The 72,089-nt window shown below is 42.9% G+C and overlaps 1 protein-coding gene across 1 annotated transcript; it reads right to left on the bottom strand.

Moving 5' to 3' along the window:
- Window positions 1–47,429: 47,429 nt before the first annotated feature.
- Window positions 47,430–60,426, bottom strand: LOC126263203 (trypsin alpha-like). The gene is made up of 2 exons (XM_049960269.1): window positions 60,050–60,426; window positions 47,430–48,413 (listed from the first exon to the last, which is right to left on the bottom strand). Exons 1-2 carry the CDS (start codon window positions 60,413–60,415, stop codon window positions 47,997–47,999), a joined length of 783 nt encoding a protein of 260 aa, XP_049816226.1. The 5' UTR covers window positions 60,416–60,426; the 3' UTR covers window positions 47,430–47,996.
- Between the last annotated feature and the right edge of the window lie 11,663 nt (window positions 60,427–72,089).

Raw genomic sequence — 72,089 nt, 5'->3', positions numbered from 1 at the left:
TCCTTTTTGTCAGCTGCGCAACTATATTTATTGGTTTTCGTAGAAGCAGCATGCTATTGCTTATTATTTTTTCCGGTTCCTCACTCCGGAGTTCCCTCTTCTCTCCCGGATCTTTTTCCGATTACACCTCGATTCCTACTGCAGCTTTCGGTGCCATATTTGCCATCGCCACCATTATCTCTTGGGTGCGTCATGTCCATTCCACGAGTCAAAGCTTCTCTCTTCGTACTATGACCCGGTCTGGAAGATTCGATGGCGCAGATCCTGCCTGTAAACAACTGCAATGGTCTATCCTAGACCCACAGAAAATTTGTTGTATAATCTATGATTACTTGTAAACTCTCGCAGAAGACTCTGCCTAAGACTGCTTCATATGCAACGTCCAACTCATACCTTACTATGTGAAGCTTGCGTTCCTAACACACGTAGCCGTCTACTGTCAACGTTTATATCGCAGCTCCACATATATCTACTATTTCTTTCGTGATGCCTTTATTTTTATTCTTTCATCTGTGTTACTGCCCATCGTTCTTTTCACTATTGCTCTAAACAGAATGGCATGAGATACTATGAAATTTGTGGTTCTCACACTTCTCTGAGCGCATCTAATGTTAACGTAGTAATTCCTGCCCTTACAGTCTACAACTTTCGGCATGGATCAACTGCATACTCATGCTGTTCTGTCATTTCCATGTTTCTGTGTCTTCATACTTACTAGTCTACCACTGTCTTTGCACTATGGGGCCAGGTGTATTGGTTCTTTACAAATGCAAAATACACTGAAACACCAATTAAATTGGTAAAGGCATGCGTATTCAAATACAGAGATATGTAAACAGGCAGAATACGACACTGCTGTCGGCAACGCCTATAAAGACAACAAGGATCTGGCGCAGTTGCTAGATACGCTACTGGTTCTACAATGCCAGGTTATCAAGATTTAAGTGAGTTTGAACGTAGTGTTATAGTCGGTGCACGTGCGATGGGACATAACATCTTCGAGGCTGCGCTGTTTCCGCAAAAAGATTCTGCATGAATTGGACCAACGACGACCGAAAAGAATCGTTCAATGTAAAAGAAGTGCAACCCTTCCGCAAACTGCTTGAGATTTCAATGCTGGGCCACCAACAAGTGTCAGCGTGCGAACCATTCAACGAAACATCTTCGATATAGGTTTCCGGAGCCGAAGGCCCACTCGTGTATCTTTGATGACTGCACGACACAAAGCTTTACGCCTCGCTGGACCGTCATAACCAACATTGGACTCTTCAATAAAATTCTTCAGGGTATCAGACCGCATCGTCATAATTTAAAATGCGCCAACGTTTCGGCCAGCGTTGCAGCTAGCCTTCATCAGGGCCTTACGTAAGGCCCTGATGAAGGCTAGCTGCAACGCTGGCCGAAACGTTGGCGCATTTTAAATTATGACGATGCGGTCTGATACCCTGAAGAATTTTATTGAAGATGGCAACGGCCGCGGAAGCCTTCGCCAACATTGGACTGTTGACGACTGAATGACTGAAAACATGTCGCCTGGTCGGATAAGTCTCGTTTCAGATTGTATCGAGCGGAAGGACGTGTATGGGTATGGAGACAAAATGGTTCAAATGGCTCTGAGCACTATGGGACTTAACTTCTGTGGTCATCAGTCCCCTAGAACTTAGAACTACTTAAACCTAACTATCCTAAGGACATCAGACACATCCATGCCCGAGGCAGGATTCGAACTTGCGACCGTAGCGGTCGCGCGGTTCCAGACTGCAGCGCCTAGAACCGTTCGGCCACTCTGGCCGGCGGTATGGAGACAACCTCATGAATCCATCGAGCCTGCATGTCAGCAGAGGACTGTTCAGGCTGGCGGAGGTACTGTAATGGTGTGGATCATGTGCAGTTACAGTGGTATGGGATCCCAGATACGTCTAGATACGCCTCTGACAGATGGCATGTACGTAAGCATCCTGTCTATCACCTGTATCCATTCATGCCCGTTCCGAGTTTAAGCACTTCCACTGGCCACCAAACTCTCCAGACATGAACATTACTGAGCATATCTGGGTTTCCTTGCAACATGCTGTTCAGAAGAGCTCTCCACTCCATCGTATTCTTACGGATTTGTGGACAGCCCTGCAGAATTTATCGTGTCCTTTCCCTCCAGCACTATTTCAGACATTAGTCGAGTCCATTCCATGTCTTATTGCGGCACTTCTGCGTGCTCACGGGGTCCTACACGATTTTAGGCCGGTGTACCAGTTTCTTTGGGTCTTAAGTGTATAACGGGTCTCGCCTTATCACACGGCTCTGTCCTTGATGATTTCAGCGACCACACGGTCATATACTTCGGTGAAGACTTCAGCATAGTGTTTTATCTAACATTCTTAGCGATTGCCTGGATATTCTTTTCTCTGCTCCCCCTTCAGCTCTGCTTCACGGGGGTGATTTACCTGACGTGTGTCTCCATAGTACGATTCATTGCATGAAGGCCTCCTCTCTTACATTTACGGATTTGCCAAACTTCTCCTCAATAGAGGCGCCTGAGGCATTTTTTGTCATTGCAAGATACACCACTTGTGCTAACGTTAAACCCTGTCCTCTTGCCCTCTTTTTGTTTTAGTCCTCTCATCTTCGATTCCCCGTGAGAATTCTACCTACGCCAGTTTCGCAGTTTCGCAGTTTCCCCAGAATATTTGATTTTCTCATTACTTCCTGGATGGCTTCACGGCGTTGGGGCTGTGATCTGTCAATGTGAGTTGCGCATTCGGTCGTACGTTAGGCACTCTTTTGTCTGCTAGAGAATAATACTCACAGTTGGTAATACAAAGCCCTTTTTGAGTCATATCCTCGAATCATTCATACAGGGTGTTTCAAAAATTACCGGTATATTTGAAACGGCAATAAAAACTAAACGAGCAGCGATAGAAATACACCGTTTGTTGCAATATGCTTGGGACAACAGTACTTTTTCAGGCAGACAAACTTTCGAAATTACAGTAGTTACAATTTTCAACAACAGATGGCGCTGCAAGTGATGTGAAAGATATAGAAGACAACGCAGTCTGTGGGTGCGCCATTCTGTACGTCGTCTTTCTGCTGTAAGCGTGTGCTGTTCACAACGTGCAAGTGTGCTGTAGACAACATGGTTTATTCCTTAGAACAGAGGATTTTTCTGGTGTTGGAATTCCACCGCCTAGAACATAGTGTTGTTGCAACAAGACGAAGTTTTCAACGGAGGTTTAATGTAACCAAAGGACCGAAAAGCGATACAATAAAGGATCTGTTTGAAAAATTTCAACGGACTGGGAACGTGACGGATGAACGTGCTGGAAACGTAGGGCGACCGCGTACGGCAACCACAGAGGGCAACGCGCAGCTAGTGCAGCAGGTGATCCAACAGCGGCCTCGGGTTTCCGTTCGCCGTGTTGCAGCTGCGGTCTAAATGACGCCAACGTCCACGTATCGTCTCATGCGCCAGAGTTTACACCTCTATCCATACAAAATTCAAACGCGGCAACCCCTCAGCGCCGCTACCATTGCTGCACGTGAGACATTCGCTAACGATATAGTGCACAGGATTGATGACGGCGATATGCATGTGGGCAGCATTTGGTTTACTGACGAAGCTTATTTTTACCTGGACGGCTTCGTCAATAAACAGAACTGGCGCATATGGGGAACCGAAAAGCCCCATGTTGCAGTCCCATCGTCCCTGCATCCTCAAAAAGTACTGGTCTGGGCCGCCATTTCTTCCAAAGGAATCATTGGCCCATTTTTCAGATCCGAAACGATTACTGCATCACGCTATCTGGACATTCTTCGTGAATTTGTGGCGGTACAAACTGCCTTAGACGACACTGCGAACACCTCGTGGTTTATGCAAGATGGTGCCCGGCCACATCGCACGGCCGACGTGTTTAATTTCCTGAATGAATATTTCGATGATCGTGTGATTGCTTTGGTCTGAAACATACAGGAGGCGGCGTGGATTGGCCTCCCTATTCGCCAGACATGAACCCCTGTGACTTCTTTCTGTGGGGACACTTGAAAGACCAGGTGTACCGCCGGAATCCTGAAACAATTGAACAGCAGAAGCAGTACATCTCATCTGCATGTGAAGCCATTCCGCCAGACACGTTGTCAAAGGTTTCGGGTAATTTCATTCAGAGACTACGCCATATTATTGCTACGCATGGTGGATATGTGGAAAATATCGTACTGTAGAGTTTCCCAGACCGCAGCGCCATCTGTTGTTGAAAATTGTAACTACTGTAATTTCGAAAGTTTGTCTGCCTGAAAATGTACTGTTGTCCCAAGCATATTGCAACAAACCGCGTATTTCTATCGCTACTCGTTTAGTTTTTATTGCCGTTTCAAATCTACCGGTCATTTTTGAAACACCCTGTATATGTCCAACCCGTGGTAAGACCGAGTACGAGTACCCCTACTTCATGCTGCTCCTATAATACAAGTTTCTGTAGCACAATATGTCTTTGGCTTGGCGATAGTGATAATGCTAAGTTATAATAGTCAACTATCTGTTTAATTTTATCTTTATTTCCACCAAAAGATGACGGAAGTAGCTTAAATGCGTCAGATGGAACTGTTTTCCCTTTGGGGGCTTCCCTACTAGCCAGACTCATGTTATAGGATTTTTCGCCCTTTCCCAGAGCTTTGGACTGTATTTCCATGATACGTTGTAGAGATGGACAAAATCAGAGATCGACTCAAAACTGCTCACTCACTGGAAAGATCTAGCACATTTTCATTACCTACTACTCATCATTCACTCACAAAAATAAATATAAGTAAGTTAAATTGTGTTTTTAATTCGGTCATAACACTTGCATTTTTAATCTGATTTGGTCCTGTTTTCAAATGTCATAGAAATGGAAGTAGTAAGTTTATGTTCAATCCCTAGAAGTTTTGAGATTTAAACCTTTTACATTTCCTCTACAGTAAAAATTTAAAATATTACAAAAAAAGCCTAAACATAGTTCATCGAGTGGAAAAATTTTAACAATAAGACCATTTTTTGTTATGTTTTCATACTTTTATTGGAGACTAAGAAATACTGAATAACTGAAATTAATATAAGTATATACAGTCTTCATTTACTATCAGTACGACAACATATCTACCGAAAAAGGAATTATTAAACAATGCTGATGATGTAGTTCCATTCTCCGAGCAGCGTAGGGGACGATGCAGGAGACCCTCACACCTGTACTAGGCAAGGTCCTAGCGGAGGTGCTTTGCCATTACCTTCCTCCGACCGTAATGGGGATGTATGATGAAGAGGACACAACAACACCCAGTGATCGCGAGGCAGGAAAAATCCCTGACCCCGCCCGAATCGAACCCGGGAACTCGGTGCGTGGGGAGCGAAAACGCGACCGCAAGACCACGACCTGCGGACTAATCAGTGCTGTGCATAGCTGTCCTGCTTTTGAAGAGATACACTCACAGGGCACTGATGTAGCAGGGATATATAATATTTTCAGAACAAATTGGTGTAGCGTTTGGTGCAGCGATTTTCTGATTTGAGGGATCGCTGTTCCTAGGCATAAATGGCTCAGATAAATATCTGTTTCGTTCGAGAACTGCTGTACATAACTTCCTTGGAACTGAGACTGTTTCCCACAACCACAAAATGACATAATATAATTGCGTCTTCAAGGAAAACAGAATTCATAACTTTCAAGTGCCATACGTCAATTTCCTGAAAAATAGTGATAAATAATCAGAAAATAGGAAGCATAAATTCGTTCAATCTCTTACTAAATGTTATCTCATTCATGACAGAAATGGACATAAAAATAAAAACGATAGATTTAATTACGTTACCAGAAAATGTGTATAACCTTCTGAATTAAAGTGTGAGGGAAACTCTAGCTAAGTTTTACAACAGTATGTCAAACGAACTACGACATTTGGAAATGAATTGTGGACTATAAAAAACTAAGATGTGACTCCTAAGAAGAGTAGCTGAGTATATACTCGCTGACAGGAGGATAAATACCGACATCATAGAAGACCAGGTAGTGAAAATCTTAAATTAGTATATTAAGGAATGCGAGAACAACTGACGAACTGCGACACAAGACGTGAAAATGACAGACGACATGTATGATAGAATTATTACTCAATGTGTGTAAGGTCTTTGCGAAAACTGCGAGAAAGGCGGAAAGATCAATAATTTCTACCAAAGCTTTAACAGCAAAATTCCTTATACAGGCAAATAAAAGAAGGAGATATCTCATATAAACATGTGTGATATAATAAGTTCTGAAATTATGTTTAAATATCTGGTTCGATCTAAGAGGTGTCCTTCCTGAAAGGATGAATCTGATCAGGCTAATAAATAATCTGATCAGGCTACATATATAAATAAAAACATAAATATATGTATACCTGCCAACGGCTCACTGAATTTAAGCACTGTTATTGGGCTTGGCTCGCACTTTCACAGGTCACCGTTCAGGTCTGCCAAGTATTGTCAGCCAGCAGTGTGCACTCAGCCCTCGTGAGGCCAACTGAGGAACTATTTGATTGAGAAGGAGCAACACAGATCACAAAAACTGACAATGGCAAGGAGAGCGGTATGCTTACCACATGCCCCTCTGTGGCGTGTAAGGGATGAGGATGACACGGCGGTTGGTCGGCACCATTGGGTCTTCGATGTTTGTTGGAACAGTGTTTGATAGTACACATATAACTCGTTCGACCTAAGTGGTCTCCCTCCTCTGATATATATATATATATATATATATATATATATATATATATATATATATATATATATATATATTCACTTCCATATATGTAAAAATAATTATGTGACTTCAGACTGTTATTATGATGAAGAACATGCATTAAAATTGAACTCAGGTGGTGAGGCACTGAGTCAAGGTGAGTCAAGGATGCAAACTGCGTGGTAAGTGAGAGGGAGAGCCAAGAGCATAGTGAGCAAAGTGACCTAGAGTTGCTATGTAGTCCACTTTATACGATCGGCTGGTGATCGTGATCTCCTCTTGCGTGGGATCACCTAGCGATCATAATCGGCCGCCAAACTGTAGGGAACAGTCGCTTTACGATCCACGCTGTGCAAGGGGTGTCCGATGATAGCTGCTCTTGTGTCTCATATGATCACCAGCAATATATTCTGAGTGCAATGCTACGTCGAAGGAGAAGAAGTAACCACTCATTCAGTAGTATGTAAATATTTATTAGGTTTCTGAAATTTGAGATTTTCACACAAAAGCTGAAATACAGGGTGTAAATGATAACTGTTTACTACATACCACAGTAGACTAGAGGAAGCCGAAACGAATAATTTGATACGGGACAAATGTGGTCAAGTCAGGAACCTTCCTCAGATTGGCTAAAAATTTAGTTAAGCAAAGATTTTCAAATTCTCTCGCTCTCTTTGCGCACGCTATTAGTCCTAGATAAAAAATTAATACGACCTTTCTTGTAGAAAATTAAATGTAGTTGAAATTTGTACAGTGATACGTTTTCGATAGAGGCAACGTTTTTCAAGTTATTCAAGGAAAATGGAACGAGCTAGGTGGTGCAGTGGTTAGCACACTGGACTCGAGTTAGATAGGACGTCGGTTGAAAACCGCGTCCGGCTATCTTAGGTTTTTTGTGATTTCCCTAAAACGCTTCAGGTAAATGCCGGGATGGTTCCTTTCAAAGGGCAGGGCCGCCTTCCTTCCCCACCTTTCGTAATTCAATGGGACCGATTATCTCGCTCGTTGGTCCCCTCCCCAAATAAACAAACCAACAAACCAACCCTTCAGTCTGGAACTGCGCGACCGCTACTGTCGCAGGTACGAATCCTGCCTCGGGCATGGATGTGTGTGATGTCCTTAGGTTAGTTAGGTTTAAGTAGTTCTAAGTCTAGGGGAATGATGACCTCAGATGTTAAGTCGCATAGTGCTCAGAGCCATTTGAAGCAACCAACCAACCAAAGATAACGTACAAAACTGACATTCAAACCCATCCCCATAGTCATCTCCCATTTATCCAGATTTCTAGTACGTATTTCATGATCTTCCCATCTATCACCATATAAAACGAGCGATTGCACGACTTATTTTCCATATTTCAACCTTTTTGATCTTCATTGACTGGGCTATTAGCCATGGACTCATTAGCTAAGATTATTAATTTAAACATTCCTGTGAGAGTAAAGAAAGAAAATAATACTTTTGTAAATGTTATGCAGAAAGTAATTACATTAACATTTCAATCTAAAATTATTAACTTGCAAGCACAGTAGCTTCGTAATAAAAGGCTGATAAACAAAGCTATTTAATCGTCAATTGATAAAAATGAGAGGTAAAATTTACGAAGACGCTCATTTTACTGTCAGAAAGTGCACGACTAAGCCGGTGGCGTAAACGCCCGGTCAATGGAAACAAAAGGATATCGTATATGGGATATAATTCACCTAGTTGCATAATTTTGTAAAGTGATAGGAGGGAGTGCCATCAACAACGTAACACAAATATTGACGTGAGGGATGAGTGTTGTCTTGGCAGTGTATTTGAAAGTGACTTGTGTATGTTTTTCTTGAATAACATGAAAAATACGGCATCTAACGAAAAAATATCTTGCTACAAACGCGAACTATAAAAAATTTCCTATGAATTGGTCCTACTCATTTTTCTCTAGAACTAACAGCCTGCGCAAACAGAACCAAAGAGTAATGAAAATCCTGTGAAACTTACACGTGCTGTATAATACGTAGTTTTTGAATGCCGGTTTGAAGTCATTTCTGGATTTGATGGACGATAAGTGTCCTATATCGAACAGTTGCTTCTCGGCTTCCTCTGCACAACACTGGAACATTCTAAATAATTATCATTTACATGTAGTATCAGACGCAAAGTGTTTTTGCTTTAATGTGGTATTCTTATGACATCACGTTTCCTCCTTTTCTATCCTTTTCATATCTGAGAGATATTTGGAAATTTGTGGTAAGCTCTTAAGGGACCAAACTGCTGAGGTCATCGGCCCCCTAAGTTGACACACTACTTAATTTATCTTAAACTAACTTACGCTATCGACAACAAACCTACTCATGCCGGAGGGAGGACTCGAAACTCCTGCGGGAGGAGTTGCGCTGACCGTGACAAGGCGCCTCAGACCGCTCGGCTACCCCACGCGGCGTCTGAGAAATATGCAAATCCATACATGCAAATGGTCAATAGGGTATTTTTTGCAGTTTCGGTATCGTTTCCTTCAGCATGTGACGTAGACCACTGTTGCAGCAACCTTGCACAGAATCTTTGCTCTAATGTTTCCAGAGAGACGTTTCAGTTCGGAGGAGCTAATGCTCCCTTTTTACGAGTAACCGATCGCTCACTCCTTAAAAGAAATTCATGAGCAGATGGGCCATCTATAGTATTTTGTGATTCATTCGCCACGTTTGTTGGTCGGGTGGACAGTACTGTATTGATATCTAAAGGCATAACATAGGATTGCACTGTGGTCTGCACGCATGTGCCATTGGCTCAGATGTTGGTGGCCCTCGCCTCATCTGGCGTAACGCTGCGAATGTGCCCTGCATTGTTCGCTGCAGCGGGCGGCCAGCGTTTGTCTCGTAATTTTGTGGCACGGGATGCGGACGGTCTATTGACTTCTACCGCTTTTCATTTTTCTTGTTTAGTTGCTGCTTTACATCAGAAAGGATCCTGCTGCTTGTCCACTGTGCCTGATCTACCTCGAAAGATCAAATCAGTTTTTTCCTAAGGCTAAGCTTACTAGATCTCCTCAGGGATAATCACATCTTTCATGTTATAAGGCACCTTACTTCTTGGCAAAGATACTCAGGCACATATCAGAGCTGGGGCCCCAAGTCTGACAACAGTTTACACATACAGTAAAATGTATTGCGTCACAACATTCGTACACTCCTGGAAATGGAAAAAAGAACACATTGACACCGGTGTGTCAGACCCACCATATTTTCTCCGGACACTGCGAGAGGGCTGTACAAGCAATGATCACACGCACGGCACAGCGGACACACCAGGAACCGCGGTGTTGGCCGTCGAATGGCGCTAGCTGCGCAGCGTTTGTGCACCGCCGCCGTCAGTGTCAGCCAGTTTGCCGTGGCATACGGAGCTCCATCGCAGTCTTTAACACTGGTAGCATGCCGCGACAGCGTGGACGTGAACCGTATGTGCAGTTGACGGACTTTGAGCGAGGGCGTATAGTGGGCATGCGGGAGGCCGGGTGGACGTACCGCCGAATTGCTCAACACGTGGGGCGTGAGGTCTCCACAGTACATCGATGTTGTCGCCAGTGGTCGGCGGAAGGTGCACGTGCCCGTCGACCTGGGACCGGACCGCAGCGACGCACGGATGCACGCCAAGACCGTAGGATCCTACGCAGTGCCGTAGGGGACCACACCGCCACTTCCCAGCAAATTAGGGACATTGTTGCTCCTGGGGTATCGGCGAGGACCATTCGCAACCGTCTCCATGAAGCTGGGCTACGGTCCCGCACACCGCTCACGCCCCAACATCGTGGTGTCGCGACAGGCGTGAATGGAGGGACGAATGGAGACGTGTCGTCTTCAGCGATGAGAGTCGCTTCTGCCTTGGTGACAATGATGGTCGTATGCGTGTTTGGCGCCGTGCAGGTGAGCGCCACAATCAGGACTGCATACGACTGAGGCACACAGGGCCACCACCCGCCATCATGGTGTGGGGAGCGATCTCCTACACTGGCCGTACACCACTGGTGATCGTCGAGGGGACACTGAATAGTGCACCGTACATCCAAACCGTCATCGAACCCATCGTTCTACCATTCCTAGACCGGCAAGGGAACTTGCTGTTCCAACAGGACAATGCACGTCCGCATGTATCCCGTGCCACCCAACGTGCTCTAGAAGGTGTAAGTCAACTACCCTGGCCAGCAAGATCTCCGGATCTGTCCCCCATTGAGCATGTTTGGGACTGGATGAAGCGTCGTCTCACGCGGTCTGCACGTCCAGCACGAACGCTGGTCCAACTGAGGCGCCAGGTGGAAATGGCATGGCAAGCCGTTCCACAGGACTACATCCAGCATCTCTACGATCGTCTCCATGGGAGAATAGCAGCCTGCATTGCTGCGAAAGGTGGATATACACTGTACTAGTGCCGACATTGTGCATGCTCTGTTGCCTGTGTCTATGTGCCTGTGGTTCTGTCAGTGTGATCATGTGATGTATCTGACCCCAGGAATGTGTCAATAAAATTTTCCCTTCCTGGGACAATGAATTCACGGTGTTCTTATTTCAATTTTTAGGAGTGTATTTAAGACCACGAATGATGAAATGAACCAGGTGGTAGTGCTGCCCTTGCGTTGAGATACACACTGCAGTCGGTTTGGCAGCGAGGCATAGGTACATATAGGCAGGTCTACAAAGGAAAGCATTTACTACAGTCTACAGGTTCAGGTAGGCAAATATTACAAGCCATTGCTAGTGTGCAAGTTCAGCAGAGTATAATTCTGCTTAATTCTTCTCACTCACGTAATTCCTGTTGTCGGCTGCTAATCATCTGATGTGCTAGTTTCGATATCTTCCGGAGTACTTTTCTACTGGGTGGAATTCGGCCAAATTTTTCGATTGGTGTCATTTATGTACTGCGTTTGGGACTGTTTGTTTAAGGATGGTGCGTGATTGCATTGCCTTTTGTGTACAACTCGCAACCAGAAACCGTGACATCAGCGGTTTCTTAACGTTTATGACCACATAGCCAACTGTTGAAAGGGTCTGGCGTTATATGTCTCCATCTATGTTACGCAACTTGTTACTAATATTCGTACTTAGAGAATTTTAATTTAATTTTCTGGCAACCATTCGTAACTTGGTATTTATAGAGTGATTACTGAGCGTGTAAGTTTGAGCAAGATGTTAGTCCCAGCTATTTCAAATTACTGTTACTATGCCATATAAGGTAACTCACACATTACCATGACATTGTTGGTATCGTACAATGCCTGAGCTACAGTTTGTTGAGAGCAAACTGGGAAATCGTGCTTCAGTCAATGTATAGGCATGTGGATTAGCTAGGGCAAACCTCTACGGACTGGCCTGGGCATAACTTCCTAAGTGCCCATCTCTATATTCATGTAATCCTTCGAGCCACAGACAAACCACCTCTCCCCAGTTCCATAAGTTATGGCAGGTGGACTAGTTCTTGCCTGTTCTGGCGGTCTATTCGATCTCAGACACAACAAGTTAATTACAATAATTTACCTGAATAACAATAGAGTACATGAATGAATTCGCTATCATTACGAAATTGTATGAATAACGTCTTGCAGACAATTAAGGTACTCTCTGTGATCGAAAGTATCCGGAAACAGCCAAAAATATACTTTCTCCACGTTAGGTGCATTGAGCTGCTACCTACTGCCAGGTGCTCCATATCAGCAGCCTTAGTAGTCATTAGACATCGAGAGAGAGCAGAATGGGGCTCTCCGAGGAACTCACGGACTTAGCGTGTTCAGGTGATTGGGTTTCACTTGTATCATACCTCTGTACGCAAGGTTTCCACACTCCTAAAGATCCCTATGTCCACTGTTTCCGATGTGATAGTGAAGTGGAAACGTGAAGGGATACGTACAGCACAAAAGCGTACAAGCCGATCTCATCTGTTGACTGACAGCGACCGCCGACCGTTGAAAAGGGCCATAGTGTGTAAAAGGCAAACATCTATTCAGACCATCAAGCAGGAATTCCATACTCTATCAGAATTCACTGCAAGTACTACGACAGTTAGGCGGGGAGGTCAGAAACCTTGGATTTCGTTGTCAAGCCACACATCACGCCGGTGAATGCCAAACGACACCTGGCTTGGTGTAAGGAGCGTAAACAATTGGGCAATTGGACAGTGCAAAAACGTTGTGTGGAGTGACGAATGACGGTGCACAATGTGGCGATGCGATGGCAGGGTGTGGGTATGCCAAATCCCTGGTGAACGTCATCTGCCAGCGTGTGTAGTGCCAACAGCAAAATTTGGAGGCGGTGGTCTTATGGTGTGGTCATGTTCATCATGGAGGGTGCTTGTACCCCGTGTTGTTTTGTGTGGAACTGTCAGAGCAGAGGCCTACATTGATGTTTTAAGCACCATCTTGCTTTCCACTGTTGAAAAGTGATTCGGGGATGGCGATTGCATCTTTCAACACGATGGAGCACCTCTTCACAATGCGCGATCTGTGGCGGGGTGGTTACCCGACAATACCATCCCTGTAACGGACTGGCCTTCACAGAGTCCTGACCTGATTCCTTTAGGAAACCTTTAAGATGTTTTGGAACGCCTACTTCATGCCAGACCTCACCGACCGACGTCGACACCTCTCCGCAGTGCAGCACTCCGTGAAGAATGGGCTGCCATTCCAGAAGAAACCCTCCAGCATATGATTGGACGTATGCCTGCAAGAGAGGAAGCTGTCATCAAAGCGGAGGGTGGGTCAACACCATATTGAATTCCAGCGTTACTGATGGAGGGCGCCACGAATTTGTGAGTCATTTTCAGCCAGGTGTACGAATACCTTTTATCACACAGCGTATTATTATTTAGGACGACGTTTCGAATGCTCCCATTACCAGACCAATAATTAACATGGTGTGCAAAACTATAAGACGAAAGTGACATATTTCGATGAAACATGGACCATCCAAATACAGAAATTCTACAGTATAAAACAGAAAGTAACTGAATGAAATACGCAATGAGACGAATAGAAATGACATTTTTACTCATAGGCAATAATTAAACAGCAGTCACCACGATTCGTGATGCCCGGACACTACAAAATGCGAGACTTGCTCCTGCGTCAAGTGTACCATGGACGGCAGTGCACCACGATGCTGGAGGACCACCGGACGGTGAGGCGACTGGACAGATCCAGCAGCAGCATCCGGTAGGAGACCAGGCTGTGTCTGCTGTCACACTGGGTCCTTCACGAGCTTAGTGCCACAGCCCTGCTGTCCTGCAGTCCGTGCCTGCTGCCACTGACCCGCTGAGTCCCCAGGATGGACTCAGCATCACAACGCCAGCCACAGTTGTCCGCCTGTCCGAGGTGCCTCCCCCGCCATGACGCGAAGAGCATCAGAGTGGTATCGATAGCTACGATGCCACAGCGTAGGTGCAACTTCGTATGTTGGCACTACGACGCACACCAACGTCAGCGCCCTCTAGCCGGCGCTGTGCAGCTCTACGAACGCCGCTCCTGATTCAGCCCATTTGATGCCGAGCAGACGACCAAGCAACAATGTTTCCATTTCATAGTGGGATAGGCACTACATATTTTGCCTGTGTAACTTCTGTGAGTTTGAGACGTCCGGCTTCGCACCTATGTACTCCTCAGAGCAAAGTTATGTATTCATTTTCTTGCTAAAGTAAACGTGATTTAAATTCACACTTCAGTACCGAGTGTTCTACCTCACCTGCTCTACCTAGCTTCCTACATTCGGCCTACCCTTCAGTTTACAGGAGCAGACCCACGCGCCGCCTTCCAGTTGGGATACAAAAAGCAAGGCCGCTGTCTGGTGTGTCGCTCCGCTGGGAAGCGCTGTGTGACAACTCACCATGGCCTGTCTTAGTAGCTGACGTTAGCTGCACCGTCCAAAGCTCGTGAGAAGAGGATTCCTTTCTCAAGTAGCATTGAAGATATAATATAGTCATATTGTTAAGTTGTACACAGCATTTACGCTGGCTTCTCACCACCTATAGCATCTCCACACACGCAGGACCCCACTCAGAGGTGCCACTACAGAGTGATCCATCAAAATAGTGTCAGGAAGGCCGACATTGTAGCAATCAACAGTGGAGGGTGTGTGTGCCACCCTCACAGCACATCGTCCGCCCAACAGCCTGCAGTGTCGTCATTGGGATGAGAAAGACTATTTTGTTGTAATGTGGTGGTAATAATGGGGTCGAACTTTACAAGGCATGACTTTACGAAAGTCACATTTACTCAACGTCCGCCCCCGGTAGCGGAGTCGTCAGCGCGACAGATTGTCAGTCCTAAGGGCCCGGGTTCTATTCCCAACTGGGTCGGAGATTTTCCCCGCTCAGGGACTGCGTGTTGTGTTGTCCTAATCATCATCATTTTATCGCCATCGTCGTGCAAGTCGCCGAAGTGGCGTCAAATCGAAAGACTTGCACCCTACGAACGGTCTACCCGACGGGAAGCCCTAGTCACATGACGTTTATATTTACGATACTAGTGAAACCTGTGGATTTCTCTCAGTTTTGAAGTAATGGTAAATATTAATGGTTAGTTCCTCTATATTGTACTTAGTGTAATTTACTCGCGCATTCTGTATCTTGTACTGGATCAGTTAAGGAACTACTTCACTTGCAACCACTTTTGAGCTTACGGCTAGGCGTTGTAGAGAGTACAGGATGCTTCTGATTAAAGAGAAGAAGTTACTTGATAGAACACTTCGGAACTAACTGTTTCGTGAGCATTCTTTTACTGCAGAGTAGTTTTTATCGTGTATAATGGACACAAAGGCAAAATAACAGATGCGAGGTGCCACCTGTCAAGAAGCAGTGTCGTCATTATTGGATCATGTGGCTTAACTGAGAGCGGATAATGTGGTTATGTTTAATGAACTAGAAGGAAAGAATCACGACGTAGATATTTTGGCATCAAAACCTCTACCAGTGGATCCGATCATGGCGACTCGTGTTTCTCCTTTCTCTGGTAGATTATCTGACGACGTCGGCATTTATAGAGGATCTTAAGCCATCAGCTGAATAGGGGTTTCGTCATACAAGTAGTTTTTGCAGACAGCAAGGTTACGTTGGTAGGGTAATGAGGCAGTAGAATACTTCGCGGCTACAATTAGGAGTTGTCATTAAAGGAAGAGGTAAATAAAGTGGCAGTGCTAGAGGCACAGCAAACAAGCGCTCGATGCTTCTTTTTTAAAAGTTTTGACATGGGAAGTGTCTAGGAGAATGCAGGGGAGGAAGCCTAAGGATCTTTATGAAGTCGGCCGGTCTGTCCGAGTGGTTGTAGGCGCTTCAGTCCGGAACCGAGCAGCTGCTACGGTCGAATCCTGCCTCGGGCATGGATGTGTGTGATGTCCTTAGGTTAGTTAGGTTTAAGTAGTTCTAAGTCTAGGGGACTGACGACCTCAAATGTTAAATCCCATAGTGCTTAGAGCCATTTGAACCATTGTTTTATCTTTATGAAGGGGTTAGGTTAGCTTTGGAACACGAAGAAATCGATATGTCGACAGGGACAAGAGAGCGGAGACAGGTATTTATATGGAATATTACGTGCTTTAATTACAGTCGAGCGGGATATGTAGAAAGACAATGTTACCAATAACGGAACCCACAGAACAACTACAGTAACAGGCCAGTAGTGGAGGTTTTGATCAATGGTCAATGGCGAGGCTCTAGTGAATAATGGTATCGGTACTCCAGAGAACAGGAAGGGTCTCTCAAACTTAGAAGGGCCGCCGACTGGAGTTCCGGATAGGAATTAGTTCATTCAGAACGATTGCAGACACGAAATTTGTCATTGTGGGTGTTGTGGATGGCCACACAGATCACGTGAAATGAACACCATCGAATACCTATGGGACTTAATTCAGATGTCTGTTCGTGCCCAAAATACTGCACAAGCAACACTTTCACAATTATGGACGGCTATAGAGGCAAAAAAGGCTCAGTAATTCTGCAAAGGACTTCCAACGATTTGTCGAGTCCATGACATGTAGAGTTTCTGCACTACGCCGGGCAAAAGTAGGTCCGACACGATAACATGAGGCATCCCGCGACTTCGTCACCTCTCTATATTTGGCATATTCAACGTTTACAGTTATTATACTCCTAATGTACACAAAAATTCCACACCGATGTAAGAAACTTACAGTACCGTACCAAAAGTTACACAATGAAAGACAATTTAACGAAGACTGGTGAAAGTATTTTAACATTCGTGACGACGACTAATTTCAGAAATATAACATGCTTTCTGTTTTATACTTACTTTGATTATTTGTTATTATATTGCCTACGTTATTGATGGGTAGGTGGGATAAAAGTCAGGTGAAAGAGAATAACGTAAATGTAGTCACCACTGACGGTGACTGTGTAACCTCCCCACACGAAATATTAAAAATGAACCATGTGTAACCTCCCCTCGGAAATAAGAATTAAATGAATTTTAAATATTGTAATCTCTGAACAAAATTGTTTCCCATTCATAATCTCTGTGCAGATATGCATTCACATTTAATGTACCCACAAAATTCTTTTCTCATTTAATGTTAAGTTCGAAACAGAAAAACTCCTAAACCCAAAAATAATAAATTTTATGACGACAGCAGCGCTGCGCCACGGCCCTGTACTCTGAATAAAAAAAAAGCAAAAATTCTTACCTCAATAAAAACTGCGAATATATCTGCTCTTACATAAAAAATTTTCTGCACAGCTTCGTGCAATGCTGGCCTATGCTTTGTGATTCGTGAAAAGAATAATTATGCATTGGATTAAATCTTCAAATTGAAATGAATGCTTTTTTTAAAAAAATTACTTTATATTATTAAAATTATTATTGGGGCATTTTTTAAAAGAAACTGATGACAGTTAACATACATTACTAGATATGCGCAAGGCTGCTTCTTTACCTTCTACAATAATACTCATCCTCCAGAGTCCCGACCAGAGCAGACTGCAGACACGCGCAGACACGCGCAGACACGCGCAGACTACTGCCGACTACTGCCGACTCACGCAGACTACTGCAGACTACTGAAGACTACAGAAGACTAATGCCGACTACCGACAAGCAATAACTAACTACATACTGCTCTCTGGTCAGAGACTCCCCTAAGTCTTGCCTGTTGCAGGCAGCGCATACATCGCATACTTCTTACATAACCCTCCACTGGGGGGGGGGGGGGGGGGGGCAAAAATTTGGCAGCGATGGTGAGTCAACTGGCTTGCCATGAGCAACAATTTTTTCCTAATTAACTAAGTTTACAATCACAGAATATATACATATGTATAAGTGCAGAACATGAATTAAAATATAGTGCACATACACTGAGTACAGAACATATCAAGCAAAGACAAAATGTGTACACAATGAGTACAAATCAAATAAACAAATGACAAAAAGTGCACACGCACTGTAGTTCAGAACATATCAGGAAATCACAAAATGTATACGCAATGAATACAAATCATATTAACAAATGACAAAAAGTGCACACACAGTGTAATTTTTTGACTATTTTACATGAACTAGGATAGGAAAGGGAAGGATTGCATCATGGTTGTAGCACATTAGGTTGCATACAGCTGCATTGAAAGTCCATATCTTTCTACAGAGGCACAACACCAAGTGAGACAATCTGAAGTTCTTTTCCCTGAAGTATAAATCAGTGTAGACAAACACTGAAATGTCGTAGCAATATTCCATGTTATCATTTTGGTAGTACATTAGGTACACCAAACAGTGGGACCATAATAACATCTCCATCGCTCAAGGTGGTGGACAGCATGTCGTGTCAACACCACGTTCTTGTAAGGCACACCAACATAGAATTAGTGCAAAAACCAAATATAGTGCTCCATGAGCATAAGGATAGACAGGACAAACGGATATTACAGTAATTTCTGGTAATTAGATTAGAAGGTGAAGGACATTAAGTCATATGCCAGTCATCATTGACAATTACTAGTCTGTCAACTGATTTGATTAATTGGAGGCACTCATCGTCCAGTTACTGAACATTTCTGTACGATGTATGAAGTATTATAGAATAATGTTCATAAGTTATCTATTTACACAGAACATTGGCACTCACTGACCAGTTACAGCCGGCCGCGGTGGTCTAGCGGTTCTAGGCGCTCAGTCCGGAACCGCGGAACTGCTACGGTCGCAGGTTCGAATCCTGCCTCGGGCATGGATGTGTGTGATGTCCTTAGGTTAGTTTGGTTTAAGTAGCTCTAAGTTCTAGGCGACTGATGACCTCAGAAGTTAAGTCGCATAGTGCTCAGAGCCATTTGAACCAGTTACAAACCATCAGAAGTCATCATGCAAAACAGGAGCTAATAAGTGTACCATCAAGCTACTAGTATTCATATATATAGCATAAAAGTGACATAATACAAATTTAAAATATAAGAAACTGTGGCATTCGTTGGCCATCAAGTATTAAGTATTACAAAACATTTTTCATCGTTCAAGTGACATATTGAAACGTCCCCTGTGTACAATTATACACGACTGAGCTTTAACTGACACACAGTATTTTTAGCGCAACGCAATCTGACTTTCAAAAATCTCTACAAAAGAATGGCCCTGACTAACATGAACCTATAACTTTCACAAAACACTTACCTCACAAAAATCTTCGCTACACGAACTACTGCAATACAGCAGGCGCCACCATTGCCAGCTAAATTAAAGATTCAAACTATGGAAGGCACTAACTACTGATAGGGATAGTTAGCAAATGAAAGATATTAATAGAGAACAAACACTGTATTTACCTTAATAGTCATAATATATATAACAGTTCATGACAAATTACAAAACTCCGCCATCTCTCTCCCCACATCCACCACTGCTGGCGGCTCACCTCCAACTGCGCAACGCTACGCGCTGTTCACAGCCAGATGCCTAACACTACAATGGCGACTATTACAACAATGCAAAGCAGCCACAGACTGCACACAGCACAGCCAGTGATTTTCATACAGAGGTGGCGTTACCAATAAAAAAACCTAAACAGCCTACTTACAATATGACATATTTAAAAATAATTATTGGCACTCAGTGGCTTCAGAAGTCATCAGAAGTCATCATTCAAAACAGGAGTTAAAGAGTGTAGCATCAAGCTACTGGTATTCATATATATAGCATGAGAGTGACATAATATAAATTTAAAATATAAGAAACAGTGGCATTCATTGGCCAGCAGGTATTGAATATTACAAAATATTTTTCATCATTCACGTGACATATGACATATTTAAAAATAATTATTGGCACTCATTGGTCCGTTACAAATCATCAGAAGTCATCATTCAAAACAGGAGTTAATGAGTGTAGGATCAAGCTACTGGTATTCATATATATAGCATGTAAGTGACATAATATAAATTTGAAATATAAGAACAGTGGCATTCATTGGCCAGCAAGTATTGAATATAACAAAACATATTTCATCATTCAAGTGACATATGACATATTTAAAAATTATTATTGGCACTCATTGGCCAGTTACAAATCATCAGAAGTCATCAGTCAAAACAGGAGTTAAAGAGTGTGGAGTATGCATGCATTACTACAAAATATCATTCACTATTACTCAGAACTCATCATTCAAGTGACATAAGGCTTAATTAAAATGTAACACTCTGTAACTATTACCCAAAATCTGTGATTAGAAAACATCATTCAGTATTACTCATAACTCTTTTAAATTGGTAGCATTATTTGGGACTGTAATACATTTTTTTTGTGCTAGCAATGCATTGCGTTGGAATCGATAAATTATTGCTAGGGCATAATAATATTTGCATTTGACTTATTGCTGCAAAGGAAGATGTGTAACGTCATTCGTCATGAGTCAGCTGTAGCAAGGTTATGAAACAATTAGAGTATATGTGATCACATTCATGAATGACACAGGTCTAATGACCAACTGCTTATAGCACATTAATTTCATGACTAATTTCTCCTGCAAAAAATACAAAATGGATTATTAAACTGAAAGAAGAAATGCATATTATGCTGAAAAGTAGTGAACTTCGAATTAACAGGTAATGAAATGTGTATAAAATATATATGTTCTCTAGCTGTCCTTTCCAAAACCTTCAGTCATCATACCATGCGACATAAGACATACTGTCAAGACGAACTGCAACAAATACTTAAATAACTACATAGCATAAATACATAAACTTCAACATTATCCTCATCTACAAAGAAAAACTTCATTGTCATCACAATCATCACCTGCAAAGAAAAACTTCATTATCCATATCAACATAACTCCATTATTATCATCACCTGTAAAGAAAAACTGCACTATCCATATTAGCATATTCTGCATCATTATTCATCACCATTCATTATCATCAGCAAAAAAGTCACTTCATTATTCATTATACAACTATTCATAGTATAGAGTTCCTTATTTCTAGCATATTTCATCACTAAAACTAAGATGTGTAGTTCTGTCTGACAGCCTGCATCAATCGCCTCGTATTCTGAAAGAAAAAATTAGTTAAGACTACTACCATACGATGTGTGTAATATATTCTTGTTAATGCTTGTTAATTCTGATCCATTTACTCTTCGTGACGAGGTATTGTATCTTCTTTCGTTCATTGCGAAGGTGAAATTGCCATAATTTATTTCTTTTACACGTTATTTCTTTCTGAAAATGATGAACAATGAGTAATGTCTTGCATTTAAATCATATACCCATTAAATAAAAACTGGTTTATAGAGATATAATTGAGCATACAGCATAGCATGACAGAAAACGTAATATGTCAAAAAACATAGACAGTGTTCAGATGCAAAAATGTACACAGAGTGTAAGTAGGTTGTTTAGGTTTTTTTATTGGTAACGCCACCTCTGTATGAAAATCACTGGCTGTGCTGTGTGCAGTCTGTGGCTGCTTTGTATTGTTGTAATACTCGCCACTGTAGTGTTAGGCAGCTGGCTGTGAACAGCGCGTAACGTTGCGCAGTTGGAGGTGAGCCGCCAGCAGTGATGGATGTGGGGAGAGAGATGGCGGAGTTTTGTAATTTGTCATGAACTGCTATATTTATAAATGATGATATCAAGGTAAATACATTGTTTGTTCTCTATTAATATCTTTCATTTGCTAACTATCCCTATCAGTAGTTAGTGCCTTCCGTAGTTTGAATCTTTTATTTAGCCGGCAGTAGTGGCGCTCGCTGTATTGCAGTAGCTTGAGTAGCGAAGATTTTTGCGAGGTAAGTGATTTGTGAAAGGTATAGTTTAATGTTAGTTAGGGCCATTGTTTTGTAGGGATTTTGTGAAAGTCAGATCGCGTTGCGCTAAAAATATTGTGTCAGGAATAAGCACAGTCGTGTATAAATTTTTCAAAAGGGGACGTTTCATATGTCGACCCTTAGCCTAGGATATCTCACTGGAATCTTCTGATTCTTTTCTTGTAGTTTGTGTAATTAGTGTAGCTTTTGTTTATTGCTAGCGCGTAATTGTAGAGAAAATCTCCTTTGTAGTTGTAGTTTTTCATTGTTGTACAGTAAAACAGTTGTGGCATGCATGTAGATTTGCACCAAGTATTTCGCAGCTGCAATTAACTAGATATTATTTTCAGTGCCCTATGTTAATGTGTTCCCCTATTTTTGCTCTTCACATTGTGTTTTTCTGTGTTGTCGTGTGAAATATTGTGACAATAATGGCGTGTGAAAAACGTAACACTAGGCTCCAAAGTAAATTGAGAAATGACAGCGAAGACGAAAGCAGTGTGTTAGCGCCACCGAGTAATGAATTAACTGATGTTCAAAGTAGTAATTTGGTAACTGTGCATAGGGAAATGGAGCGGGCGGCAAACAATGGCGTGGACAGTGAAACAATTAGTGAAGAGGGAAGCATTATCGATCGATCGGTCGGCAACAGCTCGCCTCAGGAATCCGAAATGACAGGACACAATTTTGCAAATATTGTAGACTCAGGTTTTGGGTCCTCACCGTTTTCTCAAATGAGTCAAGACACATTTTCTGCTTGTCAAAATGTGAATGTTTCCGGTGCAAATTCACTGCCGAAAAGCACTGAGGAACATGTTTCAGACACCAATGCATAGTTATTACAATTAATACAACAAATGGGACAAACACAGCAAAAGCTTCAAAAGTTAGACACAATGGAACAAAATCAGAGACAAACACAGCAAAAGCTTCAAAAGTTAGACACAATGGAACAAAATCAGAGACAAAGACAGCAAAATCTTCAAAAGTTAGACACAATGGAACAAAATCTTCAAAAGTTAGACACAATGGAACAACACCAGAGACAAACACAGCAACAGTTAGACGCAATGGAACAAATTCTTCACACCACGCTTGAACAAACAATTGAAGATTTAACTACTGAGTTACATAACATTGAATCGAAATGTCAAAAAGTCTGTAATGACGTAAAAACACAAATTTGTGAGCATTTTCAACCTATTTTTTCGCGGCATGAAAATGCATTACAGAATCACGAAGCAGCCATAAAAGAGCTGCAAACTGTTGTTCATGAAAATCATGTATCCTTGCATGCTAAAATTGACTCAGTTGCATCTACCGATTTGGTTACGCAACTTGCAAAAACACAGGAAAACTTAAAGGACAGAGTAGATTCTCTGAAAATTGGTTCAGAAAGGCACATGGAGGAAATTAGTTCACTATCACAGAAAGTAGTTGAACTTTCGGATCAGCTAAATAATTTATCTACGGAGGTAGTTGATAATCTGAATGACACAAAAGCGGTAGTCTTTAATGACACAGAAGAGTGCGAACAAATTAGGAAATTCAAAGAAAATCAGAATCAAATTAATATGCAACACCAAAGAGAAATCCGGGATGTACAGGATCAGGTGGCACAAGCAATACAAGAATTACATATTTCAGAGGACACTCGTGCTCCAACACAGGAAGAGGAACTTAGAAATACGGAAAAGTCACAAAATAATAACACAGGGCGTTTCGGAAATTATGAAACAAATTGGCAATGTGCACCGAATTTTGAGATGCAACCGCCGACACGACGTAACAATGACCGATATGCGACTCGCCGACATGCTGATTTTGACTATAAGCTGTTCTTTACTACACGTAAATTCAAAATATTTAAGAATTCTGGCAACGACATTCATCCACAAGCGTGGCTTCATCAATTCTCTCATTGTTTTCCCCCCAACTAGTCATTAGAGCACAGATTAGAATTTATATGTGGCTACTTAGAGAATGAACCAGCTGTAAGAATGCGATCGGTCATTCACGATTGTCACAGTGAAGGAGAATTTTATCATGCCTTCCTCTCAGCATATTGGCCTCAAGCCACACAAGACCGAGTAAAATATAGCATCATAATGATGAAACATTTCGAACAATCTGAATTTTCCAGTCTTGTGAAATATTTTGAAGACATGTTGCACAAGAATTAGTACCTGTCAAACCCATACAGCCCCTCAGAACTCATCCGCATTTGCTTAATGAAATTGCCTGAACATTTACGACATATTGTTTTAGCAGGACGTGGCAAAGACGACATTGAAGCTTTTCAGGTGCTCTTACAAGAACTGGAAATTGACACTGACAGTCGCGGAACGCGAAAACAGGAGCACAACAATTACAGGTGACATCCGTCACATTTCCGAGATGAAAGAAATAATAACTGGACGCGACAAGGCTATTCTCACAACATAAATCGTGACCAAAACAGACACCACCCGTATAACAACCGTTGGCAGAGTAGTAATAATTACAGGGAAAGGTCACCTCTCCGCGGTTATGACTATCACAGAGACAATCAGAGAAACAGACAATATGGGAACCAAAACAATTATTATTACGAGAGACAGAATAACTTTAGACGCAACGGTCCAATGCGCAGATACGATTCAGGGAGAAATTCTCCACCACGTGACGGACAAGGAAGAAACTACGGAACCTACCGACATGACGACAGACGATATATTCGTAACGACAGACCTGAATTGCATCAGAACTGGCGGGATTTAAACAGGGCAGGGCCCTCTCGGCAAGGCGAATTTGTAGAAGTTAGGTCTCCTAATCCCAGTAACGACGCGCGCCAACAAAGAAACAGACAATGACTTGCACCGGAGGCAGCCACGTGCGCCCGCTGGCTCAGGGAAAAATAAAATAGAAGCTAACCTTGAGAAAAATTCCAGTATTCTTTACCGACGTATACTACATAATAATCGCGTTAAAGTTGAAACTCTGCGTACTAGGAAGAGCAAAGGGTTACACCACATTTCACATGTGAAACCATTTATTGAGAGATAATCTGCTTCTTAACTTTGTCTTTGCCATATAACTTTTCACTTTACATTGCTAGTAAGCTTTGTCAGACTTAAGAAACTGTTAACATGCAACAATGTTTTGAAGTTAAATATCCAGTCTAGAACCTAGGGAACATTTTTAAACAGAAATTACGAATGCATTGTTATAGTGAACAGACGACACAGTGTTGTATTTGTACATTCTTGCTTGTTAGTTGCACGATTACGTGACGACTATAAGGCTCACATACTTAGAACATTTACCAGTACTGCTAATGAGATTTTAATGCAACATTTTGGTTTATTTGAAAATACATTCTGAATTTAAAGTACTTTCTGTGAGATACCAGATGACACAGAGGTTAGTTTATGTGACAGCTACACGATTTTATCACGACGCTAGTAATGAGTGAGAATTTACAATGTTGCTTTTGCGGTGTATCTGTTTTATATCTGCACAGTTTTCTGAATTCTTTTGGAAAGAAAAACCTGTTTTAGTAGTAACTTTTGTGGTATAGCAACAATGAGACAGCCTTTTTCGTGGCACAACAATACGTTACAGTACAGTACTTTCTTCATCACAACAATAAGCGTAATAACTAAGATATCTATTCGCAAAGCATTTCACTTTTGTTTATCATGAGGTAAGTACATTGACTTCTGCAGAACTTAGCTTTCGGAGGATGATAACTACGAGACTTCCACAGAGATTATCTTACAACATGACGCACAGTTTAGCGATACAGTACACGTATTTGAGTGATTAATTTTATACTTAAAACATTTATTTTTTTTAAGATATTTGAAGTGCAATGATACAAGGGTTTTCTGTGATACATTTCGTTCCATTGCTGTGATCTGTAACACCTGAGGGTATAATTACATTAATCCTCAGGGGGGTACACGCTTACTTTGTGTACCATGTGTGTGGCAACCACAAGGAACCCTAGCTAATATGGTATTTGCTTATACAACTTTACACATCGGTACCATATTTCTGTAACACACAAATTACACAGCTATCTGATCATTTAACTGAGAGATAAACATTTTTTTTACTACGTCAGTGACAGATGTTTACGTAACTACACCGTTGGATAACTTCATGTTTACGTAATTTCACAGTTGGATACCTTCACACTTATGAAATTGTATTTTGTCTGTACTTTGTGAACTCTTCATATTTTTTTTGGAACCATTGTGATACTATGAGAGCTTTGAATGATGTATTTGGTATGGGATCATGATTTTTGAAGTGCGTTTGAGGCAGATGACACTTTTGACATGAGCAGAGAATTTTTTAGGTTTTGAAATTATTGGGGGAAGCTACGACGATTTTGAGAGTTGACTGAGGTATTATGATGTTATTTTTACGACGACGATGTGTATTATGCTGTTGAGGTATGTTTATGATGAACAATTTGATGCTATATGGGGAATTTGATTATGCTATGTATTTATTACGATGAAATAGTGAAGTGTCGTCGCAAGATTGACGTGTTGACGAATATGTATATGTGTAATAAGGTAAGGGGTAATGTAAAGTGATTAGGGACTCTGACTTGTGGAAAAGGTTGTTGGAAACCAAGGATCGTACTTAAAGAGTTATGAAATGTGTGTATATGCGTGACTGTATCACAATGCTGACGAATATTTTTTTTTGGACACTTATATTTATAGGATTTTGTTTCTACGGATTTGCAATGCTAATTCTTGACCTGTGAAATATTTTTATATGAGACTGCCACTGTAGCAGAAACCGCTGTCGTAAATATTTCCGTACGAAAGTTAAGTGACCACCGGCACATAATGCGTCGCGGGCACCCAGCTGTGTCAGACGCCTGGAGAAAAAGCCATTATTGCGAGCCCTTTTCAGCGGCACAGGTAGAAAAAAAAAAGGGGAGGACATTATCCTCGCTATTGACGTTCCTTTGTAGAGAGCATCGCAAAAACGACACGGTTGAACTTGAAAACATATGATTACACATTTCACAGCTATTGTCTTGCTAATTGAGAGAAATGCCATATGGCTTGCTTTATGTATTTATTAACTCATTTTGTTTAATATCTAGTTTCTAGCTGCACTGAAGCATTGGTTAAAATTAAATTTAATAGATGTACTAATATAAATATTTTATGCCTACAGATCCAGTAAATAATTTTATGATCTATTAAAAAAAATGAAGGAGCATAAAAAGATATTTCCCTTCACAGGAATTGCATACGGAATTTTCTTTTCAACTACTGGGTAATTTTTTGGTAGAATAACTTCTTGTGGTGCACCACTTTAATGACATAGATATTAAGATGTGAATATACATTTACCTTATCTGCATTGTTATCTTAAGTGTATTATTTTTTCTGCTTTAGCTATGTCATGTTTAGGTAGAAGTTATTTAATTTTCTGCTGCTGTTTGCCAGGCATAATGTTACTGAATTTGACTTTGTATTACTCTGCTAAGCCAGTTTACTACTGATTTATTTTTCTTGTTTGCTGCTCATTGCCTTATATTAGTTGTAATTTATGCTGCTTGCTTCGCCTTTTGTATTTTTTGTCATTGATGTTTGTGTTACTTGTTTTGTGCTGCTGCATTGCCTCGTCCCTTAGTTCAATATCTGAGCTCAATAAATTTAAGTTAGCTTAAGAGGGGGTAGACTATATAAGAACCTAACTATGGAGAATAGGGAAAGAATGCTTTGAAAGTTAAATGAAAACGATTTGGGCCTAAATGAGTATTGTACAATGAGCCATATTTATTTTGAAAGAAATATGGTTAGAATACAGAAAAGAGGTACAGATAGGACTTTTTGGGAATAATGATGAACGAAGGGAGATCTCCAAGAACAAAAAAGGTTTTGTTCACAAAATACAGCAGTACCAAAAGTTACACTGAAAACGAACCCTGTCCTTTCCATTGAGTTATCCCCCTATGAGTTTGTGTACCCTTGTGTATTTGTTTTCTTCCTGTCTCTGTGTAGTTTCATAGAATTTTTTTCTCTTCTAATACTAAGCTACATTCACTATGATGAGGAATACTGTTATCCTCAAATATAATTGGCATTAATAATATGTTATTTACCTTGTAAATATGCTTAGACATTATTTATTTTGTTTTGTTTTAATGCTCATGTGTAAAGTTGATGTTTCAAATGCTATTCTGATCTTTTATGTATGTACCCATGTCATAATTCCTGTAACACTGATGTATATGTTTATTTCTATTCTTTTGTAAAGCCCCTATTACTACAAATATTATCTGTATTGTTATGTCCTTTAATGATGTATTTTATATCTCTGTAACTGTATTCTCATGTTATAAAATTGTAATTGTCACCAGTTCTTCAAATTAAGTTACATTTCACCGCACACGTTTCTGTTGGTCATAGTAATGCACAATATGTGAGAAGTAGGGACTGATAGTGTTTGCACGCGTGTTAATAATTCAGCAAGGGACTGGTTAACAGCATTGCTGGTTCTAAGGACATTTCAAACAAATTTTTTGTGAGTGGACAAGTGGTGGTTTATGGACTTGCTATATTGTCTGCAAGACTCTTCGATGGTGATTGTGCACCCTCACAGTCGCAGCAGATGGCTGCTGGCCATCTCCACAAGGAATACAGTGGATCTGCATCTTTGATGGCCCACCAATACCATTATTTCCACAAGGATTGCAGTGGGTCTGCATCTCTGGTGGTCCACCAATACCATTATTTCCACAAGGACTGCAGTGGGTCTGCGCCTCTGGTGACCCACCAATACCGTAATCTCTACCAGGACTACAGTGGGTCTGCTCTGTGATGACCTACCCACCAATACTCTTCAAAACTTCGACTGACTCCGCTGTGGGTTTGCTCTGTTGTGGCCCATGACCTGTCTGCATGTCAAGAGTCAACACTGTCTTTCCGTTGGAAGGGCAACACTACTTCTTCAAGACTGTATGGAAATCCACTACTTCTGTGTACATTTTCTTTTACTTCTCAGTCTTTGAGAAAAACACTGCAATTCAACGATCAGGACTGTCTTTATGGACTGCGAGAAAATTTTTGCTTTTGACCAACATTGTATCAATAAGTGTGTGCATTTGATATCTTTGTTATTGTAATTATGAAAAATTTCTTCAAATCTGTATTGGCCACTGTCCAACACAATTTGTAAAATTTTTTGTGGGGAGCATGGGGGCTATGAAAGTAGGCTGTTTAGGTTTTTTTATTGGCAACGCCACCTCTGTATGAAAATCACTGGCTGTGCTGTGTGCAGTCTGTGGCTGCTTTGCATTGTTGTAATACTCGCCATTGTAGTGTTAGGCAGCTGGCTGTGAACAGCGCGTAGCGTTGCGTAGTTGGAGGTGAGCCGCCAGCAGTGATGGATGTGGGGAGAGAGATGGCAGAGTTTTGTAATTTGTCATGAACTGCTATATTTATAAATGATGATATCAAGGTAAATACATTGTTTGTTCTCTATTAATATCTTTCATTTGCTAACTATCCCTATCAGTAGTTAGTGCCTTCCGTAGTTTGAATCTTTTATTTAGCTGGCAGTAGTGGCGCTCGCTGTATTGCAGTAGCTTGAGTAGCGAAGATTTTTGTGAGGTAAGTGATTTGTGAAAGGTATAGTTTAATGTTAGTTAGGGCCATTCTTTTGTAGGGATTTTGTGAAAGTCAGATCGCGTTGCGCTAAAATATTGTGTGTCAGGAATAAGCACAGTCGTGTATAAATTTTTCAAAGGGGACGTTTCACGAGTATCACAATGTAGCAGCTAAAAAAAAAAAAAAAAAAAAAAAGAATGTAAAAATAGTCACGATGTTCAGATATCATAAGGCAAAATGTCAAAGTCAACTGGTGTTTGTTATATCTTAAATATTTCATAGTGCATACAAACAAAACAGTAAAACAATCATACATAAAAAATGGAAAATGTGCACGGTCTGATGTGTAACGACAAGAAAAGCGACCTGCTAACCTTACCTTGCCGGGCATTTACCAAGAAAAAATATGATAATCATCAGTAAGTAGTCACATAAATATAATTGCATAAGTGGTCATAAAATGTGTAAGTTCATCTGGAAAATGTACACGGTCGGATGTGTAACGACAAGAAGAGCGACCTGCTAACCTTACCTCGCCGAGAACTTGCCAACAAAAAATACGATCATCATCAGTAAGTGTTCATGTGAATATAATTGCATAAGTGGTCACAAAAATTAGGAAATGGCATTACAGTGTGGTAAATCATAAAGTATGTTCCTTCAATATAAGGTTTGATGTTGGAGACGTGGTGGTTCCCTTTGGTTTTTCTGGTTCTCAAAGTTTCGGCGTGTACTACATTAGGGTGAGGAATGCTGCGAATCCGATATGGACCTGCGTATAGAAGTTCAAATGTACTACACATACTTTTTCCTCTATTAGATAAATAATGCGTGCGTACTAATATCTTCTGTCCAATGTGAAAGTCACGGCGTGTACAAACCTGTTTTTGCTGTCTTCTCCGGCGCTCTGCGGTACGTTTGATGTTGTTCAGCGCAATGTCAATTATTTCATGGTGTCATAGTCGACGAAATGTAGGAAAGGTCACTAATTCTTTAATTTTGTTAGGTGGTTCAACATTTTTCAGTATAACAGTCGGAGATAGCATAGTAGATTCATTTGGTATGGAATTAATTACATCCTGGAATGAGAGTATGTGTGTGTCCCAATCAATATGTCTTTTATGGCAGTATATTCTACACAGTTTACCAATTTCTTTCATTAATCGTTCACAAGGGTTCGAAGAAGCATGGTACCTGGCTGGATATATAGATCGGAGAAATGTTTCTAGCTCGTAACATACGTCTCCATATAGCAGATCAAAACTGTGGTTCATTGCCGGAAATAACTATCAACACATGCCCTACATGGAATAGAAAATGTTTTACAAATGCTTTCGAAACAGTTTTAGCTGTAGATTTGCGTAACGGAGTGAATGTAACAAATTTTGAAGTGAGTTCAACAGCGAAAAAGATGTAGCAAAAACCTCTATTAGTTCTGGGAATCGGACCAAAAATGTCTACAGCGGCCATGTGTCTCAATTTAACAGGTACAATGGGATGTAATGGAGGAATATGTGAAGTCGTATCTGACTTAGCTTTCTGGCAGATTTTACATGACGCTAAACCTCGTCGAATACGTTTCTCCATGTTGGTAAAATAACAGCTCTGTCTCAGTATAAGAAAACATTTTCTGGCTCCGTAATGTGCGTAACTTAAATGACTATACCAGATTAATTTGTTAACAAGCTCGTCAGGAATGCATAATAACCAATTGTTGCTGTCAGGGTGAGAGCGGCAAAACAGAATGTCATTACGTACAGTGTAATGGTTTCTAATGGTAACATTATTCCTATCTAGCCAAAGGTGTTTAATTTCTTTCCACACGTTGTCTTTACTCTGCTCTTGTGCTATGTCTTGTAATGACGACGAAATGAAATTTTCAAATGCAACTTGTGGAATGTACATGACGCTGAAATTTGCTTTGCAGAAGTTGGTCGCGATGTCTTGCTGATTGTTGCAGAGAGAACGGGATAGTGCGTCTGCTACAATATTTTGTGTACCGGGAATGTGAACTATTGTAAAATAAAATTCCTGCAAGTAAAGTTTCCATCTGCTTAATCTGTCGTGTGTGAATTTAGCCGAAAGTAAAAACTGTATCGCTCTATAATCTGTGTAAACGGTCGTATGTCTTCCATAAAGAAAATGCCGAAATCTCGTAAATGCCCATACAACACATACTGTTTCAAGTTCTGTAACAGAATAATTGCGTTCAGCAGGTGACAGAATGCGACTCGCAAAGGCTATGTTTTTAATTACTTTAGTGCCATCTTCTTCAATTTCCTGAAAAATATGTACGCCTAAAGCGGTGTTAGAACTGTCGGCGGCAATGGAAAAATTTCTAGTAAGATCTGGGTGTGACAAAAGTGGTGCATTCAACAAAGCTTCTTTCAGGTTCACAAATTCAGAATGTGCTTGCCTATCCCAGGACCAAATAGTGTTTTTACCTGTCAGTTGACATAATCTAGGGGTGTCTAAAGCAGAGTAATGAATAAATTTACGAAAAAAGTTAATTAAACCCAAATAAGTTGCGTAGTTGTTTCTTCGTCGTAGGAACAGTAATGTCACGTAAAGCTTTAAGTTTTTCCGGGTCAGGCGCAATGCCTTCTGCTGAAATTACATGACCAAGAAATTTTATGGACGTTTTGCCAAAGTGCGATTTACTGAGATTAACTGTGAGTCCTTGTGCTCGAAAAGTTCGTAACAGTTCTTCAAGAATCAGATTGTGTTCAGACCAGTTAGCTTCTGCAATAAGAATGTCGTCTACATACGTTGTGATTCTGTCTTTAAGTTCTGTCGGAAGTATTGTATTCAAGCCGCGAATAAATGCTGCTGAAGAAATAGTTGAACCGAACGGTAATTTACAAAATTGATAACAGTCACCAAAACAGAGGAAAGCAGTGTACTTTCTGCAGTCCGGATGGAGTTGAATTTGTCAAAATCCCGATTTCAAATCTAATGTGGAATAAATAGCAGTACCATGAAATTTCTGTAGAAGTTCTTCTAGTGTTTGTGGGCGATCCGTTTCATTAATAATAATGATATTGATGTGACGTGAATCAAGTACGAGGCGAAGTGAACCATCCTATTTCTTAACAATATGGAGCGGGTTTATGTACGGACTAACTGCCGGTTCAATAATTCCTTGGTCAAGCATAGCTTGCAATTCTTTCTTAACTTGTTCTCTGTGAATATACGGAATGGGATAATGTTTGGCTTTAAATGTGTCGTGCTGTTTAACTTGAAATTCATACATAAAACCGGACATAGTACCAGGAACGTTGTCAAAAACTGGAGCCTGCTGTAAAAGAATTTTTCGTAGTTGCGTGCGTTCGTCGTCTGTATTTGCACTGCTCTGTTTAACTTTATCAGAAATCATCTGTATAACGTCATAGTCAGCTTCGTCTGGAGTATTATAGTTGTGTACATACGTATCTGTGAACAATGTGGAATGACAGTCTATGTTACGTAATGCGGAAGTGACCTCTGTACGATTAATTGTTTGTTCTTCTGCAGATAAAGAGTGCTGAAATTATAAAGCCTGTTGTACATTTTCATCTTTTAACATTAAATAGGAGTTTTCAAAGTCAATAATTGCGTCGTGTTGTACCAGAAAATTCGTACCTGAAATAACGTCTGTCGTCAGTAAGGGAACAATCCAAAAATTTGAGTGAAATGTATGACCTGCAATACAAAATGATAAATGTGTCTGTAATTTTACATCTACTCCTTTACTAGATACTGCTCCTTTTACTTTAGTTTTGCCTAATGGTAACGTAGGATAGGTATTCTCTTTGATACATTCGTTGAAAGTTTCTTCATTTATGACTGACATAGGTGATCCAGAATCGATCACTGCTGAAAATTTGGATGATCCAATTTTTACTTCAATGACAGGGTGTGAAATGGTTTTTTGAACAACTGGTCTTTCCTGCAAAAGAGTGTCTCGGATGTCGTCAAAAGTAATAACATTTTCGTGAACATGATTCTCTGTGTCAAACGTATCGCTTACGTTGCTGGAAGATGCAACCTGTACTGTATTTAGTCAAATTCTATCTGATGTGCTATTTTTTCGGGAGGATGCTGTGGTATTTCAACTATTTGTACTGTTCTGTTATTTCTTCCTGACGTATTACGTTAGGGATGATATCTACTGTCTGGTTCATTCGTGATAATATGTTGTTGCGGATGATTTTGCTGCTGATAACACCGACTGTTATTAATGTACGCTGAAAATTATGCTCATTATTTTTACGCCTGTCATGATAGTCATTTCTATACGGTGCACTGCGATAGGAATTGAAATGATGTGTTTTCTGTACGTAGTTGCTGTGCGTTACTATGCGTTGGAGCTGACGCCATACGTGTAAACGGCGAAATTTTACAGCTTGGTTGACCTTGTACATTACATTGTTGCTTAGGTATGCTAACCGGTTGGCTTTCATGCTGTTGTTGTGAAAAACCTCTATTGTTACCAAAATGCGTTCGCCGTTGCTGATAATCTTGTCAATACTGATAATTAAAATTTTGTCTGTTATTAAAGCTCTGGTGGTTGTCGTTTCTGAAGCGTCTATTACCTTTGCTATTGAAATTGCGCGGCTGATCGTAATTGCTGTATGTTTGTTGATCTTGGTTATTATATGAAAAATTTTTGTTTATAAAGGAATAATCCGATTGCTGCACTTCCAAAAGCTGTAACAGATCTCTGAATGCCGAAATGTTTTCTTTCTGTTGACCCGTTAAAAGTGACACTCTTAATGATCGTGGTAATTTAGAAATACATAATTGAGTAAGTGCAGATTCACTGCATGGTTCACTTAAGTACTGGTTTTGTTGGACCATGTGCTCAAAAAATTGCGTGACAGTGGAAAAATTTGAGTTCTCATAATTCGGTAAACTAATTAATTGATCCTTAATTCCGCGCTGTGTCGTCTACGACCAATACGCTGACAGAAAAGCATTCTGAAATTCTTCTACTGAGTAGCATTGTCTCGCGATCGGTCTCATAAGGGTTGCCGGTTCGCCTTCCAAAAAGCTACAAATAAATTCAAGTTTATGTGTTACGGGCCAAGCCGGTGGAAAAGTAAAGCTAAATTGTTGTATACAATCCAATGGGTGAATCTGTGTTCTATCATTTTTAAATACATTAAATTTTCTCACTGATAGAAAATGTTTGTAATCAAAATTATCATCTCTGTACGTCTGAACAGGTTCAGGATTGTATAAGAATCTATTTGTTTGTGACTGTTCGGAATCTAAGTCACGTTGCTGTTGTTGTTGTTGTGGTCTTCATTCCTGAGACTGGTTTGATGCAACTCTCCATGCTACTCTATCCTGTGCAAGCTTCTTCATCTCCCAGTACCTACTGCAACCAACATCCTTCTGAAACTGCTTAGTGTATTCATCTCTTGGTCTCCCCCTACGATTTTTACCCTCCACGCTGCCCTCCAATACTAAATTGGTGATCCCTTGATGCCTCAGAATATGTCCTACCAACCGATCCCTTCTTCTGGTCAAGTTGTGCCACAAACTCCTCTTCTCCTCAATCCTATTCAGTCCCTCCTCATTAGTTATGTGATCAACCCATCTAATCTTCAGCATTCTTCTGTAGCACCACATTTCGAAAGCTTCAATTCCTAACTATTTACCATCCATGTTTCACTTCCTTACATGGCTACACACCATACAAATACTTTCAGAAATGACTTCCTGACACTTAAATCTATACACGATGTTAACAAATTTCTCTTCTTCAGAAACACTTTCCTTGCCATTGCCAGTCTACATTTTATATCCTCTCTACTTCGACTATCATCGGTTATTTTGCTCCCCAAATAGCAAAACTCCTTTACTACTTTAAGTGTCTCATTTCCTAATCTAATACCCTCAACATCACCCGACCTAATTCAATACATTCCATTATCCTCGTTTTGCTTTTGTTGATGTTCATCTTATATCCTCCCTTCAAGACACCATCCATTCCGTTCAACTGCTCTTCCAAGTCGTTTGCTGTCTCTGACAGAATTACAATGTCATCGGCGAACCTCAAAGTTTTTATTTATTCTCCATGGATTTTAATACCTACTCCGAGTTTTTCTTTTGTTTCCTTACTGCTTGCTCAATATACAGATTGAATAACATCGGGGAGAGGCTACATTTGTCAAAAGCTTTCTCTAAGTCTACAAATGCTAGAAACATAGGTTTGCCTTTTCTTAATCTTTCTTCTAAGATAAGTCGTAAGGTCAGTATTGCCTCACGTTTTCCAGTATTTCTACGGAATCCAAACTGATCTTCCCCGAGGACAGCTTCTACTAGTTTTTCCATTCGTCTGTAAAGAATTCGTGTTAGTATTTTGCAGCTGTGGCTTATTAAACTGATAGTTCGTGAATTCTCACATCTGTCAACACCTGCTTTCTTTGGGATTGGAATTATTATATTCTTCTTGAAGTCTGAGGGTATTTCGCCTGTTTCATACATCTTGCTCACCAGATGGTAGAGTTTTGTCAGGATTGGCTCTCCCAAGGCCGTCAGTAGTTCCGATGGAATGTTGTCTACTCCGGGGGCTTTGTTTCGACTCAGGTCTTTCAGTGCTCTGTCAAACTCTTTACGCAGTATCGTACCTCCCATTTCATCTTCATCTACATCCTCTTCCATTTCCATAATATTGTCCTCAAGTACATCGCCCTTGTATAGACCCTCTATATACTTCCACCTTTCTGCTTTCCCTTCTTTGCTTAGAACTGGGTTGCCATCTGAGCTCTTGATGTTCATACAAGTGGTTCTCTTATCTCCAAAGGTCTCCTTAATTTTCCTGTAGGCAGTATCTATCTTACCCCTAGTGAGATAAGCCTCTACATCCATACATTAGTCCTCTAGCCATCCCTGCTTAGCCATTTTGCACTTCCTGTCGATCTCATTTTTGAGACGTTTGTATTCCTTTTTGCCTGCTTCATTTACTGCATTTTTATATTTTCTCCTTTCATAAATTAAATTCAATATTTCTTCTTTTACCCAAGGATTTCTACTAGCCCTCATCTTTTTACCTACTTGATCCTCTGCTGCCTTCACTACATCATCCCTCAAAGCTACCCATTCTTCTTCTACTGTATTTCTTTCCCCCATTCCGGTCAATTGTTCCCTTATGCTCTCCCTGAAACTCTGTACAACCTCTGGTTCTTTCAGTTTATCCAGGTCCCATCTCCTTAAATTCCCACCTTTTTGCAGTTTCTTCAGTTTTAATCTACGGGTCATAACCAACAGATTGTGGTCCGAATCCACATCTGCCCCTGGAAATGTCTTACAATTTAAAACCTGGTCCCTAAATCTCTGTCTTACCATTATATAATGTATCTGATACCTTTTAGTATCTCCTGGGTTCTTCCATGTATACAACCTTCTATCATGATTCTTAAACCAAGTGTTAGCTATGATTAAGTTGTGCTCTGTGCAAAATTCTACCAGGCGGCTTCCTCTTTCATTTCTTAGCCCCAATCCATATTCAGCTACTACGTTTCCTTCTCTCCCTTTTCCTACACTCGAATTCCAGTCACCAATGACTATTAAATTTTCGTCTCCCTTCACTATCTGAATAATTTCTTTTATTTCATCATACATTTCTTCAATGTCTTCGTCATCTGGAGAGCTAGTTGGCATATAAACTTGTACTACTGTAGTAGGTGTGGGCTTCGTATCTATCTTGGCCACAATAATGCGTTCACTATGCTGTTTGTAGTAGCTTACCCACATTCCTATTTTCCTATTCATTATTAAACCTACTCCTGCATTACCCCTATTTGACTTTGTGTTTATAACCCTGTAGTCACCTGACCAGAAGTCTTGTTCCTCCTGCCACCGAACTTCACTAATTCCCACTATATCTAACTTTAACCTATCCATTTCCCTTTTATAATTTTCTAACCTACCTGCCCGATTAAGGGATTTGACATTCCACGCTCCGATCCGTAGAACGCCAGTTTTCTTTCTCCTGATAACGACATCCTCTTGAGTAGTCCCCGCCCGGAGATCCGAATGGGGGACTATTTTACCTCCGGAATATTTTACCCAAGAGGACGCTATCATCATTTAATCATACAGTAGAGCTGCATGTCCTCGGGAAAAATTACGGCTGTAGTTTCCCCTTGCTTTCAGCCGTTCGCAGTACCAGCACAGCAAGGCCGTTTTGGTTACTGCTACAAGGCCAGATCAGTCAATCATCCAGACTGTTGCCCTTGCAACTACTGAAAAGGCTGCTGCCCCTCTTCAGGAACCACACGTTTGTCTGGCCTCTCAACAGATACCCCTCCGTTGTGGTTGCACCTACGGTACGGCTATCTGTATCGCTGAGGCACGCAAGCCTCCCCACCAACGGCCAGGTCCATGGTTCATAGGGGAAGCTAAGTCACGTACTCTCTGTAAATTACCTAAATTATACTGGCTGTGAGTGTGACAAATGTTCGGAATGTGCCGTATGCTGTGACGTGTTATTGACTGAAACATTTTTCATCTCTGTCACTTCTTGCTGTAAAGTTGACAATTTTCTACGTAACGTATTATTGGACGAATCTATCTCACTGATCGTCTGCTGTAAATTTTTTTTGGAATTCAGGTGTTTGATTAAACGAAATCGGTGAAGTATCGTCTGATTTGCTGTCATTATTACTTTCGATAATGTCAATACGACTGGCCAATTCATCATATTTTTCAGTCAGTATTTTTACCTGACCATCGTTTTTAGTGTCACAAGTATTAATTTGTTTTTGTATTTTACGTGTGGTTTCGTTCAATTCTTTTACGTCTGCTTTGATGACATCGGAATCCTGTATTAGTTCTAATTGTTCGAGTCTGTCGGTCACTGTCTGAAAGTCTACTGTTTGTGTATCTGTTTTTGATTTAAGATCGGAAATTTCATCACGCCATTCGGTGTTCAACTGTTTGATAGTATTAATTTCTTCTGATACTGTAGCAATATTGTTGTCTACGTATGTTTTTGGATTCGTAAACAATTTACGTTTATCTTCCTGTCTCTGTGCGGTAGTTGTTTCCATGACTTGTCGCTTTACTTTATTCTGTTCCTGTATAAATTTGCGGTAACGTGTTTCACTGTTTTGTAGGTGGTGATTAAAACGTTCGTCAATTTGGCTGTTCTGTTGGTCAATTTTCACGTCTACTTTGGCATCCAGTGTGCGCGAAAGTTCTGCTGACATTAATTTAAACTCGTCGCGTAACTGTGTTGCATTTTCAGAGCATTGTTTACCGACTGCACTAATTTCGTCTCTAAGTGATTCTGTTGCAGCTGCTTGCGTATTTCTTAATTCTTGAGCAGCAGATCTAATTTCTTCACTACTTTTCCTAGCACAAGCCTTAATTTCCTCACGTAATTGTTCCTTAGTATCATGATATTGCGCGCCAACGGCTGTAATATGTTCACTAAGCTGTCTGGAATTGTTGTCTAATTTTTCATTCAACTGTTTGGAATTGTTGTCTAGTTTTTCATTAAGGAAGTCTTGTTTTTCATTAAGTTGATGGCTGTGTTGACTTAGCAGCTGCAGGTACGTAACGACGTCGGGGAGGCATACAAGGCGCTGGAGGGGAAGTTGGTGGGGGGACCGTGCTAGAGTTTTAACTAAGCACGGTCCGCTGGAAAAATGCTGCTTCCGGCCGCCATTGCGGTTTATCGTCGCGCTACTTCCTGCCGCGCCCAGTTCTTATCAGTAACAGCATCCGCTACTGAGGCAGCTGCAGGCTCATTCGACTCGAGGCAGCCGCACGATACACACAGCCATGCCGTACAGGAGGATAATATATAGAAGAAGGAGCAGATTGCCAGTATACAAGAGTGTTGATACGTTTTCCATTATTCCAAATGAAACTGGTCAGCAAGAATTACTACAAGGACCCATCACTTTTGTTGCTTGCAAGATTCAATTTTCTTGTACTACAACAGAAGTAGTTATTTGATTTTCAAACAGCTGAGCAAAACTGAACGTATCTACATCCACATCTACATCTACATTTATACTCCGCAAGCCACCCGACGGTGTGTGGCGGAGGGCACTTTACGTGCCACTGGCATTACCTCCCTTTCCTGTTCCAGTCGCGTATGGTTCGCGGGAAGAACGACTGTCTGAATCCCTCCGTACGCGCTCTAATCTCTCTAATTTTACATTCGTGATCTCCTCGGGAGGTATAAGTAGGGGGAAGCAATATATTCGATACCTGATCCAGAAACGCACCCTCTCGAAACCTGGCGAGCAAGCTACACCGCGATGCAGAGCGCCTCTCTTGCAGAGTCTGCCACTTGAGTTTATTAAACATCTCCGTAACGCTATCATGGTTACCAAATAACCCTGTGACGAAACGCGCCACTCTTCTTGGGATCTTCTCTATCTCCTCCATCAACCCGATCTGGTACGGATCCCACACTGATGAGCAATACTCAAGTATAGGTCGAACGAGTGTTTTGTAAGCCACCTCCTTTGTTGATGGACTACATTTTCTAAGCACTCTCCCAATGAATCTCAACCTGGTACCCGCCTTACCAACAATTAATTTTATATGATCATTCCACTTCAAATCTTTCCGCACGCATACTCCCAGATATTTTACAGAAGTAACTGCTACCAGTGTTTGTTCCGCTATCATATAATCATACAATAAAGGATCGTTCTTTCTATGTATTCGCAATACATTACATTTGTCTATGTTAAGGGACAGTTGCCACTCCCTGCATCAAGTGCCTATCCGCTGCAGATCTTCCTGCATTTCGTTACAATTTTCTAATGCTGCAACTTCTTTGTATACTACAGCATCATCCGCGAAAAGCCGCATTTAACTTCCGACACTATCTACTAGGTCATTTATATATATTGTGAAAAGCAATGGTCCCATAACACTCCCCTGTGGCACGCCAGAGGTTACTTTAACGTCTGTAGACGTCTGTCCATTGATGACATGCTGTGTTCTGTTTGCTAAAAACTCTTCAATCCAGCCACACAGCTGGTCTAATATTCCGTAGGCTCTTACTTTGTTTATCAGGCGACAGTGCGGAACTGTATCGAACGCCTTCCGGAAGTCAAGAAAAATAGCATCTACCTGGGAGCCTGTATCTAATATTTTCTGGTTCTCATGAACAAATAAAGCGAGTTGGGTCTCACACGATCGCTGTTTCCGGAATCCATGTTGATTGCTACATAGTAGATTCTGGGTTTCCTAAAACGACATGATACTCGAGCAAAAAACATGTTCTAAAATTCTACAACAGATCGACGTCAGAGATATAGGTCTATAGTTTTGCGCATCTGCTCGACGACCCTTCTTGAAGACTGGGACTACCTGTGCTCTTTTCCAATCATTTGGAACCCTCCGTTCCTCTAGAGACTTGCGGTACACGTACTGAGACATTTCTCTTTTTCCTTATTCTGATCATCACTAAACTGACACACAATATTTTTTGCGCAATGCAATCTGACTTTCAATAATCCCTACAAAAGAATGGCCCTGACTAACAATTACCTATACCATTAGTGAATCACTTACCTTACGAAAATCTTCGTTACTCGAATTACTGCAATGCAGCGAGCACCAATACTGCCAGCTAAATAAAGGATTCTAACTACTGAAGGCACTAACTGCTGATAGGCATACTTGGCAAATGAAAGATTTTGATAGAGAAGAAACAATGTATCTACCTTAATAGTATTCAAAAGTCATCATATATATGTATCTATCAATTCATGACACCCATCTCTACAAATTTCCTTTTTCTGGCGGACACCCTTCCAGGTCGTCCGCTTGCAGCAACTTGTCAAAACTCAGGCATCTCTCTCTCCACATCCACCACTGCTGGCGGCTCACCCCCAAGTGAGCAACGCTACGCGCTGTTCGCATCCAACTGCCAAACACTACACGAGCAAAGAATAAAACGTTCTCGGTTTTCCAACCGCGTCAATTCGAATAAAATCCTCGAGCTTTCGATGACCATCTCCGCCATCGTCGTCAGGAGTTCACTGACTGCCGGGGCTGTTACGGTATTTCGCTTATATAGGCATGATGACATCATCAGCAGCCGATCAGATCGATCCAATGTGGCTCGCACGCGTAAGTCGTCCCTGCAGCTAGCGGAGCTATTGCCCGTGGCAGCACCGGTGACGTCAGGTTGCGCCAGGGGCAGGCGCCACGTTTGCAACTGCCGCTCCCGCGTCGCGCATCTGTCTCTGCTTTCTTTCGATGCCTATATAAGCGAGAGACCGTAACAGCCGCGGCAGTCAGTGAACTCCTGACGACGATGGCGGAGATTGTCATCGAAAGCTCGAGGATTTTATTGGAATTGACGCGGCTGGAATACCGAGAACGGTTTATTCATGTATGCTGTCGCGAAAGACTCAGAGGACACTACACAAGCGAATATTCCACCAACGCCAACCAGCCACAGACTGCACACAGCACAGTCAGTGTTTTTCATACAGAGCGCTGCGTGGCGTTATCAACATTAAAACCTAAACAGCCCACTTACACTTTAATTGCCTTCAGTTATGATTTATGCGTCCTAACATGGAAATTGATGATAGTATTTTGTGTCGTAAAATTACTCACAAAGTATCTGTGTGTGTTGTCTATGCATTTGTGGAAGCGCATCCCCCGTAGAAAAATTTTACGAACGAAGAGGCGAGAACCTAAAAGCAGGTTGGTTCAGGAATGGGAAGCAGATGTGTAAGACGGGTAGTCGCGATTGTGGAGTTACTCTGAGCCAAGTTTGTTGCCTTGTGAAAAGTAGACTTGTTTCAGTAGTGTGGAAATCAGGAACAATTTGTACAATACTATTTCATCGTCACTTATACTGATTACCTAGTCAAATTTTTCGTGATATTTATGACGAGCTAGGGACTGTGAAGTTTGTCGCTCGCATTACTGACGCGTGGAAATTTAATTGCACTTATTCTGCACACCGAACTGTCGTCGTTTACTTAGTACAAAACCACTCCTAGAATTGTGTTGGCCAATCGTCCACCCTTTCACTTGAGTGGAATAACAAATCGACGGATACATGTCTGAATACGTAAATAGGCTGCCGTCCCTATTTTAGTGCAATATCTGTGAGTCAATTGCAACCTAATACCATCCAGTCCCTTATATAGTCTGAAAACATTTAAAGTTTAATTTCTGCTGTGTATTCAGCAGCTAATCGAAGTGGCAGGGCAGCCGTTATTTCAAGCATGGTAATTATTTAATAATTATCAAGATTGCACGGCCACCTTGCAGCCTATCAGCGGTCTTCGAGAACTGCAGGGCGTCTGGTCCAGAGTACATCCTTCACAGCCGAAGCGACAAAGGTTAGACAAGTGGAAACAACTGTCACTTCAAACCCGACTCTCTCTTTGTTTATATCACGGAAAAACAGAGTCAATATGCTAATAACCCATCGATTAAGACGAACTGCATAGATAGTGATAACTGCTATTTTAAGAAATAAATAACAGCGTCAGTACTAATGTCAGTAGCATTAGTGTCATATAATTTTCCCTTTCAGTGGAAACTTCACAGTCAGCTCACACACCAGGAATTGTGTTTAACGTAGGGTTCATACATTTACTAACGTCTTTCGTTTTAGTCAATCCTTACGAAAATTATTTATTTAAATACGTTTTGGAGTGCTGCAGATGAGTTAAAAGTTATATTCGCTTACTCGGGTACAACAAAATGAAATCTAGAGCATGTGGTGAAGCGTAACAGAAGATCTTCATTTCATTGATTGCTACTTTAAGTTGAGACTACACGCAGAGCTGCCATTAACTTACCCTCGAGTCAAATACTAATCAGCATCACGATTAATTTCAGTTACGATACAGACCATTGTGTGCTACTACTCCACACAATAATTGATAATTTGTTTTTACGACTGATCTGAATCGTAGTTTCATTGATTTATGTACTATCACTCAGAAAACATACCTTACCGCCCAATCCACACATCCGGCTTCGCACCTACTGTTAACTGTCAGCAGATAACGCTACAGCAGCAACTATAATATATAGTGTATTTCATCTGAAGTATGTGTTATTATGCTTTCTTGTAAATGTGGCTGTATCTGTAAGTCGCTTTAATCATATCAGTCAGGTGTAACAAGATAACCTAGCTGCCCGATATCTGAATAAATATGTTGTGGTGTGCGTACTGTAAGACCTTCGGTACACACACCATCACATTATTTGACTTGTCGCTCTAACGAAGTAGGCGAGTGTCAGCAATATGTCTCGTGGTCTTATCGTGGCGTGTTTATCTTCTGCCGATAGAAATGTCACTTGCACGCTTAGAGTAGCAGATTGACGGTGACCAACTTTAAACAGAACTTGATTAATTTTCAAACACATTTATTAAAATAATAACAAGCATAAAAATAACTTAACTTGGTTCTGGATGCTATTTACAATTGACAATCTGAAGTTCCTTTGGTCTTGGTACGTTAATCTTATTCTCACATACCTCTGATACTTGACAAAGTGTCTATTCATTTATCTTCATGGCTATGTACAGTAATATGGTAATCTTATTAGGTGCAAACTGAAACTTGACTACAGACTAATGCAGACTGATGCAGACTAATGCAGACTGAGTAATCGGAGGTCTGTACACTCGTTATAATACCTCGCGCGTTCAGGCATCACTGCGCGAGTGTGACCCGCGAGGAGAAAAAGGTTCTACGTTAGGAGCAATCTCATTGGCTGCGTTACATATTAATATGCGGATCGGTGGAAGCAGAATTTGGTCCGTCTCTATGACAGCGCCATCTCGTAGTGCGGAGACGGACGAGCGCTGCGCCTGCGCTGTTGTGCTTAGCGGGGCGCGCTCTATTGGGAACGTTGTGTACGCGCTGACTACGCGGAAATATGTACACAACGTATGTCCGCTCATGTTTCGTATTGAGTGGAAAGCTCATTTTACGTATTGAGTGGAAGTAGACACAAGAGACGTGGCATCTCGAGTTGTAGTCAGCCGTGCAGTGATATGGTGTCAACGTGTTATAGAGAATCATAAGGTGTCTGCGACAGCATAGTATACTCCTGCTATCAGAATTAAAATACACAGCTTGAGGAGAGCATATTGATTTAGATCGTACTTCTTAATCTCTGTCGGAGCTGGCGTAAAGCATGTTAGGTGGTGACAAGTTTCACTGACATATGTGAAACCATACTAGCTAATGTGGAAACATACTAGGTGATTAATCAGTTTTACAATCAGAGATAGAAGAAAGTTAAGACTGTGGTCGTATTCCACATCAAGAAATCTTTAGTGCTCGAAATCAACGGAGAATAGGCACAAACCATCAGTGCTACACGAAAGAATACCTCAAAAATTTTACAAGCATACGACATGTCTTGATGCAAGTAAAAGTAGTGATTAGTTTTCGGTAAGTAAGAAGTTACACTGGTTTTAAAATTGGCGATGTAAGTTAAACTTACATTGGTAACGGTGAGGGATAATTATTCATATTTTTCAGCTACCAGTCACATTCGCTTACTTTACGCTTACTGTAAGATATTGGAAGGCCTTTAAAAAGTGTATTGCTCATGATCAGGCATCTATGATAAAGATAGATACAAAGGTAATATTTCTTTAAATTAACATAGAATACTGTTTACTGGTGTAGTGTCTGTTCTGTCGAACGAGTCGGAAGGAACAGACACCACACATATAAATATATGCGCCTTGACGGCAAATAATAATAACTTCAGTGTGGATGCCACCACCGTTCGACCTCTTGCGGAAGCAGAAGGCATGAGAATAAAGAAGTTGGTCACTATGTACGTAGTGTGCGACATATGTGACTTTCCGTTGGACGGGAAAAGTGCTAGGATAGCCGAAGTGGCTTAGGGGACAGCTCCCGATAACCGAAAAATCAGTGTTCGAGTTCTGATTTGGCACACATTTTCACTTGACATCTTAGAATTTATTTCAATGCCCTATTGGAGTTGATGTAGAAATTTCTCTTTCCTTATAGAGTAGTTTAGTTAGTGTTCTGCTGCTGAGTGACTATTGGGATATTTGGGGGAGGGGAAATTCGCCAGATATCGATGTCCATTGGTGTGGAGCTGTGCCTCTTGGCTGTTCGTTGTAATAGACACCACAGATATTTAAGGATGCTAAAGCTTCATTAGCGTCGCTGGTACACTGGTATAACTGATGGCGAACATTAAACTATTGGATGACTTTATATGACGTCCGCCTCTCTCTCAGTGTAGATAGCTGCAATGGAGAGAACACAGGTTCGACGCCCAGTACAGTCAGCGATTTTAACTTGGTCGGAGGACTGGACTGGGACGCCCTCAGATTCTTGATACCAACTGAGGAGCTACCAGACAAAGGTGTAGCGGCTCCAAGGTCTAAACGTTTCTGACAGCCGGGAGAGTGGTATACTGACCCAAGGACCCTCCTTGCTGCATTGGCATTAAGACCGCATGGCAGAGGATAAAACTGCAGCCGGTAGACATCACGTCATCTTCAGGTCCTGATTAGGGAGACTCAAATTTTCGTTTCCATTACTGACACTGAACCGAAGATATTTCAGTGCACAAAACGTTTCTACATACTCAGAATTGCGCTCATAAATGGCACAGTAATTTCAAGGCTTCCCAGTAGTTCTGGCAGCTTTGGTAGTGAAAGAAACATAATTGAATCTGTGAGATAAACTGGAAGCCGACACCTAATATTTGTTTTTTATTTATCTGTTCGTTCACTGTGCATTTTATGTCCTTAGAAAATAAAGATTGCGTATAATGAGTAATAAAAATTAGTTGATCGCTTAACTTCCCCGCCTTTATGCATCTAAAGGAATTATTTTGATGCAAGTGCAGTTTACATGCACAAATATATAAAAAGTCTATATAATTATTGTTGCTGTGGTGTACTCATTAGGTCGTTCTCCGTCATTATCAGAGGCAAGAACTTTATATTATTATTGGTGAGGGTGAATGTTGCTTATGGAAACAGTAACATGCTTTATATAAGATCAAAGAAGAATTCAAGTAATGATTGTTATGTTTTTGCTTTGAGGTATTTTTTGCTTTACTTTTTTTAAGAAATTGTGTTTCCTAGCGCTATGTCATAAATCTGTATTGTCCTTTTGTTTTTACTACAACACTCGTCTGCTTCACGTTGAAAATCGACGATTTTCGAATAAAACCGGAATTAAACGCTGACAATTACAGTTTTGCTTCCAATACTGTTTATTTGCAATATACAGCAGGATAACTATGTAGAACAAAAATTTTCCGCTAGTTAGACGGCCCTTTATATAGCTTTGTCAGTTTATGTATGGTTCACCACTTGCAGTTTTTAGGGGAGTTTACTAAGTTACTGATCGCGTATGCAAATAAGTCGGTCGTAATGAAGTAACGGCCGATAGCTAGGCAACACACTTAACGCACATGTAATGCGGTTACGATCTTAAGTGATCAATGCTGCTAGGAACACTTCCGTAGTCTACGCTTGCTAAGGTCAGTGTACGATAGCTTACGGCAGTTTTGCCACTCAATACAGTCACAAACAGCACAAACTTAACGCAGTTATTGGAAACGTGCTTTGAATGAATCACAATATGCTAATTTGAATAAATAAATGTGATGGGTAACAGAAAATGCAAATAATTAAACGGATATTAGATCGTCAAATGTTTGGGGGGGGGGGGGTGGTATTAAAGGGACCAGACTGCTACGGTCATCGGTCGATCGTCAAAGCAAATCGAAAATGGAAATATATTCAATTTCAGACAATTGGGGGTTTTTTATGTCAATAAAACGAAACACTTACAGTGATATAAATTTTTTTGGTAGTTGGACAGATGTTTCCAGAATGAGATTTTCACTCTGCAGCGCAGTGTGCGCTGATATGAAACTTCCTGGCAGAAGTACGGCTGTGAGAACGGGGCGTGAGTCGTGCTTGGGTAGCTCACTTGGTAGAGCACTTGCACGCGAAAGGCAAAGGTCCCGAGTTCGAGTCTCGGTCTGGCACACAGTTCTAATCTGCGAGGAAGTTTCATGGACAGATGTTATTTAAGTACCTACAATAGTAACTGAAAAGTACCTACGGACACTATGAGCACATAAAGGAAGAAATTAATGAAGCTCACTATCATATATACTTTTTTTTAAAGGCTTCGTTGTGTTTTGTGGTTTGTGTTGACAGGTGTTTCTTTCAGAATCAACAGACACTTCAATTTTTGTTTTCTGATTTCTTTAAGCTGTAGCATGTTCTTATCTCGATCGTTCAAGGCATCACTTAGCAGCATCAGAAGAACGAATCATATGATTTCGAAAACAGAGTGAGTAACACAGCCGAGTTGTAAATGTGTTTGAGTATTTGTTATTAGACAGCTAAACGTTGGTCTTGCTAGTAATCCAGGCGCGCAGGTTGCCGACGTTGGCAAACACTGTGCCGGAGCTCTCGCAGGTGGTGTACATGCCGAACGAGACGACGCCGATCTGCGTCCCGGCGCTGACAAGTGGACCCCCAGAGTCGCCCTGGCACGCAGCCCGCCCCGCCTCGCCGGCGCACACCATGCGCTGCGTCACCTCGAGCGGCGGCAACGGCGTCGAGTCCATGTAATTCTGGCAGGCCTGCCGGTCCATGACGCTGAGGTCCACCTTCTGGAGGGTGTCCACCACGCCGCCGTTGAACTGCACCGAGCCCCAGCCGGTCAGCGTGGCAGCGAGGCCGCCAGGTGGGTCGTAATTCGCGGCGGCCAGACTCACGACCTGCACGTTAGCTCCCAGGGGGAAGGAGTCCGAGATCTGAAAACGATTACGAAACATTCATCTCGCTACTGAATTCGCTCTTTAAACTCATGCGAATTCATGGGTGTATCACGTTGCAAGGATATTAAATAGAACCATGACATTGACATAATAATCGGTAAAATAGATTGGCAAACTACAGTTCCTTGGTAGCAAACTAGGAGAATACATCCATCTAATAAGGGGACAAAACAAGCGTACGACCCATCCTAGAGTTACACTGCTGGCCATTAAAATTGCTGCACCACGAAGATGACGTGCTACATACGCGAAATTTCACCGACAGGAAGAAGATGCTGTGATATCCAAAGGATTAGCTTTTCAGAGAATTCACCCAAGCTTGGCGCCGATGGCGACAACTACAACGTCCTGACATGAGGAAAGTTTCCAACCGATTCCTCATACACAAACAGCAGTTGACCGGCGTTGACTGGTAAAACGTTGTTGTAATGCCTCGTGTAAGGAGGAGAAATGCGTACCATCACGTTTCCGACTTTGATAAAGGCCTAAAGGCCGGACTGTAGCCTATCGCGATTGCGGTTTATCGTTTCGCGACATTGCTGCTCGCATTGGTCGAGATCCAATGACTGTTTGCAGAATATGGAATCGGTGGGTTCAGAAGGGTAATACGGAACGCCGTGCTGGACCCCAACACGCATCTTATCAGAATGGCTGTAACGGATCGTGCAGCAACGTCTCGATCCCTGAGTAAACAGATAGGGACGTTTGCAAGACAACAACCGTCTGCACGAACAGTTCGACGACGTTTGCAGCAGAATTGACTATCAGCTCCGAGACCATGGCTGTGGTTACCCTTGAGGCTGCATCAAAGCCAGGGGCGCCACCGATGGTGTACTCAACGACGAACCTGGATGCACGAATGGCAAAACGTCATTTTTTCGGATGACTCCAGGTTCTGTTTACAGCATCTCGATGGTCGCATCTGTGTTTGGTGCAATCGCGGTGAACGCGCATTGGAAGCGTGTATTCGTCATCGCCATACTGGCGTATCACCCGCCGTGATGGTATGGGGTGCCATTGCTTACACGTCTCGGTCACCTCTTTTTCGCATTGACGGCACTTTGAACAGTGGCTCTACCCTTCGATCGGTCCCTGCGAAACCCCACATTTCAGCAGGATAATGCACGACCGCATGTTCGACTGCTTCCCTGGCCAGCACATTCTCCATATCTCTCACCAACTGAAAACGTCTGGTCAATGGTGGCCGAGCAACTGGTCGTCACAATACGCCAGTGACTACTCCTGATGAACTGTGGTATCGTGTTGAAGCTGCATGGGCAACTGTACCTGTACACGCCATCCAAGCTCTGTTTGACTCAATGCCCAGGCGTATCAAGGCCGTTATTTCGGCCAAAGGTGATTGTTCTGGGTATTCATTTCTCATGATCTATGCACCCAAATTGCATGAAAATGTAATCACATGTCAGTTCTAGTATAATATATTTGTTCAATGAATACCCGTTTATGATCTGCATTTATTCTTGGTGTAGCAATTTTAATGGCCAGTAGTGTATATGAGTGACTTCCCCAAAAGAACATACATCACTCATTCATCTAATTGTTACACCTCGATGGGCTATGAATCCAGAACCGTCAGAGCGGCCGCATATTTACGTCCGACCTCCAGCGGAAGTCTAAAATTATCGAGCATCGACGACATGGTCAGGGACTGCTGGTAAGTCGTGGTGCTCAGTGGGAAGAAGGTAGCGCCAAGGAGTGTGATTAACAGCCGGCCGCTGTGGCCGAGTGGTTCTAGGCGCTTAAGTCCGGAACCGCGCGACTTCTACGGTCGCAGATTAGAATCCTGCCTGGGGCGTGGATGGGTGTGAGGTCCTTAAGTTAGTTAGGTTTAAGTATTTCTAAGCTCTAGGGGACTGACGACCTCAGATGTTAAGTCCCTTAGTGCTCAGAGCCATTTGAACCATATTGTGATTAACAGTGTTCCGGCACGTGATGACGACCACCTACTTCTTGTATGGTAATAAATTTTATGAAATGATGGACGGTATGGCGATGGGCTCTCCGTTGTCTCCATCACTGGGTAACTTTTTTAATGGAGAATTTTGAGGATCGTGCATTAAATTCGGCTCCCCTCCGACCATCCTTATTTTATCGTTACGTTGACGATACATTTATGATCTGGCCACACGGCGCCGAAGCTCTGGAACAATTCGTAGAACACGTGAACAGCATACATTCGAACGTCCAGTTCACTGTCGAGATGGAGAAGGAAGGGAGACTGCCTTTCATAGACGATTTAGTATAACGACAGGCGGACGGGCGTCTTGGTCACTCTGTATACCTTAAGCCGACACATACCGATTTATACCTGAGTGCACAGAGTTTCCATCATCCTGCTCAGAAAAGAGCCGTTTTGATCACGTTGGTATATAGAGCCAAAACTGTTTCTGACGAGGACCACTTTACGGTCGAGATTAACCATCTGAAGTACGTGTTCCGAAAGAATGGCTATGGTGCACGCGATATAAAGGAAGCATTCTCCTAAAAAAGGAAACGTGAAATTGTTGCACACTCACAGGATAAAACACCGATTGCGGTTCTTCCTTTTTGTGGCGCGATTTCCAGCAAAATAGGAAGAGTCCTGCGTAGACGAGGTATAAGGCCGATTTTTCGTCCTCCTCAGAAAATTAAGGAGATGATGCACCCAGTTAAGGACAATCGCGGCTTCAGGGTCCCTGAAGTTAATAATATCCCCTGTCAGTGTGGAAGCAATTGTATAGGTCAGACGATTCGTACCGTTTCCGACCACTGTGCAGAACACCAACGCCATATTAAAAATAGAGAACTGGAGAAATCGGCCATTGTTCGATGAAACAAAAATTCTGTCCCATGCCTCCCCGTACTGAGATTCTGTTATTAAGGAGGCTGTTGAAATAAGAATGACCCAAATGAACTTTGACCGCGATAGCGGATACTATCTGAGCTGTGCATGGAAACTAGCGCTTGATGCAGAGAAGCAGCAGAGACGTTCCTTCCAAGGATTACGTTCCAACGGAAGCGGTGGCGCCACCGGCTCACACAGTGACACCGTCTGCGACAGAAGTACGTAATCGCCGACCAATCAGAAGCCGACCAATCAGAAGCCGTCCACGGGCTATAAAAAGGCCACTACAGCAGCAGTGAAGACAGTCAGTAGCTCCTGACAATGACGACGGAGGAAATCGTCGAAAGTTTAAGATTTTATCCAGAACTGACGCGGCAACAATACCGAGAATGTTTTACATATAACAGTGTATCCGGTGGCGCAGTGTTTAACGCAGTTACCTAGTAAACAGGAAGTCCTAGGTTCAGGTCTAGGTCTAGCACACTTTTTTAATTCTCGCTGTTGATTTCGCATAATGTCACGAAGCTGCTGATATCATCAGTATCTTCCCTTTCTCCCCCTCCACCTTCAGTACACATGCTATCTTAAAATCTTGGTCAAGGCTGTAGAACAAGTACAAAACAGAACTAACAGTCAATAATAAATGCATACAAAGAAAAACCGCTCTAATGGTCACTGTTAAGCTCGATCCATGGGTGAGCGTTGCGGTGATGTTGAAAAAATGAACTGGAAGATACTTGAAGGCAGTGTCCAACTATCCCTTACAAAGTTCTGTGTGAGGAATCTAGCACTGTACTATTGCCTCCCATTAAGGATCACGAAGGCAAGATAAGGCCTGTTAGCCTCTTAAGCAATCAGTCTTCCCACTCTGCATACGTCAACGAAATTTCAGGAAGCCCCAATGCGCTAGTAAGTGACACTCTGGAAAGTACTGTGATGCACTTCACCGTGGTTTGCTGAGTATAAATGTAAACGTGGATGTAGGTACGATCGATTACGTGGTCAGTGTCAGTTCCCATTAAACTGTTCTACTTTAGGAACATCTCTCGTAAATATCAGGGCCGGTAATGAAAGTGGCGTTCATCAGTGGGATTAAATTTTGCTGCCACACGCACTGAGTAAGTTAATAGTACTCCGTATGAAACGTTTCTTGTTGGAACATAGCATCGACATCTAAAACTCCGCAATGTGGCACTTCTTTACTTGAACAACAGTTCGTCTATGATCCCGCGTAGGAATTTTCTTTAAGGGGTTTACTGGAGCCACGGTATTCCTGCTCTGAGTAGCATCGAGAGTAATGTCTGCTACATGCTGTCGACTGTGAGTCATATAGTAGTAGAAATTCTAGCATTCCCAAGTGAGTCACTACTTATCTCTCGTAATATTTTACTGAACAAATTGACTGAAGTAACGAATTAAAAGAATTTAATTTAGAACAGATTTTACGGCCCACACAGATTCGTTGCATTTTTAGAAACGACCGATCTCGGTATATGACGACAGATATTGTTGTACCAGTGAAAAGAGACCAGCTAATCAGCACGATTCATGTGTTACGTCAGAAGATAATGCCGTCATCCATACAATCAGATCTGAGGATGGTTTATGGGCAACAGAAATTGGTTATTCTATGAAATGAAAAATCCGTAACGAGAGAAATGTGTGGGGAAAACGGGTATGTTAACAGGACACATCTAGATGGATTCAGTGTACGAATGGGGAGAGATGTGGGGAGGAAATTATAAAGGGACTTTAACATTTGATAATAGTAAGCAGGATGTAATACATTTAGCATTTAGAATTTATACAGATCTGAAAAGACTTGCATTGGATAGACTAACATGGAGCGTAGCTTCACCCAATCTTCGGAATGAAAACCACAGCAGAAACGTTGTTAACAAAAGGATTTCTATAAACTGTTGATTATTTTTCTGGTGTCTTTCAGTGTATTATCATAAATGACGTCTATACAACCCTTACGTATTCTTTAATTAACATTCCGTAGCCTTTGAGAATAACTGCTGCGGCAGTGAGTATCCCAGACTAAAAACACATCTTCATTTCGTAGAGTTATATGACTATAGAACCAGAATGTGAAGATATCCTTCTCGTAACTATAATGAAACGTTCTCCGCGGAGCTAGGCACTTCCAAAACAAATGTGGGTGAATAATGCTCCGTTTTTGCTATTATCCAGGTAATACTTTGACCGCATCATTCACGGACTTCTTTTATACGTCTTGCGCTGTAAATGAAAATTTAAAAACCCGGGAAAAATTTCAATTTGAACCTGGATACGAGACCATGCCTCACTGAACGCCTGAAAGCTGCAAACTACAACAGGAGCAGAAACAACAAATAACAAATGGTATGGGGACTTTGTGGCAATACTGCAGCGTCACGGCGGACTATTATGTTCTGGAATGCCTAAACAGTCAACGTGTGAAACTGGTCCACGTCCAAGTGAACAACGCGGTGTATCAAACATGGGGCACAATTGGAGCTACAGAGAGCCCTCCGTCTACCATTTGTAAGCCATATTCCACATTCTGCCACGCTGAAATCTACTGCACTTGTTTCAGAGTACACGATTCTTCAAAATCCACAGACACCAATAAGTAAGGGAATTAATGAAAACCTGACAACCATTAATTTCAACCGAACAAGGCACACACGCGAAAGAGTCCAACCGAACTTCGGAAAAGGTGTGCTAGTCAACTACACGAGTCAGTTCACGACTGCTACATGAGATACGGTTAACTAGAAAGGAACAAATATGGAAGATGTAAAATGTCATGGCCTATTAAGACTGTCTGCCTGACCGAGACTTGAACTTGAGACTTCTATCTTTTGTGTGCAAGTGTTCTACCGTTGAGCTAATCTGCGTTTCATAAGTGGAACATCACAGTTCCCTGAAATTTTCGTTGTAACGCTGAAAGACAGACTGTCCAACACGTGAGATGACCATACATGGGAGATGTCGAAATGATTTTCTGATAGTGACAAGAGGAACCATTGACAATATTAACAATTTTAATACCCAGTTGTGAAATTTCTGTTATTTTCTTTATATTTATCAGTTGTTTACTACTACGTTTTTTATCTTTTTAACATTAGTTATAATGTCTTGTGTCTTTTCATTGTTCTTTGTTTACATAACATAGTTTGCGAAGTATGCCTTACAAGAAATAAATATTACTGCAGTCCAACTAACGCCCTCCAGTGCATCTTTTATTACAGAGAGGCTCTCCCATGAAGCTAAGTAAGCCTTCAGCAAGTACCCTTAAGAATTAAAGCTTCTCATCAGCACAGCGTATGCTCCGCCAAGGCAAGACTCTACTATTCGCAACCCAGTTCATGATACACACTGTAGAAGAGCGAGAACAAGCACGAGACCGATGCCGTAATCCAGGCGCTCCCCAACAGCCGCTTGCTCAGCACTTACGCAACGCCAGCGGCAACTATTGCTGGTGAGATAATCGAAGTTTCGAGACGATGTGGCCCATGGGAAGCCCTGCACGTGATGCCAGACCCCATGCCCAAGATCTGCCATGTCGTAAATAAAAGATGGTCATCCGGCCAGACTGGGTATGTTGGCACAGCCGGCCTTCGAAATGGTCCCCGCTATAAGGGTGTCCACTTCTTCAGCTGAGTGGTCAGTAGGTCTGAATGCCATGCCCTGCCATAGATCTGTATGGCCAAGGGCCAACCAACGTTCTATCAGCGCCCAGCCACGACGTTCTGTTAGAAAAAGCGTTTGCCCATCAGCCTGAAGTCCATGATTCCTCACCGAACAAGGCAGCAGCCATCCAGTGGGATGGGTATTGGCTTATTCCCACCACGGTCACGGGGCCTATGTTCACCGAGAGCCAGCAATCCCTACCCTTCCGGGGTCGCTGTACCTACTCCTGTCTCCTCTTCCCTCTATCAAGACCTTTCATTATAGTGACATGGCATACTGATTGAAAGGTTTTATGATGTAATAACCACACCAGAAAAGTAGTAAATTTATCAGTGAGTTCTCGTTTTGTACGTATGTAGTATCACGTACTTAAGGGATGAATGAAGGGGAAGCAAACTCAGCAGTCCACTCATGGAAAGGTCCTTGTTGAGGTGGCTTGCTGTTGCCCTCCTCTGACCTGTTATGAAGTGTCCAGTGCGTATCCCTGTCTCATGGGTTACCGTGATGAGTGTTCTTATAGCCTAGTGTTAGGTTTACGTTGTCATCAACGAAATAAATGGGGAGGGTGAATCCCAGTGCCGGCAAATAGCTTATTCCTATGTAAAAACACGAAGAGGGCCGCCGAATGTAACGTCCTCATCCGACAGATTGATCACCATCAACAGTGTCACATACCATCAGTTCATGAGATACTGAAGAGATGTTTGGAATTTTATCCAGGACGTTGGCGTAGGGAGTGGTGAGCAGAACCTTTACGCCACCACTTCTCCTTCCCCCCTGCTGGCCACAAACTAGCAGTGGAAATTTCGTTCGCCACCAGATTTCGAACTGGCTTACCTCCGAGTCGAGATCCAGCGCACAGGTGTGCGTCAGCGACCTCGGCTACGGAGACCAGTTAAGTTCTCATTTTTTTATGTTCTCTCATTTACATTGACAGGCCTAAAAACTTTCGGACCACCTGCTTAATAGCGTGTTGGTCCACCTTTGATGCACAGTACAACAATAAGGCGATACTGCGAGTCATGGATTCAATAACATCTGATGTGGTTCCTGAGATAAGTGCTACCAGATGCACATAAAACCCTCTGGATATTTGTGGGCGTACGGGTGGCGCTCAGTAGTGCATCAGATTTGTTCCATCGGGTTCAGCTGAAGCGCATTTGGTCACTAAGTCATCAATGTGAGTTTAGTGTCACGCTCCTCAAACCCCTGTAGCATTGTGACATGGACTGATATTTTACTGAGTGAATCCTTCGCTGTTGGGGATGAGAACAAGCATGAAGGGATGCCGCAAGCCTGCAGTAACGTTTATGTAGTCAACAGCTGTCAGGGTATCTTAGACTGCTGTCATAGGAGAATACCAACAAGCATATATTGACCCCACCGATTCACAGCCGCAGACACGGTGCGATGTAGGTTTCAAGCATCTGTTCGCCTGTAGGATAGTGAATCCAGACATGACAAGAAAAGTGATTCGTCTGACCAGAAGACACATTTACATTAATCCGGGGTCAAGTCTCGATAATCCTCGTCCCACTGTAATCGTAACTGATCATGTCATTGAATCAATACAAGAACACATAGGCGTCGTCAGCTGCAGGTTCTCATATTCAACGTGCGATTAATGGTGTGCCCCGTAACATTGTACCTGCACCATCATTAAATTCTGCCGTCAGATATGCTACAGATCGCGGCTTATACTGCACTGCAGCTACAAGCCTCCAACCTCTATCTACTGCGATGAGGCATGGATGCCCCGTGCCTTTCACTTACTCGTAGGTTCATCGTCCTTCAATCATTTTTCATACATACTGAGGACAGTAGCATGAACAGTCAACAACTTTCACTGTTACCAGTATGCGCTTTTCCAAGCGGCTGGCCACAACAACCTGCCCCTTGCCAAAGTAGTTTGTATGAAGGGATTTCGCTACTCGCGGCCCATATTGTCACTAGAATGATTCCCCAATCATCTCTGTTCCGTTATTATACTTTTCTTAACGTGTGACGTACCCGTAAGACCACCATGCCGCAGTCAATCTCTCGCCGAGCGGTCGTCATAATGTATTTGGTCGTCAGTGTAGTTAACAAACTGTTCTATCCAATTGGTGCGCTAGATCGTGAAAATGGCGAGCTGTTTGGAGGGCCTGCTCACAGTGTTCCAAACATTCTCAACAGGAAGTAGATTTGCCGACCTTTCTGGCCAAAGTAGGTTTTGGAAACCACGAAGACAGTCAGTAGAAACTCTTGCCGTATACGAGCGGGCGTTATCTTGAAGAAAGTAAGCATAGGATGGCTTACCAGGAGGAGCAACAGCCGGCCGCTTGTGGCCGAACGGTTCTAGGCGCTTCAGTCTGGAACCGCGAGTTCGAATCCTGCCTCGGGCATGGATGTATGTGCTGTCCTTAGGTTACTTAGGTTTAAGTAGTTCTAAGTTCGAGGGGACTGATGACCTGAGATGTTAAGTCCCAAAGTGCTGAGAGCCATTTGAACCATTTTTTGAAGAGCGGCAAAATGGGGTCCAGAATATCTTCGACGTACCGTTGTGCTGGAAAGGGATTGCGGATGAAAACCAAAGCGCTCCAGCAGTGAAAAGAAGTGAAACCGCAGACCATCACTACTGGTTGTCGGGTCGCATGCTGGATGACAGACAGGATGGTATTTCTCTGCCGTCAGAGGCAGCCCCAGACACGACTACGCTGGTCACCAGGGGTCAGTTCGAAGCGGAGCTCAAGACAGTTCCACTCCATTCAACGACATTCCAGGCCGAAGACGTTATGGAGACATCCCAGGTGGCAGTTGGATACCAACCTGAGTGTCGCCACCATATCACCCGACCACCAGGAGTCATGGTCTGGGGCGCCCTTTTCATAAGAGAACTCATTTGGTTGTCATCTGCAGCTCCCTTACAGTGCGGCGGTATGTCGACGAAATTGTACGCCTCACCTTTTTACCCTTCATGGTAACCTACCATGCGCTTGGATTTCAGTAAAATTATGCCCGCGTACACACGACGAGAGTTTCTACTGCTTACCTTCGTGCATCGTAAACCACGTATTGGCCAGCAAGGTAACCGAATCTCCCCCCAAATGTAAACGTTTGCAACATTATAGGCAGGGCTATGCAAACATCTCGGGATATTTGACGATCTGTTAAATCAGTTCCACAGGTTGCGGCACGATATCTCTCAGGAGGACATCAATAAACTCTCAGTCTGTACCAAGCTGAATAACTGTTTGTATATAGCTCAGAGATGGACCAACATATTATTGATTTACTCAACTGGTGAAGGTCTTTCTCTCGAAATTTTCTTAAAATGTAATCATTTGTTTTCATGCGCATGTACATCACATTTACCGATTTCCGCCCAATTCAGAAAATTCCCTCGTGGTGCGTCGTTTTTTGTGTTTTGGTCTGGATGTACACTACTGGCAATTAAAATTGCTACACCAAGAAGAAATGCAGACGATAAACGGGTATTCATGGGACAAATATATTATACTCGAACTGACATGTGATTACACTTTCACGCAGTTTGGGTGCATAGATCCTGAGAGATCAGTACCCAGAACAACCACCTCTGGCCGTAGTAACGGCATTGATACGCCTGGGCATTGAGTCAAACAGAGCTTGGATGGCGTGTACAGGTACAGCTGCCCATGCAGCTTCAAGACGATAAAACAGTTCATCAATAGTAGTGACGCATATTGTGACGAACCAGTTGCTCGGCCACCATTGACCAGACGTTTTCAATTGGTGAGAGATCTGGAGAATGTGCTGGCCAGGGCAGCAGTCGAACTTTTTCTGTGTCCAGAAAGGCCCGTACAGGACCTGTAATATGCGGTCGTGCATTATCCTGCTGAAATGTAGGGTTTCTCAGGGATCTAATGAAGGGTAGAGCCACAGGTCTTAACACATCTTAAATGTAACGTCCACTGTTCAAAGTGCCGTCAATGCGAACAAGAGGTGACCGAGACGTGTAACCAATTCATACCATCACGCAGGGTGATACCTCAGTATGGCGATGTCGAATACACGCTTCCAATGTGCGTTCACAGCGATGTCGCCAAACACGGATACGACCATCATGATGCTGTAAACACAACCTGGATTCATCTGAAAAATGACGTTTTGCCATTCGTGCACCCAGGTACGTCGTTGAGTACACCATCGCAGGCGCTCCTGTCTGTGATGCAGCACCAAGGGTAACCGCAGCCATGGTCTCTGTGCTGATAGTCCATGCTGGTGCTTCCCGCGCCCGGGTTCCCGGGGTCGATTCCCGGCGGGGTCAGGGATTTTTTCTGCCTCGTGATGACTGGGTGTTGTGTGATGTCCTTAGGTTTGTTATGTTTAAGTAGTTCTAGGTTCTAGGGGACTGATGACCATAGTTGTTAAGTCCCATAGTGCTCGGAGCCATTTGAACCATTTTGAACCATGCTGCTGCAAACGACGTCGAACTGTTCATGAAGGTGGTTGTTGTCTTGCAAACGTCCCCATGTGTTGATTCAGGGATCGAAATATGGCTGCACGATCCCTTACAGCCATGCGTATAAGATGCCTGTCATCTCGACTGCTAGTGATACGAGGCCGTTGGCATCCAGCACGCCATTCCGTATTACCCTCCTGAACCCACCGATTCCATATTCTGCAAACAGTCATTGGACCTCGACCAACGCGAGCAGCGATGTCGCGATACGATAAACCGCAATCGCGATAGACTACAATCCGACCTTTATCAAAGTCGGAAAGGTGATGGTACCCATTTCTCCGCCTCACACGAGGCATCACAACAACGTTTCACCAGGCAACGCCGGTCAACTGGTGTCTGTGTATGAAACATCGGTTGCAAACTTTCTTCATGTCAGCACATTGTAGGTGTCGCCACCGGCGCCAACCTTGTGTGAATGCTCTGGAAAGCTAATCATTTGCATATCACAGTATCTTCTTCCTGTTGCTTAAATTTCGCGTTTGTAGCACGTCATCTTGGTAGTGTAGCAATTTTAATGGCCAGTAGTGTATAAACCCTTTCCACCAACATATTCATGTCGTTTGCAACAGTAAGAAAATAAACATAACAGAAGGGACTCACCTGCACTACTGCGATGTCGTAGTCATTCGTGTAGAAATTGTAGCTCTCGTGCCATGTAACAGAGGACGCGCTGTGAACGCTGCCGCCGCTGTCACGTGTCGTCGTGCCTACGCGCATGCCCAGCCTGCTCGCGGACGTACCCAAGACGCAGTGGGCGGCAGTGAGAGTCCAAGTCCCGCTAATGATGGAAGCGCCGCAGAAATGGGAGCCATCTTGCAGCAGTGACGCCTGGTAAGGATAGTCAGAGATGCTGGCATCACTGCCTCCGATGACCCGACCGTGGCCAAAGAACACGGGCCGCGCCCTGGTGGGCAACGCCAGGCCCTGAGCTAACACGCATATAGTTACAATGAGCGTACGGAGCATGGTGGACCACGGGCGTGGTATGTACACTCCTGTATTGCTCTTCTTATATTTAACAGTGGGACGGACTCATTAACGCTGATAAAAATCTCTTCCGTAAATAGGTGTCCTACATTAAGAGTAATCACGCGCCTTCCCTTAGATAATTCTGTATGATCACTGCACGACAATACTTCATGATGTTATCGTACTCGATATTAAAACTCTTCAGATCTCAGCCGTGACAATTTAGATAGCGGAAAAATCATTATCAAATGGTAATGACCGCGTATCAATAATAGGCCTTTGATATTAACGTAATTAAATGAAATTAAAAGCAAGGTAATCAACATTAATAGCACATTGAAAGTTCCCCTGTTAAGTGCAGAGGAGGTATAGGTCAAAGGCTTCACTGAAGACCTCTACGATGGCGAGGAATTTCCGACAACATGATTGATGAAGCAATGGCAATCGAAATGGAAGACATAGTGATCCTGTATTACAGTGTATTACGCCTTTGGAAGAACTTGCAATGAAACAAGCCACAAGAGATGGATAACATTTCTTCGGAATTTCCGAAATGAAGGACGAGATTAGTGTTTAATATCCCGTCGACAATGAGTTCATTAGAGACGGAGCACTTACCTTAACATACAGTATTTAGGGAAATTGCGGAAAACCTAAATCTGGATGGCCGAACGCGGGTTTGAACCGGCGTCCTCCCGAATGCGAGTGCAGTGTGCTAACTACTGCACTATACCGCTCGGTAATATCCAAAATCATTTGTGGGAAGGGGGAGGAGGGGGGAGGAGCAACCAAACGGCTGTTCAAGTTCGTTTGTGGAATCTAAGAGGCCAGACAGATACCATCAGGCTTTTGGACAAATGTCGGCCACGTAATGCAGAAGACAGCAAGGCAAGCGCGACAATTATAGCACCAAAATTCCTTACAGGAATATTAAAAAGAAGAACGGAACAGAAAATTGAGGATTCGTTAGGTAACGGTCAGTTTCGCACCAGCGAGGCAGTTCTCAAGTTGTGTTGATTATGGAAGAATAACTCAAGAAAAATCTAGAAACAATGGTAGAGTTTCTCTACCTAAAAAAAAGCGTTCGACAATGTAAAATGATGCAAGATGTTCTAAATTCTGAGAAAAATACACATAAACTACAGACAAAGCTGGGTAATATACAATATGTACTAGAACCAAGAGGGAAGAATAAGAATAGAACCCCAAAAGAATAGTAGTTAGATCAAAAAGGGCATAAAAAGGGATGTAGCCATTCGCACATACCGTTCAACCTAAACAGGATGTGTAAGAGGAAGTGGTCTCCTTAGTATCCTTTTTTCAGAAGTACTAATCCCCCACGGTACGCAGGAGAACTTCTGTGAACCCTCGAGGATAGATAATGTACTGTCAGACGTAAATCTGTGATTGTGGGTTGTAAGTTATGCATCGATAGCTCACTTCGGAAGAGCACTTGCCTGCAAATTCCTTGTAGCCCAGACGCATTGTTAGAATTTTCCAGATTATTTCAAATCAGCGGAATGGAAATTCAAAATAAAATACTAACTGATACCTATGTCCAACTCTTAAACACACTAAACTGTCAATAAGAACGGTGGTATAATAAATTTAGCTACGAAAGGAAAATGAGGAAAATAAACTCAGTAATAGTCTCTAATCTTCTTTGCCCTTTACATCTGTTTACATTTAGTTAACGTCCGCCTGTAACTTTCTGCAGCGAGGTAAATAATTACTGAGGTGTGAAAACTACTTCCGTTTCAAGATATATGTCACTTGCTTGTCTCACCTTGGATCTCCAGCGTGCCGGCCAGGGTGGCCGAGCGGTTCTAGGCGCTACAGTCTGGAACCGCGCGACCGCTACGGTCGCAGGTTCGAATCCTGCCTCGGGCATGGATGTGTGTGATGTCCTTAGGTTAGTTAGGTTTAAGTAGTTCTAAGTTCTAGGGGACTGATGACCTCAGATGTTAAGTCCCATAGTGCTCAGAGCCATTTGAACCATTTGACCTCCAGCGATAGTCTACGATCACTGAAATTTAGCATATGTTACTGACCGAAAGTGAGACAATAAGAAGTTAGGATGTCATCTTGTAAAAGGACGAATTAATTTAGAAAAATGATAGTAGTTCCCAGTACTGGTCCGATGGCCTGTCCTATTGTACGGTTCTCACTGTTAAAACTTTTACATCCTTGTAGAAATGGCATGGGACTGGGATCTACAACAATGAACACCAGTGGAATGGTGTATTTTAATGACGTGGCGCCACTTCATTAACACTTCGCTTCCAACGTTAACACAAATGCGGGCTTCACATGAAATAAATTAACAATAGCTAGCTCGTTCATAGTAAAAATTCTCTATGTACGAAAGATTGATAAACAGACCTCTTCCACAAGACAGTCCACGCTACCGCTGTAGTACACAGTGTTTCCAAAGTAAAACTAGTAACTGTTCATTTCTCAGTCTTATGTAGTTCGTCGTGCACACGATGGCCGTAATGTCGCTGTTTTCAGAGCCTGCTCCTCAAAGTGCTCCATGAAGAAATTTACGACTGCTGGAGACAGTGGTGACCCAAAGGCTGTGCTGTCCTTCATCTCATAATATTCAATGCAGTACAAAAAGTACGTTGCCGTTAGGACGTGATGGAACAACTTAATGATTTCAGATGGAAAACGTTGGGCCGAAAGATCCAGCGCATCTTGTATTGGCACCCTCGTAAAAAGTGTCACAACGTCCACGCTAACCATTAGGTCGTTTGGGTCTATCTTTATTTTCTTGAGTGTGTCAACAAATTTCTGCGAGTTGACAACATAGTGTTCGCAATGTCCCAATTTTGGTGGTAATAATCCTGCCGGATGTTTAGCAAGTCTGTAGGTGGGCGAAGTGATTTCACTAACAATGGGCATCAGAGGAACACTTTCTTTGTGTATCTTTGGTAATCCATAAAGCCTGGGAGGTCTGGCGGCACCTGGCATTAACTTCTTCACCACTTTATCTGGTAAGCCAGAATCGTTCAATAGCTTCCCTCTTTCTCTGACAATGGCATGTGTGGGATCACGAATAAGCTTGTGGTACGGCGTCTTCTAATAAAGTACCTACAGTCTCAATTGCAGAAATTAAAACGTGTTTTCGGGGAAAACGGATACAGCAAAAGAGACATGGTAAACGCTTTCAAGGGCCGCCGACAAAAGACACCTGGTGCATCAGTAGAGAGACTGTATTCCTGCCATACTGTGGAGCAACTAGCAGTAAGAAACATGGGATACGAGCAGTTTTCCGGCCCGCCCCCAAGAAACGAGATACGTTGCGCCCTGTTAAAGACGACATTGCTCATCGAGTGTCCGGTGTGTATGGTGTTCCCTGTGAATGTGGCAGCATGTATATTCGACAAACAGTTCGCAAAGTTGCGGAGCGTTACACTGAGCACAAGCCCCATATAAAACAAAGGGGGCTTGTCAAGTCGGCCATAGCGGAGCATTGCCTAGAAAACGGACATAAAATACAGTTCGAAAATACAATAGAGTTGGCTCATTCGTCAACAAATTGGGACTCCGTTATAAAGGAAGCGGCCGAGATTCGTTTAAACAACAACGATTTCAACAGTGACCAACGGTACACACTCAGCGGGGCATGGGGGCGGGAGTTGGACATCGAATGAGACAGATGCGCGACGCGGGAGCGGCAGTTTCAAACGTGACGCCTGCCCCTGCGCCACCTGACGTCACCGGTGCTGCCAGGGGCAATAGCTCCGCTAGCTGCCCGGGTCGACTTACGCGCGCGCCACATTGGGTCTTCTGATTGGCTGCTGATGATGTCATCATGCCTATACAAGCGAGAAACCGTAGCAGCCCTGGCCGTCAGTGAACCTCTGACGACGATGGCAGAGATACCCATATAAAGCTTGAGGATTATTTTCTAATTGATGCGGCTGGAAAACCGAGAACGTTTTATTCATGTATGCCGTCTCGAAACACTCCGAGAGCACGTTTTGTATTATCGGGAAATATCGGCGGGAGTGTCACTGAAATGATCCAGTATTTGGGCTGGACATCATTAAAAGAAAGGCGTTTTTCGTTCCGACGGAATATCCTCACGAAATTCCAATCACCGACTTTCTCCTCCGCATGCGAAAATATTTAGTTGACACCGACCTGCATAGGGAGAAACGATGACCACGATAAAATAAGGGAATTCAGAGCTCGTACGTAAAGATATAGGTGCTCGTTCTTTCCACGCGCTATACGAGATTGGAATAATAGAGAATTGTGAAGGTGATTCGATGAACCCTCTGCCAGGCACTTAAATGTGATTTGCAGAGTACCCATGTAGATGTAGATGTGGAATTATCTACTGTTATTTATTTGTAATTCACTCTTACGATAGGAGTTCGCGTAGTATCATTTTGTTATTTGGAAATAGTGAGTGGAGGTGCGGACGCTAGAAAAAGGAGTGCACAGTAAAGAAATTGTAACATTTCCGACTTGTACATCTGCTTGAGTTCAGTAAAGAGGTGGCAGTAGCGCAGATAGGCATAACGTTTGTGCTCTGTATGGGGATAATGGCACAAGACATAGCACGGCATGAAAACGGGTTTCTGGTTGTAAGGAAGATTGATTTGACGTTAGTGACTCTTCATGTTTAGAAAGACTTTCGCGGTTTGATGGAGATCGTTTAAACGCATTAATCCTCAATGATTGGCGTCAGTGTTCTCGAGAAGTAGCAAATGTAATCAACTGTGATCATTCCACCGTGGTGTTACATTTTCATGCAATTAAGAGGTTCAAAAATCAAGTGTGTGGGTACAGCATGCTTTAAGCTAGTCACAAAAATCTGCAGGTTGTCACATGTGTATCTCAGCTAAAACGTCATCTATTGGCTCGTGAACAACACTGAAGATTCCTATACTACATAGTTACTGGTGATGAGAAATTTGTGTTTATGGGTAATTTAAGGGAACGAAAGGAATGATTGAGTCCAAACCAAACAGCAACTCCCCGTACAAAGACATGAGCTTATCCTGAAAAGACAGAGTTTGTTAGAAAAGAGACTGTGTGGTTACTATAAATTCCTTCCGTGAGATGCAACCGTCACTGCTGACATTTACTGTCAACAATTGAGACACCTTGCAGACGCAATCCAAGAACAACGACCAGGAGATTGCATGAAGTGATGACAAAATCACCTAGCGAGGCATGACTGCTAGTCAGACACACTCGCTGTGCAAACAGTGTCAGCGAGCGTGCTGTCCATGTGTAGAATGGGGATGGCGTGCAATCCGTCTGAGTTTCAGTGAGGGTAGATTGTGATGGCCTGGAGGCTGGGCACCAACATTTCGGAAACTGCTGGACTTGTCGGGCGTCGGTGGAGTGCTTCAATACCTGGCGAAACCAGGATGAAACCACGTCCGGATGTCGTGGGATTGGGCGGCTATCCCTCATTACAGATGTCGGACTGGGGAAACAGGGCAGGCGGCGAACTGTGCCGGAACTAACATCAGACTTCAAAGTTGATCGCAGTACAAGTGTGCCTGAACACTCAGTGCCTCGAAACCCCCCTAACGATGGGTCTCTGCATGTGACGAATTTAACACCACGAAATCGGCAACTACAACTGAAATGGGCACTTGACCGTCGCCACTGGACTCTGACGCAGTGACAGGGCATTGCATGGTCTGATGAATTCCGATACCTTCTTCATCATGCTGATAGGAGGACGCGAATCCATCTTCTTCCAGGGAAAAGGCTCCTTGACACTTTTACTGCTAGACGGAGACAAGCTAGCGACGCCTCCATTATGCTCTGGGGAACATTCACTTGGACGTCACTGAGTCCAGTGGAGCTCGTGCAAGGCACCATGGCGACCACGGTGTATCGTACACTGGTTTATGACGATAGTTTACAAGAAGACTGAGCAGTGCGTGGCCCGTGAGCCTACCATCATGTATTTTACACCCTGTTTTTAACGTACTTCCTCATCAATACGTTGATTTTAAGGGGCTCCGGAAAGGCTCAAAATCATGAAAAGTTCAATTTTTACTTTTTTGCGTTTTCTGAATCTGCAGACTATTACCTTTTAATAGATATATAATTTATTCAATTCCGAAGACTACAACTATTTTTAAATTTTTTTTTAAATGTGTTCTACATGGGCGTGACCCACTGTGGCGCTGTTAAACTGCTGTCAAATGGTGTTATTATTAACGTCCGTGTTCATCAGGTACATTTTAGTGATGTGAGATAATGTTTAAAACCTATTTTCAGAGACTTAGCAGCACCTTAACTGTTGAAAAAGTGTATTCACGGAAAAACTCAAAACCCCAATGAAAGTGTAAATAGTGTTATATGGTCGAGAATCCCCAAGACTGTATTTGTTGGAATAGAAACACTTCACTTTGGTGTGTATGATGCTGTTGCGACTTTCAATGATGGCAACATTGTAAGGTGCAAGGTATTTAGAAATATGGGAATGAAGATAGGTTCTAACATGGTACGAGCGATGCTTGCTTTAGACAAGGAACGCCTTCGGGTTGCAGACAGGGCTGTAAAGAGTCTAGAAATACAAGCAAGAGTAAACAGGAGGAGGAACAAGAGGAAGCTGGAGGAGGAGTTTGCAGAGGATGAAGATAATCCATCCTATGGACCTGGAATGCACTAAAAAGTTAATCCAATCTTTGTCGCTCGATTCCCAAAACTTTTATTTTCTCATACTAATTACATGTTTTCTAAGGATCTTCCAAACATATTTGTTTCAAACTTTCAGTAAATGTTACACAGTACCTTCTGCATAATTTAACACAGCCTTTTTCCAAAAAACTGTATATTTTTGAATATATAAATAAAAAATTGCAAAAAAATGTTGTCAATTTTCATTACAATTGAAAAAAATCATCTTTAATAACTGAACTAAAATTTTGTAAAATCCCTGTGTTAAGTTGTAGCCCATATTCCAATACATAATCTGTAAAAAGTTCAACTTCCTACCTCAAATACTTTGTGAGGAAAGATGTAATTTATAAGCGTTATTTTAACATTGCAAGTATAGGGCGTTCCGGAGCCCCTTAAATTACTACTGTCACTGAGTTGCTGCTTTGCCTGACCGTGACCGGCGCTAGCAGCTTGTATCGATATATCTCCTCTCGTAGTATCTATGCTCGACTGCTATTATTTTTCGGTCGTTGTCTGTCGTAAGGGAGTTCGGTTCGCGAATCAGCTGGAACGTATCTGGAGCGCAGTCCGGACCTGCCAGTCGGTGAGTTGCATGCGGCATTAGGGCAGTCGGACTAGTGAGGTCTGCGCCAACATGGCTCGCCCGACCAGTGCTGCCACGCATCACTTTAGCCGGGCCGACGATTTTGGTAGTAAATATTTGTAACACGTTGATCACTGACACTCCCATAATGTATTCAAAAGTAATACATTTTTTATAGACTGCATTAATCAGTAAGGGAACGGTAACGTGCGGTCGCCACTCCCGGTGACGGTTTCTGGATGGGTATTATAATTCCTGCGACAAAGGACGGCGGTACGGCGTTCCCCATCGTCATCAATTCATGAAACATCGTTGTCCACCCCATTAGCGCGAGGAAAGCGCGATAAAATTCTATCGGCAATCCGTCGACGTGGAATTCGTCGTGCGTAACTGGCTTCATCAGCTCGTCCGCTTCGTCGCTGGCGAAGGTGTGAGTTACGTGTGGTAACAGAAACTCACCAGCACGGTTGTTGGTTGTCTCCTCCTGGTCATTGTGAGGTAGTGGTCTAAAAGGAATTGGCGATTTCGGCCTGGCAAGTGACTTGTGACTTGCTGGGCGCGACGTGTAGATCTCGGTAATGAGTCTTTGTCGTCGGTGATACGTATGATGTATGGTGGGATATTCTAGTTGCTCCGAATCTCGACTTCGGTTCCGCACCATCATCCCCAGCAGTCTACGGCGTATCAACGTTACAGTTTGCGTTCGCTCTGGGATTCAGGGGTGGGCGGCTGGGCGTCCAGGCCGCGGAGAACGGCGTAGAAATAGTCGCTAGTGTGCCGGCGCCACGTAGCTACCTCCATGCCGTACTGAATCAAGGTACGTCGAATGGCAGGTGTGGCACATTACAGTCACGATGTCAAGGTTGTGCAGTACTTACGTGAGCAACGTTCACAGGTGGCCCATGTCTCAGTAACACGTTGAAGACTTTCGGGATCATGAAGATGGGAGGTGTTTAGCTTCTACGGTGCACAACTGCACGCGACCACTTGCTGCGGAAGGAGAATGTTGCAGATGTAGGCACAGTGGTCCGGAAAGGCCACGGGCCAAATTTCTGCACCCTGGACTGCAGGCGTGAGATCCCGAGAGACGTAAATCTTATCAAGGCGGCTCGCGGAGAGACTCGTTTCGTAAGTATGTCCAGATGCGTCGCCATGCCGAACTTCCCAAGTGTCGCGGAGCAACAGATCACGGACGACGAGGCACAGTTCTTGACAGGTGTCGTAGTGGGGCATTTGATTTTTGGGGTGCAGGACACAATTAGAATCACCCCCAAGTAAGTAATGGTCACAGCATCCAAGAAACAAGGGGCGATTTCTTCCTAATAGAAGTGTGCCCCCTCGCGTCTGCGGGTGGAGCCGGACGGAGCGTAAATATTGACAATACGCGTCCCCATGACGGTGACGGGCATGTGTATGGGGGATGGAAGGTATGTGATATCAGCCACCGGAATGCCTTCTCGGACGTAGATGGCTACGCCACGTCCCAGTTGGTCAACAGTAGAATGATAAGTGTTATATCCCGTGACGTCTGAAAGTGTGTCCTAGTGTACTTCCTGTACTAGTGCGATGTCGACGTCCGATGCCCGTATCATCTCTCGCAGCAGATGAATTTTTACGGGGGAGCAAATGGTATTAGCGTTGAACGGCGCTACTCTTAAGGTGTACTGCGCCGTGGAGGGGAACTTCATTAGCGGAGGGTGAAGAGGTGCGAGGCTACAGCGAGTCATGCCCTACCCCACCTAACGGCGTTATTGGTGGCGTAACTGGGCTTTCGTCTGGGCTAACTCCATCTCCTGCGCGTGGTTTCGGCCTTCGTCCCGTCGTGACTCCACGCCATTGAAGGCGCTGTCGTTGTCATATTTTTACGTTCCATTTCGTTCGTAGGACCGGAGGACGTCTAGGCGGCAGTCGCAGCGAATGAGTCCATAGGTTCAGGTGCCCCTGGGCGAGCCAGCAGTGTAGGCACCGGCACAGCTACAGCCGGTGTCATGTTGTCGTCATTCGTGTCATCGTGCAGGTCCTCCGAGGCCTCGTCGGGCCGGACGGCCACTAGAGCCTCAGGAGGATGTGATGTGTCTCATTCCCAGACTGTACGGTGCCTGTTCTTGCGCCTTTTAGTTGAACGTTGTTTGCGTGTTCGTCCCTCTGTGTCGGAAGACAGGAGGGAGTCGCGGTGGTCCGGGAGGAAGGCTGTCGCGGGAACGATAAATGAAGGGGAGTCCATATCATCGGAAGTCGTCGCTTTTGGTAGAGGCGCCGAAGTAGCATCAGGTTGTGAGCGCGACGCGTCCACTCCGGTGGTATCCGTAGCAGCAGGAAGGGTCACCGGTACACAGTCAGAAGGACGGTGACCGGTGGGAGGAGAATAGAGCGGCGATGCATAGGTGATCGGTAAATCCGTCGTCGGAGTGGGAGGCGCCACGGTAGCAGCTGACAATTGGGTGATTCGTCGCTGAAGACACTCAGGCATGAGGTGGCCTTCTTTGCCGATCCCGGAACAGGTCTTGGGTTCGCCGTCGTATATACCGCACGGCACCCGCTGATTTGCAGATGGCACGTGGCGATGGAGGTCGATAGTGATATTTCGTACACCCTTAAGAACGGGATACATTTGGCAGTGTGGTCATATACAGTGCAATAACGGCGGAAAGACGCGATGTCTTCGGCAGGGAACTCGAAAGGGAATTCGAAAACTCGTATGGTGCGCAATCCTAAGCCTGCGTGGTCGACAGTGACCGCACCGACATTTCCTTCGGCGTGGCCAAAGCGTACTCCGTGTTTGATGTCACGACGTATTCTTTCGCACACCGCGTCATTGACGGCTTTGGCGTACACCGTACTGCCCAAGATGGCAGAAGCTGGCATCTTAGCAACGTCGCGTAGGAAGCGTTCAGCCTCCAGGGCCTTTGGTCGTGTGTAGTTGTGGCAGAAGCTGAATCATAGTGTTTTCTAAAACGGTTGCCCATGGTTCTACCACACGTAAGTGATACGTAGCTGACGGCCGCATAAAAGTAAACAACAGTGAGAGAGCGGAAACAACAGCACGTCCTCACTGCATGGCTGCGAAAGCCGGACTGACCATCTGAGCTACCCAAGCACGACTCAAGACCCGTCCCCACAGCTGGTGGAATTGAAGCTGCGGGGAAGGGTCGTAAGAAGTGCTTGGGTAGCTCAGATCGTAGGGCACTTGCCCGCGAAAGGCCAAGGTCCCGAGTTCCAGTCTCGATTCGGCACAAAATTTAAATTTACCACGACGTTTTACTGCTCAATGTGACAATCATCTGCCTTCACAACAGCTTGAAACTGCACTAGAGACACTGTTTCACAGTTCTGCGAAGCAGATTTCTAATGGTGGAGCTTGGAATGTTCAGGTGTAGCGACACACCTGGTGCACAGCTTGAAGATCGCACGTTGTGTTCAGCACTCTCAGACAAAGCAACAGTGTCTTCCTCGACAATTTGGGGCGCTATTGGCCGTCGGTGGCTCCAAGGATCAATTCCAAAATTGTCAGTAATTCGAAGTTCCGAATCATGTTTTTAAACCGCGGCGTGGGAAGAGGATTTTTCCGCATTCCTTTAATACATCGACACTCATGATGAGCAGCAGCACTACTGCTGTGATTTTGATAAAACATCTTTACAAGTAAGTCCTGCTCACCTTGCCAGATCCAAGATGACTGTCTACAAGTACAATGCACGCTGATACTTGTTTTAGAATCCTGCGTCACCGTACCAGTAGTGGCTCCTAAAGACAAGTCAACGCACTAACGCTACTAACGATGCAAATCCTGCAGCTCACAGTCTGAAAAGCAATCCTGTCAATTTGGTACTTGTACGGTGAGTCTACACGTGAGTCTACACCGGATGAAGTGGCTAAGTTTAATTACAACCACCTACTATACTGCACAGGTAATGTAGGGTGACCGTTAATAGAATGTCCAAAGGCATGTAAAGGTAACAGTACTTCAGATAAGAGTGAGGCAGACTTGTAGACTATTCCTCCCGCTATCCATCTGTAATACAAATTGCAAAGGGAAACAAGGGGCAACTGGGGAAAGGAACTAAAGTTCAACGTGCATAAACAAAATACACGTGTAATGATGTTCCATCCTTCGGACATGGCCGGAAGGACAGACGCCGTTTGTCTCATTTAGTAACCTTATGTGAACACGAATCGAAGGAAAGGGAGACAACATTCCATACTAATTTATTTCAGTTCCCACTAAATGTCGTTGTCTCTCTCCTTCGACTCATCGTAATTCCGTCAGAGACTCAAAAGGCTTTAATGATTAACTGAGCGGAATACATAGTGTCTCCAAATGAGAGTGAAAGATAAACAGCAAAAAAAAAAGAGGGGGGCGGGTTATTGGAGATAGTAAATTTAACTCAGGCGGTGCTCAGGGACTTAGATCAGGCATTGACACTC

The sequence above is a fragment of the Schistocerca nitens genome, chromosome 6 (assembly GCF_023898315.1).
Source record: "Schistocerca nitens isolate TAMUIC-IGC-003100 chromosome 6, iqSchNite1.1, whole genome shotgun sequence".
NCBI classification, from domain to species: Eukaryota; Metazoa; Arthropoda; class Insecta; order Orthoptera; family Acrididae; genus Schistocerca; species Schistocerca nitens.
The sequence above is the reverse complement of the archived record's forward strand: the minus strand, read 5'-3'. Positions and strand labels throughout refer to the sequence as shown.

Excerpts from the sequence above, each read along its gene's own strand:
- LOC126263203 (XM_049960269.1), bottom strand. The coding sequence starts at position 60,415 with ATGCTCCGTACGCTCATTGTAACTATATGCGTGTTAGCTCAGGGCCTG. Across the intron at positions 48,414-60,049 it reads ACGACATCGCAGTAGTGCAG|ATCTCGGACTCCTTCCCCCT; the intron begins GTGAGTCCCTTC and ends AATCGTTTTCAG.